The sequence below is a fragment of the Cricetulus griseus genome, chromosome 5, assembly GCF_003668045.3.
Source record: "Cricetulus griseus strain 17A/GY chromosome 5, alternate assembly CriGri-PICRH-1.0, whole genome shotgun sequence".
Taxonomy (NCBI): domain Eukaryota; kingdom Metazoa; phylum Chordata; class Mammalia; order Rodentia; family Cricetidae; genus Cricetulus; species Cricetulus griseus.
The window spans coordinates 138,494,880-138,566,968 of NC_048598.1; the positions used below are offsets into that span (position 1 = coordinate 138,494,880).

The window sequence follows — 72,089 nt, forward strand, 5'->3', positions numbered from 1 at the left end:
CCTTTTGGCTGATAAATGGGACTGGAAGGAACTCTGTGACGACAGGCATTCATGAATTAGCCAACTGATGGTTAATGAAGTGAGATTAAAGGGGACTATGAACTAAGTCTAAAGGAAGTATTATGGATGGTTCTCTGGCTGTTTCTAGCACACCCCTTCAGGAAGACTAGTTTTACCATTCTGGTACTCAGCCAAGTCTAACCATTGTAGCAATTCTTAATATGCATTTGGAGAGGCTAGAAGGGTTAGAGTTCTATCAGATGATAGTTATAAACACTTGTTACTGAGAGTATCAAAGAGGAAGACAGTTGGCAACTCTTTGGCAAGAAAATAGGCCAGTGGCTAGCTCAGTGCGTTTGCCTGAGAGGTGAGGGTCAGGATACACAATACTTGTTAAGTAAGGAAGGCAGAGCCATCGTATGATTTGCTTCCCTCTATCTGTCATGCTTGTCTTAGACCCATTCAGAGAGGATAATAAAAGCCCTCAGGGTTTTCATTTTCTCCCATTGCGTCAAGATACTATAAGGGATCTTTAAGCTTCTTTAGGAGATTTTGTTGACACTCATTCTCCTGAAAATCATAGATAAGACATTAATAAATATTTGAGGTTTTACCAATATAAATTGGCCTTTAAACGATGGTGAAGATGACCTACTGGAGACAGAGACTATTGTAAGTCAGCCTTGAGTTAGGTCAAGGGAATACCCCTAACAGGGTATTTTAGCCCAACCAAAATGCTACATAGATGTAGCTGCTACTTTCAAGACTTTTCTGGGGCTGAAACAGATGATACTGGCTATGAGGAGCTTGTCACCTGACACAGCGAAAAGAGTATGAGTCTATTGGTTGAGTTGTGACCTATGCCACTCAAAAGTGCAAGTGAATCTTATTGGAGCAGTTTTCCTCTCCTTTCATTCTTCCTACTAAAACTTTTCCCCTGCCCAAATTCTTTACTTTCTTTGTCTCCTCAGCTCCCTTATGAAGAAAAGCAGACAAGATTGAGTCTGAAATTTCCTAATTTGCAAGAGAGACCAAAGAACATGCCTACCAAAGCATGTATGCTAGGGAACTACGGGGAAGGAAAAGATTCAAACTATTTTATTCAACACATGTGTCCAGAATTCTGCCTGGTCCTGAAATGGACAGAAAGCTCAGATTCAACTGATCCCTGGACAAAGAGAAACCAATGAAACTGTGTGGTTGTATACTTTGGGTCAATTCATTATACTTTGTTCTTGTTATTTCTACATCTAAATATATAGGAAAAACTGTTGTAAGTATTCTTGGAAATTCTCATTAGGAGCAACTATTTTCAAAACATAAAAATCATATGTTTATGGTTGTACAGTCCCAATAACCCTTTAGGACACAGATTCCTGACTTTCTTCCCCTGGAGCCTCAGGAAAAGGGAAGCTGTGTTGTGGGATTATAGAAGTATGACTTCCCTTGTATTGCTATGGGTACATCCCTTTGAACAGAACCTTTTAATTTGCTCTTAGGCTCTGCAAAACTCAATGTCTCCTCAATACAGAGTCTCATCTATATAGCTTTATCATGCTATTTCTATTTTGTGGTGGAGTAATATATACACAACAACTAATAAGATATGAAGGGGACTAAATTTCACACTTGTCAAATGAAATGATACATTAAAATTACAGATAGTGTTATCTGAGTAGTATCTTATCTATCTATCATGTAGTCTATTTCATCCGAATTAAAACACTCACCTTGGAGGAAAGAGTTAGGCTTCTGAAACTCAGGAAGCTAATAAAATATACATGATTAAGAGATCCCAGAAAGGTACAAAAACTCACAAGTGCCCATACCAAGATAATATAAGCAGTAAATAATTGCTGGTGAAAGAAACTGTTGAGTAGTGCTACCTGCAATTTGGGCAGGGAATAACCCCTCACCGATGCTGCTGTAAGTCATGTCCATAAACTCATTAGTTCACTAAGATGGTCTTGAGTGAAATGACTCATTTGGTCTATTTTCAGTGCCCTACCTGAGGTGGATAGACTTTTTCTTGTGTTACCAAAAGTTGCTATAGTATCTCTCTGGATGCTGAGAACCCTTTAGTCACAGATTTTCCTGTGTTTCTTAGGATGGTTCAAATAGTCTGACTGAAATGAAACTGAGTTGTGTTGTTTATCTTCAGCACCAGCTGAAAGTGGAAATGTGTGTGATTACTCTACACAGTGGACAGAGCTCCAGGCTATTCTCATGCAATGTTCCTCTCAACAAAACTTGTTATATTTTCATCAGCTATAAGGCATGATAAATATTCTAGCTGCTGATCTGTCACTAAGAAAATTATGACTGGCAAATTAAACACATACTCTTTGAGCTTATGAAACCATGGAATTGAATTGTAGCTGTGGCTGTAGTTGTTTGGGTCACTCATGTAGGTATCCATAGTGAGGGATCATTGTCTGGCAAAAGCAACTAAAATTAAGTTACTGATAAGGCTTGTTCTGCCCAGATAATTTTCATTTAATCCTATGTCCACACTGTCATGGTAACACATCCACCAATCTAGATTACGTATGAATTAGAGAACTCTGTATTTCTAATACAGAGACTACTTCTACATAAAAGATTTGTAGTGTTTGCTTCACATTATCCCATTTATCATTTGATGAGTGATACTACATCATACGGAATGGGAGCCCTCAGCAGCTGGCAGGCTGACTATACCTAGGAAGTGATTTTGATTCCCTGTTGTGGACACCCTCTTTTTTTTTCAGTTTATGAAACTAATATTTCTGTCTGATTAGCTGACTATGGCCATAACATTGAAAATAACTGTTACACCCCCGGAGCCATTTGCAGCCTGACAGTGATGTTTATTTCACCACATACTCCATCCATAACGAACTTATTATCTGCGAATTTGATGGAGTTCATGGACCTTGCTGTGTCTGCAGAAACTGATAAGCATTCAACTGTCTCTTCAGAAACTGTCTTAAAACTACATCTAGCTGTACCATTCTCAACTTCTTCTGTCCTATACACTTTAGTGAGGTAGTTAGTAATATATGTAGGCCCAGAAAAGGTAGATACATACTACCTTTGTTACTGTAGACAAAAATATATGTTGAGCTTATTACAGTTCTCTAAAAAAAACAATGGCAAAACTCAGTTGTTTTAATGGGTCTGGGAACCATAAAGTTATGAGCTATCTGGGAGATCATAGTGAAGAAAACTTTCAACCTTTGTCTTCTAGCAAGTCGAGATACTTTCTTGGAATCCCCTGAAATGTAAATATCACATTCTTTCCAAGGCACCATGTGTATTTGGGATTGTGTGTCTTATGGGAAAGTTAGGCATTATCTTAATATCAACAACAAAAAGTAGTGACCCATATAAGGAATGATGAGCTTCTTTCCTTCCCATCATGTATCCTTCCATTCTTGCCTCAACATATACATTAGTAGTGACTAAGTGATCAGTCACATCTTCACTCAGGAGGATATTCAGTCACCCAAAGTCACCACATTACAGACGCAAGTCAGGTTATAGTTGTTACAGCATCACCTTGCTCTTCTTATCTCTAGACCAAGACAGAGTTTATGCATTTACTGTTTTACCCTTATGTCACCATATCACTCCCTGTGCTTCTGTTAAAAAGATAAATAAATACATGTGGGAAAGCCAGCATTTCCTCTAAGGTATATCTTTTTTTTTTTTTTTTTTGGTCAACAATTGGTAAGCATTTTCTCAAATCATCTCAACTGTAAACTTTCACTGTTCATGAATGAAGGTGAATCTAACTATGACTTTGTGATCATTGAAACTAATCTGTATTATCTGTTTGTCTTTTCATGCTATTTGCTCTCTGAGAGTGATATACAAAAGTCACATAACAATGGAACAGCAGTCAAAGCAATGAGTACTGTTGCCAAAGGAATCAAACTAGCTACAAAAAGTACATGTAATCTACTGACACTTAACTAGCAGAAGATTAGATTTATTCTCTTATTCAGATTAATTATTATGGCTGATAGAGTATTGTATTCATAGGGAAAGTTCCAGAGATGCTAAGACAGTGTAGTACCAAGAAATAGTTATTGTTCCTAGACAATCCCCTAAATGTCTTTTATACTTTGTAATCAAGGCACCTGCTGACTGCTCTGGGATTTCTTTTTTTCAAACATACTCACATAGCAAATAGCCTCAGAAAATATAGAGAATATCATATTCTAGAACATTTTCCACAATGCTAAACCAGAGTCTTCTTCTTGAGCAGAGATTAGGTATTCTCATTGAAGAAACATTGATATCCTAAACTTGAATTTTTTCTGTAACAGTGAACTGAATATGTAACATCACTGGTCTAGTTTATTTTGTCATTGCAAGGTAGATTTAGATGTGTAATGCAAATGTTGCTATTCTTCTGAGGAAGAAGTTACTTTTTGTTTCTGATGCTGAAGTCTTAGTTCTACTGGTATTATGAAACTGCTAGGCTAACCTATTAGCATCCAACAAGCGTAACTTTCATGACTCATCACATTTTTGCATAAATAAAAAATAACATGTCAAAATCATGTATGTTTTACTCCAGAATCTATTACTTCTTTTGTTGCTACAGTAAATATTTTAGAACCATCATTTGAAAAAATTAATTGTATTCTGAATCATATTTAAAGACTTCTCACCCAAAGTGTTTTAATGATGAGAAGTGGTAGAGTTGGGTGATCCGAGATGTGATTGGATGGAGTAGATGGCAAGGAGACAGTGGCTTTAGTTTGATATTGGGCTCTGTACACATACACATTATCTGTAGATTGTTTCAGAGTAGGTATATCATACACTTGTCTGTCTGTCTGTCTGTCTGTCTGTCTGTCTGTCTGTCTGTCTCTCTATCTATCTATGATTTACTATAGCAGCTTACAGGCTGTGGGCTCCAGTCCAGAAATGGATATATATCAAAGAAAAGTCTAAGAATCTAGTGTTCCATCTATGAAGCTGTTTGTCTCAGCCGGTCTTCAGCATATGCTAGAATCCTAAGGGAGCAGGTTCTAATTCTAGTGACAGAATGAACTTGCCAGCCAGAATAGGGCAGTCAGACAAAGAACAAAGAGCTTTCTTTGTCCATATTCTTTATACAGGAAGTTATACCAGAAAGTGTGGCCCAGATTAAAGAAAAGTGGATCTTCCAACCTCAAAAGATCCAGAGGAAGGTGATCTTCCTATTTCAAAAGATCCAGATTAAAATTGGTTCTCCCTACTGCAAATGATTAAATTAAGAAAAATCCCTCACAGGCTGGCCACTGGGGTTTAATTAACTCCAAATGTGATCAAGTTGACACCAAGAATAGCAATCACAGTGGGCTTCAGAGACTTCATGGGTTTCTTTTATCATAGGCTTGAGAAACCATAAACTTTATATATAACAAAAGAATTTCCTCTGTCCATATTGTTTCTGTGATCCTTGTCTTCCCAAAGAAGTGTCAGCCCCCATTTTCTTTGAATCTGCAAAACATAGAAAATATAAAATCTGTCTTTGCATTTTTTTTGTGTATGCCACAAATTAAGCTTCTGAAAGTGTTCAGTTACCATGGTGATGCTCACTAAATAAATGTAAAGGAACAGAATTCTTCTCTTTCAATATAAAATTTGCATTCAGAACACAGTAACTATGCAATAGATTCATTGGATTTTTTTGGCACCAGAAATGCTGGACAATAACGCATATTTGTCATAGATTCTTCCTTAGAGAGCAAGAATTAGAAGTAAAAGTGTTTGGGATACATAATTAAATATGTATAAATTTAAAAATATATTTATGAACTTAGACAATCTAAACTACACAGTGGTAGGGAAGTATATGTTGCATAGAATGTTGAATGTTTTATCTTCATTCTAATCACATTTTCTTGTCCAGAACACATCTAAGAAGAACATTTATTTTGGTTATTCCTTTACACAGCCTTTCTTTTCAGAATACATTTCACTTTTTGTTTGAAAAGATCACTGAAGAGAAACAGCTTTGTATAGTAGCTTTGAAAGTGTGTATGAAGTTAGGATGCTAGTCAACAATTCCTATAAAATGTGTATTTAGGATACACTGAAATAGGCTAAGACATGACTACTTAAAGATCTTTAGTAACTTAATCTTTTTAGGTTTTTTTGGAGAATAAAGTTACCTAGCAATATGTTTTAGGACTAATAATAATAGACACTTATATTTATAGTTTAGTAGAGGAGTCAAAAGTTAATCATGTTAAAAATTTGTAGGATAATGAAAACATGATTTGGAAGTGAAAAATGTTTGTACAAATTTAGCTGTCTTAAAGGGTAGCCTGTATAATTAAAGAGTAGGCTGAAAGGATATGGCAAAAGTTTGATTAAAGCCTCCATTGTTATTTTGTTAGAGAAGTAAACATCTCCATTTCTAACACTCATCCATTCTGCTGCCTTGCTGCCCTGTCATAAAGCAGAAGAATGGCCTAATCTGATTGGCTAGTTTTCAGAGTCAAGTTGAACATATGAAGATTAATATATGTTACACTTAATTTTTGTTTATATGACACACCTGAGAGGGCATCTCAGTTAAGAAATGGTTATCCACACTGGCCTGTGGGCAAGTCTATGGGCATTTTCTTGATTGCTGATTGTTATAAACAGGGCATATGTTTCTGTTCCTGGGCAGTTACATAGCCTTTCTTTTCAGAATATATTTTACCTTCTCTTTGAAAATATCACTGAAGACAAACAACATAGTTTTGAAAGTGTATATGAAGTTAGAATGAAATTAGGCCTGATTGGATAAGAAAGATAGCTGAGCCAGCCGGAAGAAGCCAAAAACGAACAAACAAACAAACAAAAACAAAACAAAACAAAACAAAACAAAAAACCAATATTCTTGCTTGGTCTCCGCTTCAGTTCCTGTATCCTGGTCCAAGTCTTGAGTTCCTGTTTTGTTTTCCTTTTATGACTGACTGTAACCTATAAGCCAAGTATACCTTTTCCTCCCAGGAAAAAGCAGAAAGCAGACTAGGATAGAAATAGGCATTGGATACTGGGCTTGTTATTGTGATAAAGATACCTGGCCATGTTTTTTGGAGGGTGGTGGTAAATGTGGAACTTTGGTCTAGAAAAGCAATTTAGTACACAAAACTTAGTGGGCTGTTCTGTGAGAGCTTGGATGATAGGAATATTGTTAGATGTGCAGATGATGGAAGTCTGGCTTATGAAATTTTGATGGTCAGATTTTCCTCTTTCCATCTGAACAGACACTAGAGTGCTCCAAACATACTCAACAGCCACATTGTTTTTCTTTCCCATTTGTATCTTATATATTTTTATTTTCTGTTTTCTTGATTATTGTTCTGTCATTTTTATTGCTCCATTATTATTGCAGTCATTAGCAGTAAGTCCACAATAATTTTACATTATTTAACTCTATTCAATGCCTAACTCTTTGAGGATTTAAAGGATCCTCTTCTACAGAATGGGTGTGATCACTACACAATGAAACTACTCGTTGTAGGAATAGAATATTTAACCCAACAACACACTCAACACTATCACAAACGTATTCACCTATTATCTAAAGAGGAGAGAGAATTTAAGTTTGGATTTTATACTATGGTGAAGGTGTAATGATATTTTCCCCTTCAGGCTTTTCCCACCACTTGGAGACTTTTAGGGAACCATTTTCTTATATTAAGAGATGAAAGAAATCTACCCGAAAGTGAACCTTTTGTCCTGTTCTTTCCAAATGGAATAGGGAGCCTCGTATGACTAACTGAAAATCAAGCTTGTTGTGAGTCAGATTAACCAAATGGGAAGTAATGCAGGAGCATCAGGGAGGCTGCTCGGGTTCTAGTGTCTGCAACTGGGTGGGCATATTAGAGACAGAAGACACAGAAGGACAAGGCTGTGGGTCAGGGAAGAGGAGCTGCTATGGAACAATATGACATAAGTGGCCCACATATGTCCCATGTGACTCACTTATATGACACAGGTCATCCACTTATACTTTAGTTTCTTCAGAATCTTTGAAGATTGCTCTGGCTGGGTTGTAATAATTTGTGTTCACTTAGGTGTTTCCTTGGCACTGCCTTTTAATAAATTTTTGCTAAGGCAGTTGTCTTTCCAATTATATTGTAATTGACTTGAGGGCAAGCTGCCTTTTTTAAAAATTTATTTCTAAGGCATATTGAGAAATCCTAGAACAGTAAAAAAAAATCAATCTTATGTCTTTGTCAATATTAACTCCCTCACGATATACATGAATGAGTATTTTGTGCCAGACATGACTCACCAGACTTCCATTTTCACACTCATTAAAAACAGTTGGATTTAAAAAAATTGAAGATTGGTGCTGGAGAGATGGCTCATCAATTGAGAGCACTGTCTGCTGTTGTAGAGGACCTGGGTTCAGTTCTCAGCACCAACATGGCTCACAACCATCTTTAAGTCCAGTTCCAGAAGATCCATTGCTCTCTTTTGACCTCTATGGGCACCATGTGTGCAGGTAGTCAAGAGATATATATGCAGGAAAACACCCACACACATAAAATAAAAATAAACAAACCTTTAGGTGGGCTTAGTAGTACATGGCTTTAATCAAAGCATAAGGCAGAGACAGAGAGGCAGAGAGTCAGAGAGACAGAGGCAGGAGAATCTCTGAGTTTGAGGCCAGACTTGGAACTCAATATGGTGAGTTCCAAGACAGCCAGAGTTATGCAATGAGACACTTTAAAAATAAAAATTATAGGGGTTGAGAGAGCTAGATCATCAGTTAAGAGCATGCACTATTCTTGTTGAGGACCTGAGTTTGATTCCCAGTCCCCACATTTGGCAACTCACATTTACCTGTAACACCAGTTCCAGAGGTGTCTGATACCTCTGGCATCCTCAGGCACAGGCATTCATGTGCACACACCTGTACACATACACATAATTAAAACATTAAAAAATTTAAGGAAGAAAAATATAGATGGACTAGGAAGAATTATTTGAAAACAAAATATGATTCAAGAATGCTAATGACTTGCACTATTATTTATTTGTGTTGAAATCTTTAGATCAATGAATTATTTTTCAATTTAGTTGATAAAGGAACATAAAGATTACATTTCAACTAGTCTGAAAATGATCACTTTTCCATTTTAATAATTTTTCTAAGAATTCTGTCATTTCTGGCTACCAAACAAGCAGCAGTTAACAGTGATAATATCTCATCTGGGCAGAGGTGGCCATGCCTTTAATCCCAGCACTCAGGAGGCAGAGGCAGGTGGATCTCTGAGTTTGAGCCAGTCTGGTCTCAAGGCGAGTTCCAGGACAGCCAGGGCTACACAGACAAAGTCTGTCTCAAAAAAACATTAAAATATAGTGATAATATTTCAGTGGTAACCCAATGATTGTTAAATCAGACTTAAGACCTGTTCAATAAGAGGGAAGTCATGCCCGGAACTAGAAAAATAGTGAATTACCCTGGACTAGGTGGTCATGGATCATGAAGGAGAACCTACAACCTCAATTTTAGTAAACCAGAATAAATTCCTAACTGTATTCTAAATGTTCATTACTTTTTTTTTTTTTTTGAGACAGGGCTTCTCTGTGTAGATTTGGAGCCTCTCCTGGTACTCTCTGTAGTCTAGGCTGGCCTCAAACTCACAAAGATCCACCTGCATCTGCCATCTGGGTGCTGGGATTAAAGGTAAGTGCCATTAATGCCCAGACTAAATTTTTATTCTAATACTCAGGTAAGTGTTGTCCTCATTACTCATCAAGAAGAACCTCTCTTTGTAAAAGATGGAGACGCATACAGAAAACTATAACTGGCCAAAATGCAGAGAACAAGTGATCATGAGGTGTCAGCCAGTGGATTTATAGTCCCTAAGGCTAATAGAACATAGAAAAGCAGAAAGATTGTAAAAGCCAAAGCAACAGGAAGATTGTTGCTGTGGGATTTCACCTCCTGGAAATATCAGGGAAGCTACACATATGAAGTGCCAACAACATGGCTACCTAAAGAAGATATGAAAAGCAATGATACCATCAGACATGTTAACATGGGTCCCAACTCTAGACACAGAAATACAGGTAACTAAGGAATCATGAGGGTGGAAAAAAATAAGTCTTCTCCAGGAAAGAGTACACCAATTATCCAATACCAAATGCTCAGTCATGAAATTACATTCTCTGTGTCTAAATGGGGGCCCATGTTAGCAAGTCTGTTGGTGTCATTCCTTCCCATATCTTGTTTAGGCGGCCATGTTGTTGAGACTTCAACATGTATGTGTATGTAACAACCATTCAAGTAAAACAGGCCATGAGTTCAAGAGTAAGTGAGCAAGGAAGAGTACATGGGTGGGCTTGGAGGGAGAAAAGAGAAGGGAGGAAATGAGGCAATTAAATGTCAATTTCAAAAAAGAATATTTTAAAAAGGGGTAATATTCAGTGCTGGAAACTGTAGTGGTAATTATTATTATTTTTTTTTTTACCACCAGTATCCCCTTTAATAAAACATGGAAGGTTGTGTGACAGGGAAAAGGGAGGAGTGAAATATGGCCATTTGCAACCACAAAAAACAAAAACAAACTAAACCAAAACAAAAAACCCTCTGTACATGTCTAGCGCCTGGCAGGGGGTAGGAGGCAGGACGCAGCAGGCCAGCCGGCCCTATTTGTAGAGGATATTGTAGTGTCCACGCCAGCAGAAAGGTAGACGTTGGGCTCGGAGCCCTCAGGGAAGACATGTGGGTTGGTGGTGCCGCCCCCACCATGGTCCATGTACTCGGATGGGAATGCTGAGGGCCTGGGCCAGGGCGATGCTGTGGATATGGTCACTCTCCTTGCACATGGGTTCCACCTCCTACTGGCAGAACTCATTAACAGTCCAGCCACCCTCTATGAAGTGCTCGAAGAACTTGCTCTCTCGCTGCAGGTAGCCTGAGGTGAGCAGCCGCAGGTAGTCTGAGGTGCTCTGGTCATTAAAGGAGCCCAGAAGACCAGGTACTGAGGTCTGCTTCTCCACCTGTTCGATAAGGTCCATGAACTTGTTGTGGAAGTCCTTGATCGTGAACTCAGTGAAGCCCTGGGACACCAGGTCCTCTTTACTCTTGGCAGACACAGCCTTGAGCCGTTGCAGTTCCTTGTGGTCATCCAGCAGTGCCTCCCAGTGGGAGAAGCCGAATGCTCGACAGAAGCAGTTGCTATCAGGCCTAGTCTTCCGGATGTATGGGTACTTTGTGCGGAGGTCCTTGATCTTCTCTTGATAGATGTTGTCATCCTCAGCATATTCCTTGTACAGGACTGAGAGTTCCAGCCGCTCTGACACCAGAGGATTCTGCCCAGCAATCTCTTGTTGAATTCGGTCCTGCTGAGCCATAATGGCTTCATCATAGGGCAGACAGATAACACCTGAAGAATGGATTAATTCCAGCACCTTGCTCCCATCATCAAAATATGCTGGGATCCTGACAGCACCAAGTATTACTTAAGCACTCCCTAGAGGCATCCATGGATTTGGGAGGTTCATCCTATGGACCCTACTCTAAGCAACTATTGGATAGGGGTCAGGAGACCCATCCAGGATGTATGATCGAGAACCATTTCTTTCTTCGTACTTAGGTTTGCTAGTTCTCACCCTCTAGAGTGTAGAGGGTGTGCCTGTGATGATCGACTCTTTAAAGTCAATCCTTAATCCCGAGTTCTCAGCCGAGCCTATGTCCCACAACAGGGCCATCCCTCCCACTCGAGAGACTTAATCAATACCCAGAAATCAAGTTCATGGTAGACATGGAGAGGGCATGATTGGTTTTTTGTTTTAAGGACCAGAGAACTAGGAAAACAATGCTTGCATCTGTAGGCCAGATGAGCTCTAAGGAAGAGGGCTGCAGGCACATCCCGAACACCCCACCGGGGACTTCATGTTTGGCAGCTCGGCTTCACTTAACGCCTTTTGGCTGTTTGGGTAAGGGCCAGCGACTTGGCCCAGACCTGACTGCGAGGACTTCGGCTGGCTGACTTTGGGAGCTTTTTTTTTTTTTTTTTTTTTTTTTTTTTTTTTTTTTTTTTTTTAGATAGGTGTAAAAGAGCAGAACTTTTAAAAATTTAATTTAGAAATGATCTTATTTTGCATATCATCTCCAGTTCCCTCTCCCTTCCATCCTCCCATGACCACCACCAACCCCTCATCCCACCCTCCATCCACTCCCCAGGGAGGGAGAAGCCTTCCATTGGGGATCATCAAAGTCTGTCACATCATTTGGGGCAGGACCTAGGCCCTCCCCAGTGTATCTAGGCTGAGTGAGTATCCCTCCATGGGTAATGGGCTCCCAAAGTCCATTTGTGCACTAGGGAATAAATACTAGCTCTCCTGTTATTAAATGTTTTTTGTTGTTGTTTGTTATGCATGCTCTTTTAAAAATATTAGTCTTTAAACTTGTCGTATAGCACAATGGGTTTCATGGATATATGGAGCATCTCCTCTTACTGAGCTCACTTCCCATGGTTCTAGGCTCTGAAGAGAAATCACCAAGACATCCGAGATGTTTGTTGTCTTTGACAAAGGGACTCTAGGGAATCCATCTAACAATCAAAGTTTGCACTGAAGAATGATGTTCATGGTACACAATTTAAATACCCAAATGAAAATGTAAGGAACTTAAATGTTCAACCACATAAATTCATTTAAAGCATGATCTTGAAACTTCATTTTCCTCCCATTCTCACTGTACCCAGATTCAAGGTCATTGTTCACGTAATTTCTCAACTATACAACTATAGTGGCCTTTACTTCTTTCGCCTTGATTTACTAACAGAAAAAGCTTTCAGATCTGGAAGAAGTCAACTTACCAACATTTTGCACACTTGTATCACTGCAGTTGTGAATTATTTGAGGAAATCTCTAAATTTTATGTAGCTGTTCAAATCATTTCTACCCTTAGTACTGGTGATCTCTCTTTTTTGTGCTCAACAAAGATAGTTTCATGTTTGCACACCTCTGGTCCTTTCTATCTTTATCCTCTTTCTCTCTCACTCTCCTTTGTTCTCTTGGGATTTTGGATGACGGCTTTGCTTCACATTGAGTGCAAAGATATGTAACTGTTACATAACTTATGTTTCTGTTGCCATGACAAATGCTAAGACAGCAGGTCCAATGGTGGGTGGGAGATTTCCATGCATTGACAGCTTGCTCCATTGCCTTTAAACTTACGGTAACACCATGATAGGAAGGTACAATGAAACAAAATTGCTTATTTAGTGACAGATAGGAAGTAAGGGAGAAATAGGAAGGGTTCCAGGCAAACCTTGCAGATGAATCATATCTGCAGGCATTTTCAAAGACACTGACCTATGTGCTATCCACGTGTCACAGTTATGCCAAGAGATAAACAGCTCCCATACCATATGTGGATGAGTTTAAGAAACCATTATAAGGGAAAACATTATATTCTGAAATATTACTGTCCTTTTCTTTCTCATATTTTTGTTCTGAATGTTCAATAACTATGAGGTCAAAAGGTACCTAAATATGTGATTGTGAATCAGACAAATAGAGGACTGTGGGTGCTGGCGATTCTTCCATTTTTATTGTATGAATTTTTAATGTAAATGTGGTTATGTAAAACATTATTATAACTCTTAAATACTCCAGTGAACACATTTCTACTTGATAACAACCATAAAAAGACATGCTGGATACCTGCATTTGGATTAGCAAGACAAAACGAAACAAGTAATTTTCTGGTTGACATGTAAATGCTGTTTGCAGCATTCCCATCGTATGCTCCATTCACTGTACTTTCTTGAATCGTCCCATGTTCAAGTACATATTTTTTGAAAATTTTTTAATTAGTTCAAATTAGGAACAAGCTTGTTTCACATATCAATCCTTTCTCCCTCTCCTTCCCTTCACCCCCATATTTATAATGTTGGCTATCTTCTGTACTGTTCTGGGAGTTGGTTATTATATATATTCAATCAAAAGGTTACAGTAAAAGATCTAATAAGTATGTTAACAATCATTTTACAATTAGTAATGTAAGAATTATTCATGATACATGTGATGTATAATATTGAATAAGTAAAAAAGCAGCTAGCCTGATTTCCATCCTCAGTACCCACCAAAAGGCTGGATGTGAGGCATGAATCTGTTATCCCAGAAGTGCTAAAGTGTGGTGGGAGGCACAGACAGGCTAGATATCCTAGAACACCCTACACAGTGCCTACATAATAACAGAGAGCCTGCCACAGCAAGGTGTAAGGTGACAAGTGATTCCTGAAAGCTGTCCTCTGACTTCCATTGCACACTCTCCAACACCCTCATGGCATGCAATAAATAAACAAATGCTTTATAACTTAAAAATATTAAAAATCATATTTAAAACATAACATTAAAAATGTTATCTTCTTGACTCTTTTTCCTGTTCTTGGGAGCCTTTTCCTCCCACTGTGTTGCTTCATCCAGCTTTGATGTAAGGGTTTTTGTCTAATATTATACCATGTTCCATTGATATCTATGGAGGCCTGCTTTTTTTCTGGAGCAAAATGGAGGAGGAGTAGATCTGGAAGAGTGGGGAGTTAGAACTGGGAGTAGTGGAGGGAGGGGAAACTGGTTGGGATATACTGTATGAGAGAAAAAAACAAACCAGAGAGGATTCACCCTTTTTCTCAATTTTAACATTTTGAGAAAATATTTATGCCTAATTTAGAGTTGTAATATGTTTATATAGACAGATTATGAAAGTGAATTTTTTCTTTCAATTTTTTGTATTTCCTATATTTTTCCCTCTGAAACTTCTCTACATTTGTAATCTGCAAAAGAAAAAGTTAACTTTCAAAGAAAGTTAGTTGCTGTATTCAAACACATTTATTTTGTTGCTTTCTGTTTTCTTAAGCTTTTATTATTCTCGGTTTAAAAGATGAGTTGCATCTTACTCTAATATACAGTCTTTGTGCTCAGGGCCTGGCTGCATGGCTAGCTGCGCTAAGTGCCAAGGTGTGTGACACTGATGCAAGGATGAGGAGAATTAGTCAGGGTCATTGGACAAAGACAATTTGTTCAGATATATTCAGTAAGTTGCTCCCTGGAATATGAACAGAAATGCCTTATCTTTGCTAAGTGTGTGGCTTATTTACTAGTGCAGGCTCTGAGGAAAAGATGCAGGTAACAAGCTGTGAAAGCCTTCAGCTGTTTCATTCTCTACAGTACAGTGCTTAAACATTTCAAGAAACCCCTCATTTGCAAAGTTACATTGCCATTGTAATTTCTGCATATTTAATAAAGCTTAGCTACGTTCACTGAAAAGTAGAGCTTTTCACGGAATGCTACCCCTTTCATTACTGCATGCATCTTAGATTTAATTTGGCATGGGACACACCAACCTTGGCTCCCGGAGACAAGGTTAGAACCCTTAGTGCATGAAAATGAGCTCTTTTAAACACTTCTTCCATTCGCTACTCATTCTGCGTCAGCTCTGAAGAGAACTCAGGGAACGAGAATGATTTTTTTCTCCTAGCATGACAGAAATTATTGGTGTCGATGCAAATATTTTCGTTTATAGAATGGAGAGGATTGCATTGTCTCCACCTTTACTATGCCAACAAGGCAGGACTTCTTCATGCATTACAAATAGAACAGTGTAAAATAAAGGAAAATGTTAAAAAAAAACCAGTGACTGCAAAGGGCTTATGTATTTTGAGTAAAACTATCATTATTAATTAACGTATGGTCTTTGAGATTTTGTTTTTCATAGAAATTCAGACAGGTCTTATTATGATAAAAATGTGTTCTTTGGCTTGCTATCCTCAAATCTTAATGCTATTCAGAAAAATTTCAGATGTTTCACAGACTCACCTTTGATCTAATTTAAGATATGAAAAAATGCAGTTTCTTTGTGTGTGCCATTCACCACATTACTCCCTCTCCTGAGGGATACTAAAAAAATTATCGCACCTATGGTTCAGGTAGATGGACTTTACATGTTTTGGGGAGTGTCTTCACTAAAATTAACTTTCTTTTAAAAGTTTGCACTGTGATTTACTGGAAAAATATTATTTAAATATCACTAGAATTGTTTAATAAAGTTATATCACAAAGCCCCTATTTAATAAGTAATAAAATCTTGCTTAAGGGCAAGTGAGTTTATTGACTCACATCACATCTAGGCACAGGTCAGACTTATAGCAGAGCTGCATATCAGGGTTAAAGCAAAATTCTGAAGATTGTGTTGGATTTCAGGAAGGCTAGCCAGCCACGCTCTCGACGTGCTTCCTTGATGCACTTGCCTTTTGGAGGCACAGACTTTTCTCTTGTGAGTTTATAAGACATCTATTTTTGTGATTAATTCTCTTTGGTTTCACACCATGGATCATGTGTCTGTAACCTGAAGCCGTGTGTCCCAAATTAAACCACCCTGGCTTCTCACTGTTGCTCTCTGATAAACAGAGCTTACAGGCAGCACAGAGAACTGATAAAATCTACTTACATGGGCAGAAAATGGATAGAGGGACCATCTTCCCAACTGTTGTTATCTGAAAAAAGAGATAGTATATCTAGGGCTTGAAAGAAATTATACACATTTAATACAATTTCAATAAATTTTGTTTACAAGTAAATTATAATAAATATGAATAATTGTGTATATAGTCTAAGATGAGGTTATGATTTTTATTTGTGTGTGGTGTGTGCTTATACATGTCACAGGGCATGTATGGAGGTCAGAAGACAATTTGCAGGGGTAGCAAATCCTTCTATCACCTGGGCTAGCAATTGAACTAGGGTTTTCAGGCTTGGTGACAAGTGCCTTTACCCTCTGAGCCATCTTGCCAGTTCAGGTACTGAATCTTAATTCAACTAAGGCTGGGAGGCGGTTTTGCCTGATGTCCTGAAAACTTCCCATCATTACAGAGGACGAGGAAGATTATGCCACCTAGGTAATTACTACTGACTGGGCTGTGGATACGGTATGGTAAAAGGCATCCTTTTGGTCCAATAGTTCTGTGGACTGTTTGCTTTTGGCTAGCTGGCTGTTTTTTAATTAAACACATTAACTGAAGTACCTCAGAAAAAATAAAATGTTTTCAGGAATTCCAAGAAGGTTAACTAACCACTCCTCATTTTAGTTTCTAGAGGCTGGGAGGCATATCATTTATTTTTTGGACATGGCAGTTTTTAGTTCCTGAAGACAATGCTATATTGGAGACACATGGGTTTTGGAATATCTGTAGCAGATTATTTTGTTGTCATAATTGCCCCAAAATAGGCCTAAGAAGGCCCTAGAGTGCCTTCTGACCTAGTAAGTAAAGAGTACAGAAGTTCTGTTTGGCCGGAAGTTGATATGAAGGTCCGTAGACAAGTCAAATGGAGCTGTGAGAACTTTTTTCACGTTTGCCCATATTTATCTAATAATAAATATCATCATTGTTGACAAATATTATTACATGGTGCCAAACTGTATATTTTGAAAAAATAATGTCTTCAGTTGTTTTCATGGTAGGGGTGAATTATAATTTATTTACTAGGCATTTTTGATGTTCTGAGAAGCAATCACAATAAAAAGTTTAGGGTTTTAAAAAACCCACCTTTTCCAAAGATGTATACTTTAGTAAGGTTTTAATTTTACCTCCACCAAGAAATCATGCTCTTAAAATAAGAAAATGATCATTTTCTTCCAGCAGATTGGCACAAGGAAAATTTTAAGGGTTCAGAATCTGGAAAAGAAAATAAAGTGTTGGCTGCAGATATGATAGACCCTCCCCTCCATCTGGTGGTAGCATTAGTGTAAATAAGAAATTGTTGAGCTGGATAATTTAATTGAAAAGCAGATGATGCTGTCTTTCCTACTGACCAGGGTCTATTCCAAGTCCCATTATCATAAACACAAAATATACTGAAGAAAGTAAATAGGTTAACAAACCTCTGGTGCAATTAAGTTCTCATGTGTAGGACAGGAAGTTTAGCCCATGTCTTCCAGAGTTTTAAAATTACCCCAGTGAACTAACAGCAACTTTTAATGAGACATGAGCAGGGAACATACAGATTTGGTAAAATGGAAAATCAGATAGCTGTGGCAAAATCGTTGCTCTGCTACACATAGGTTTGTTCCATTTGATCTTAATGAAGCATGGCCACTTTCTGTGTTCCTGCATTTAATTTTACTTTCTGTGTGTGCTAGTTTCACCTTCCTGGGGATAAAGAGATGCGTGCATTCCAAAGAAATGAATCAATAAAAGAGGAAAAACATCTTTTTGGTAGCAGACTAAACATGAGACAGAGAAAAGAGAAGAAAGAAAACCTGGATGAAAGAACAGGGACTCATAAATCATAAACAAGAACAATTTAGGTCTTGTGTTTATAAGTCATGTGACTTTGGTATATTATTATGCTCTCAATTGCATAATCTATAAAATGTAACAGGTAATTTATATAACCTAGCTTAATTTCCTGCTACGGTAGATAAATTTTTAAAAGACTGCAAAGCTTTGAAAACTCATATTAGGAATCAAGTCCCTTGTTCTACTTTGTTATTTAAGATTGACAGTTGTCTCTTAAATTTCATACTGAACAGTAACAAGCAGGGCAATAGTGAATCTTAGAACAAGAGAAGATCTTAAATGTACTTAGAGTCAGTGGGCACAGAGGCTGATTTTGGGAACAATGCCATTTCACTTTATTATTTTTATTTATTCATTCCTCTTCACCCCTAGCTTGTTTTCTTAACAGAACTGTCAATTATCAGCTGTGACATTATAACATGCGTGAGTTCCATCAGCATTTGTGTTTTTGTGCTTGTTTCATTTTTAGTTCTCCATTCCCTCATTCCCTGAGATAGTTTCTGTGACCAGTGATAGCTAGCCAATTTAGAAGAATGTATATTTGCAGGTTTTGTTAATATTTCTTACAAAGTTATAGAGGAGGCGTCACCTTCATTGTCATCATGCATTTTGTCTTAGGCCACATTCAGTGAAGTACAGGGCCAGGGATCAAATGTTCCAGTGTTTTGCTGTCTTCTCTATCTTAAGAGGCAGCATGGCACAGTGGTTGTCAGTAACGATAGAAGCTAATGCAGGTACAATATCCTATATGACAGGAGATGTTTTATGTGCTTTGATATATTAATTCCCGTAATTATCCTATATTACAAATCTATAATGCAAGTACTATTGATGAGGGGTGAAGAATAGACAGAGAAGTAAGGCATTTCTCCAGAGTCACACAGCTAGCAAATGTGCTTGACTTTGATCCTGTGAGTGTGGAGTGTAGTCTATAATCCTTGCTTCACACTATGCTACTCCACAGCCTTTCTCTCAGTCTCTCACTCTTTCTGGAGAACTTTGATGATATCTTGCTTTTTAGGCCAGCTGTATTCCTGGAATATTTCTCTGAAATTAGTTCTAATTGATTCATAATTCCAATTCCCTTACAAAATGAAGAATGAATTCTATTAATGCAAGATTAAGGTTAATGAAATAATGGGAGCCAATCTGGGGGTTGGTAATGAAGACAATGACTATGGTAAGAATGTGGTGAGTTGGACCAGCTTATCTTTCAGTGATGACTTGGCAAGAATAAAGAAAATACATTGTCTGAATGAAGCTGAGAATTTTGATCTCTCTCTCTCTTTTCCCTGCACCTGTGTATGTGCATGTGTGCATATTTCAAGGCATGTGAGTGGAGGTCATAGGACAACTTTGGATGCTCCATTCTTCTCTAATGTGGGTACTGGGATAGAAATCTAAGTTTTTAAGCTTGGTTACAAATACTTTTATCCACTTAGCTATTTTACCGGCCCTGTTTTGTAATTTTATCCATGATTTCATTGTCCCAGAAATGACTTTATCTATCTTCCTTCAAAAAATAATCCAGTATCACCATCCCCAAGAAATCTGTTCATCTTTTGATGGGATTTTTGCTCTATGCATTACCAAAGAATACTTGCAAACATATTCATCATTATTTTATTGCATTACAGCTGAGAGTGCTTTTGTTTGTAAATCTGATCATTTGCCTTATAAGCCTTGTCATGTTGAGAGGAGAAACATAAGTGGCTGTGATGATTTAGTGTTTATATATATATTCCAAAAGTCCAAGTGCTGGAAGATAGTCCCAGTGTAACATGCTCAAAAGGTGGTGAGATCTAAAATAGGTGGACCTTCCAGTGGTCTTTGAGTCATGCCTGCCCTCATGCTGGTTTTGAAGAGTGGGTTAGGTCTCATCAGTATGGATTCGTTTCTTAAAGACTGTGTTGTTCTAAAGGAGTAATAAGAAACATGTGCTTCCTTGATCTGAGAACACTAGCTGTCTCTTATGTTCCCATTTTGTGAAGCTATCTGCTGTGTCTTGAGGTAGCTAAATGACTCACTAGTGTTAACCAGATGCAGCTGATTCTGGACTCTCAGTCTCCGAAATCCATGTGTTAGACATTTTTTGTTTTATAAAAAAAGATGTGTTTTTTGTTTGTTTTATAAAATACCCAGCCTAATGTGTTTAGCTGTTGAAATACAAAATGGAATAAAGGCCTAGTGTAGAGGAGATATCTATAAACATCTGTTAGGTAGAGGAATAAATAAATAAAATATGGATCCTGTTTGACGGTGGCTCAAAGTTGGTCTTTGGGTGGCTTCAAATTACCCTAGAGATTCGGAGCTGAACCATCACTGCTTCATGAGAATTTAACTGAAAGTCTTCATGTCTGAATGATGGGTTGTGTAGCTGAGGTGAGGCATAACTATCTTGGTAGAATCCAAGGATTTGGCTGTCTGTGGATCTGTATGTAGTAAGATAAGGGATATATTTGGGTTCTTTTCCATATGAGACTATTTATCTTAGTCATGGGATTGGGATTTCCTGTGGCTTATCATCAAGGGTACTTTTGTTCCGGTCTCTCTCATTTTGGGACCAAGCAGCAGTTAATTTGGAATTGTCTTGGAAGCAATGCCCAGAATCATTTTCAAGGCTGTGAAGAATTCCCCATGTTTGTCTCAGTAAGCTGTGGTAATAATTAGAATTGACACAGAGCCCTGTTTGGGACTAGATAGAAGCTGAAGTGCCAAAAACACCCAGAGTCTTTCATTTGCTGACTGGAGTTGGGCCAATGACTTTGATTTGAGCTCTGTATTAATTAGCATGCAGACTTAGCTGCTAAAAGAAAGAGTGAACCCTCAATACACCTTCTTGTGTCACAACCTGGATAGGTGGACAATTTAGGGTATGTAAGAAATTTTCTCCCCAAGATAATTCAAAGACCTTGGTCTTTTTCATTTTATTGTTCTTTTTCTGAGCTGGCTAACATTATAATACATTAGAACCTCCTGTAGTGTATGCTGATCTGGTGAGGCCTGGTCCAGAGAGTTTGTGTTTCTGACTTTTCCCAGAAGATGTTGAGGTTTCTGGTCTACAAATAGTACTTTGAAAGCCACTGATCTATGTGTGGTTCTTGAATGGAAATGCCTTGCATGCACCTTGTCCATGTTACAAAGAAACATCTAGGAAGAGGGCAAAGAAAAAGAACATCTTTATCTCTTTGGTAAACAAGTCTCAGAATATATGAATTTATCTTCTACTCACAGTCTATTGAGAAGAACTCAAGTATCTGAAAGGAAGCCAGGTGAGGGTAGATTTGACTAGCAGGCCATCTTCTCAGTGAAAATGTGGGGCTCCGTGACCAACTGGTAGAATGGGAGAAGATGCAGCTTTTACCAACCATTGTCATATACTAGGAAATATGTGTGGATGTCTTTAGTATGGAAATACGATACCTTCTGTGGGCTAAGAGTAAGTCTCTGAAAGCTTGAGAAATATCTTAGACCCAGGCTCCTGGGCGAGTCCCCAGAAGCCTGAACTTGTAGGTCAAGAACACTGGCTTTCTTGATTTTCTGAGTTTTCTTTTCTTCTCTTTGCCTCAGACCTGTTGAGCCCATGCCTCATTTTCTTCACTACATGTGTTTGATACTACATGTGTTTCCTTATACTGTTGCTAGTTGCTTGAGTGGGAATTAAATTCTTTTGTTCTTAGTATGGGTAGCTGACTTCTGAAACCCATTGCTCTAACCCCAAGTGTGACCTTCAAAAATACCCATGAAATTGTTTTAACCTCCCGAACTGCCTTTCACAGAGACAGAAGGAAATGAATTCCATCTAATGAAAGGCTTTGGAAGAATGTAATAAAATAGTCCTTGCAGTGTGTTTTACTTACATAAGGGTATAAACTAGCATGTTTGCTTTCATCAACATTCTCAGCAACACAGCCTTCATTTTGTCAACCAAAACCTAGGGAATGCAAAGGTATTTTTTACTACCACTGAGTATTGTTAAAGCAGTATTTCTCATATTTAACTCTCACTTGCTACATTTTCATGGTACTAAATTCTAATTCTATGGAAGTTCATGGACCATCCCCTTCAAAAGAAGTTGTCTGAGAAATAGTCTGCTTCTTTTTTTTCTAACATCTGTTTTCATAAACTACCAAAGCCAAGTCTAACATTATCCTGACTGAACTCTGTATCTAAAACATATTTTGAAGCTGAATATCAGCATTGCCATCTAAAGAGTAATCATTCCCTGAAGTCACCAGGCCTTACTTCAAATCCTGGCTCCTACTGTGTGTAGCTGAATGTTTTATTTGAACTCTCAAAGTTTTCTCTTGGTAGAGTGGAGATACTATTGCTATACCTTATAGAATAGTTGTGTTGAAGAATGGTTGTTGTGATACTCCTGGTCCAAGATTATTGTAATGTAAGTCATGCTTCTAGCAGCAGAAAGTGGCTGAGCTTATTCTGAGTACAGCTGACAGCTTGGGTTTTATAGCCAAGACTAGAGAGAAGGGAACAGTAAAGAAAAAAATTACTAGGAAGAACAGAGAGGTTCTTCTTAAATTGGTCTAGTGGGATTCTTGATAAAATCAGGTCAGTGATTTCCACATCGAGAGCAGGAGATGATGAATTTGAACAGATATCGAGGGTGGGCACTTTCTCATTAAATTGACCTAGTAGGATTCTCGATACATCTCGATACATTTAGAATAGGAATGTGAGTGTCTAGGACTCATGAAGAGCATTCAGGGAGCCTGATCAAAGTTTGGTTCAGGAAAGATCTTTGTCATCTGAGAGACTTAAGTTAGGTATTTTATAGATTTCTCATTCTTGTTGCTCTGTGTGTCCCATTGTTTGACTGTGCCAGTTCATTATAACATTACCAAGTTAGGTGAATAAAACACTCGTTAAATGCTAATCCTTACTCTTAAAATTAATAATGATTACTCCTCACTGGTATTTTATGAGTATCTCTATCAATAGCGATATACCTATATATGAATAAATAGATTAGAGAAATTGTTTACATTGAAATTCACAAATACTCTTTAAATCTCTTGAATTTACTAAAACAATTACTTAGCAAAGTTTTCCTGGTGTTGAATCTGGTTCCCTGATAAGATGGAAGAGAGAGCCTTAGTGAATACTGTGTGTTAAAAAAAAAATGCCTGGAAATCAGGACTTGAAGAGAATCTTTACGCATCAGTGGAGGAGATTAAAAACAAAACAAAACAAAAAATCCCTGTGTCTAGAAGGCGAGTTTTAAGGTCAGGCCAAATCATGTCCAAACTTGGGCTCTTTTTAAGACAAACCGGAGATGGGAGGACTGGGTCTGGGGTATTAAGCATGCAAGTGTCAGATGACTATCAGACAGACAGTCAAGTGGTGAACTTGAGATATGGAGCAGATATGGAGCCCAGGGATGCAATTTTGACATATTCAGATATAGCAAACTGAGTGCACACTAGATCTATTTAAATGTGTTTTAAAAGGCAGTACTACTAAATTACATGGGAGCTTTTCTCTCTCCTCTCCTCTCTGCCCTCCTTTTCCCTCCCTCCCTCTCTTCCTCTTACACACACACACACACACACACACACACACACACACACAGAGACTACCCTGAGAAACATGTCTTTTAGAAAGGCTAGTATTTTCTTCAGTTGAAAGCAAGAAAGAAAACTGAAGGCAGAGAACATTATGTAAATCTGCCAGTATGTAAATCTATCAGCATGTAAGTCTGTCAGTATGTAAATCTATCGGTATGTAAATCTGTCAATATGGCCACTCACTGCTTCCCTTTCAGATGTTTTGGTGTTTCTCTGCTACTAGGGGTACATACATACCTTCAGAAGCCATACATACCTTCAGTGTTGGCTCTTGTTACCTCCTTCAGCTGATGTGTCCTCTTTCTGTATTATCTGTTGTCCTCTACTGTGGGACATTTGTTTTCTAGTCCTTCTTAACAAGTATTTGTGATTATTAAGGATAGAACCTAAATATTTAAATACGTATCTGAAAGATTGCGTTTCAAGTTTTTATTGACATATATGTATCGAAAGCAGCATATATCATACACATACAAACCCCTGAATTTCCAAAAAGGCAATATTGTCCATGAACCAACATCTCATGGAGTGGTTGCAATCAGCATCCCTGAACTTCTGCCAGGTTCTTCTCTTCTCATCTTCCCTCTCACTGTTGTGTTCACCAACGATAACTGCATTTTCATTGCTAATGGTGCAACTTAGGTTTTGTTTTCTTTTTGTTTTCGTATTTCGTGGAAGTGTAACCATATGTTATATATCCTTTAGAGCCTCCTCTGGCTTGACATGTTTATGTCACTAATATTATTGTCAAGTTGCAAAGTATCCTTTCTTTTTGCTTTGTATTCCATTGAGTGACTATACTAATTTATTGGTCTTCTGCCATAGGAACTTTGGCATTTGATTTTGTTACTATTTTGATAACGCTTTTTAAAAATTGAATTTCAAGCTTTGCTATTAAAGTTGGGAAGTCTAAGGCTGGAGATTGACTGTGAATAAGGGCTTCCCAAGCATGAAATCTGAGGTTGAGTTTCTATTCCTCACATAAAAATTTGGGTGTGGCAGTGTGAAACTGTAATGTTAGAGCTGGAAGATGGATACAGAGAATCCCAGGGGCTCATGAGAGAAAAAATTCTAGCTGGACTGGCCAGCCCCACATACTGTGAGAGATGATGTCTCAAAACATAAACTGAAAAAGACAGAGGAAGAAACACAGTGTTAACCTGTGGCCAATACATATGCACACAAACGTACCTATACACACTTGCATTCACCACATACAAGTGCTCAAGCACACACACACACACACACACACACACACACACACACACACACACACACACACACACACAATAACTGGTAAGTATATTTATAAAGTAGCAGGTTTATAGCAGAAATTGTCTTGTTGGTAACTTCTGAGAACACAACATCCTCTTCTCTGATTTATTTGTATTATTTTAATCTTAAGGAAAATGATTAATTTAAAATGCTATGGATATGATTTCCTCCCACTCAGTATTACTGAGGAGTGTTAATCTCTGTTTATTAGGGTTATTCTCGATAGGACATCAATGACTTGTTATAAGAACACACGAGGAACAGACTGTGCCTGGATTTAAGGTGAGCCAGAGCTTTAACTTGTCATTTAATATATTTTGCAAAATTTCATCTGAGCAATCACTGGGGAGGTGTAAAAAGGTAATGTATTTGTAAATTTCAAAATCTATTTTCTAAAAAAATATGTAAAACTATTAATTAACTAATCCCTACCACAAAAAGACACTTCGATGAATCATACACGAAAGTAACATATACTATGATTTTTATCAAGATGATTCCAGATTCTTTAATCATGTTAGCAGTCATGCATGCTTGCATGCTAAACACTGGTTACCAGTGATTAATGTACAACATACTTGTACAATGCTCTCTACTTGAGTTAATGACCTAAAGAGTTTATTTCATGCTCCAGTTCCATAAATAAATGGACACAATACATAATGTGATAATTACTTATTTCTTTGGAGTGTATTTTATTGTGTATAATGAGTGTAAAGAATTGCAGATCCAGTTTAATCATGCATTATTTTAATGTGATTTTACATGTTGGATTATGAAACATTGCTAGAATTAAAATGTTTGCACTGAAAGGGATAGAGTTGCTGAAATTAAACAACAACTTAAAGGGCACCATGAAGAGCTGTAAATAAAAGCTCATAATAGGCTTTCCTCTTGTTTTCATTTTAATTATCCTCTTGAGTAAAACTGTAGTTGTTTTCTGTGTTTATATGCACTTACAAAAAATTTATTTTTCTCATAAATTATCATGGTATGCTTCTGTAGTAGCTACATTGTGACTTAGCTTTATGTATTTAGTAGCCAGCTTTCACTCATGGTTTGTTTAATCTTTCATAGTTTATTATATAGTGCTTGTTTTGAACAAGAACACTCTGTAGGATTAAATTGGTCTAACTCTATAGCTCACCCCATATGGACTACTTTTAAATCTAAAGTTTGGACTTCTTCTCTTGCCTGTTGATTGGAAAGTGCACAGATCCCATGATGCATGTGTTCTCTATCAGGGAATACAGAGGCTGGCTGCTAGCACTGACAAACAGGTTTTTAGATAGCAACCAAAGACTCAGTCTTTATAATTGAATTTCTGTACTCATTTTAAAGTTAAGGGTTTTTCTAGTGTACACCTTATCCCCTCCATCCTTTCTTTACCAGCCCTACTAGTGGCCATAGCAGAGAAGTAGTCAAATTCTTTCACTGACACTGTCATCTTAATCTGGACTTGCTGCTCTCCTCCCTGCGTAACAGATGCTGATGGATAGGCATGTTTCTTAGAGGGGCCAGGGATATGTCAGCGATGACCATTTTCCAGGAAGAGGACTATGCATCAAATTCATAGGAGGCCATTTACTTCCTTTTCTGTTTCATGCAAGCATTCGGACTTGCAGAGATCGATTTGTTCTGGGAAATGCTTTGTGCAGACAAAGCCTAAAATCAGAGATGACTAGGTGCAATTCCGGGATTCTTGATGTACTCTGTTACAGGCACAGCAGCCAGACTGAATGATTGTAAGCTAATCATATAGGTCTAAGTGAGCACCAGTGGCAAAGGACAGAGTAAATATCCTGAAGTCCCTTGCTGAGATATTCTCCCTGAGGTGGAAGGATATTTTGTTAATGATTCTTTTCATATCCTTCAAAATTTTGAGTAATATTGTGTGAATGTTCTATTATATATACATATACATATATGTATACATATATCAAGACCCTGGCTTAAGAAACAAAACAAAACAAAAATAGGCCAACCCAACCCAAATCAAACCAAACCAACAAAACCTACAAACAACTAATGACTGCTGAAAGAAGGAAAATTAACCCCAAAGTTGTTTTCTTGGCATCCTTTTATATTTTTTTCTCACAACACACACAATAAAGCATGAAGGCACTAAGCACAAAGATACAAACTATATAGTCCATCACAAAGGTATTGTTAAAAGTTGATGGAACTGTATGAAACTAGCAAGATCTGTAAAACAAAAGAATGAATAACGTGGTAAGGAAATACATAGAATGATGGGTGTGTGCCGGTTATGTAATCAATGAGAGGCAAGTATCTCAAACATTTAAGGAACTCATACAACTTATTAGCAAATTAAAAACAATAAGCCTATTTAAAAATGAGCCGAAGTTGATTTAGAGACATAGTTCAATGGTTAAGTATGCTTGCTGTTACTGATGATGACCTGAGTTCCTTTCCCACAACCTATATCAGGCAGTTCCCAACCTCCTATATCTCCAGCTCCCGGGGACCTCTTCTGGTATCCAGAGGCACTACACACACACACACACACACACACACACACACACACACACACACACAGAGAGAGAGAGAGAGAGAGAGAGAGAGAGAGAGAGAGAGAGAGAGAGAGAGAGAGAGAGAAGGGGGAGAAAGAGGGAGGGAGAGAGAGGATAAAGACATGTTTAAAATAAATGGGTAAAGATATAAATACACACCCAAAGGCATACAGACAACAGGTATATAAAAATAATGATCAAACTCGTTAATGATCAGGTAAGTGCAAATCAAACTAAAAGAGGATATCATCTTACCTATTAAGTGGGAAAAAGGTTACTATATAATTTAGCAATCCTACTTCTAGGTAATATTTATAAGAAATAAAACCAGTATCTTAAAAAGAGATGGATTACCCTTGTACACTGGGGTATTATTTGGAATAACCAAGCTATACAAACAACCCATGTTTTTTGTTTTTTGTTTTTTGTTTTTTTGTTTTGTTTTTTGTTTGATGAGACAGTGGATCTATTTATCTGTAAGAAAGAAATCCTGATATTTATGACAATGTATTTGAAATTGGAGAACATTACGTTACATGAAGCATGCATACATGGTATTGAATTCACAGAAGCAAGAGTGAAGTGATCATTTCCAGAGACTGAGGGTTGGTGAGAAATGAGAATATCTTATTGAATTGTCATGTAGAAAAATCTGTCTTTGTAGATGATGTAAGAATAGCTTGTTACAATATGAAACTTAGGGGCTGGGATGATAGCCTGCTGGGTAAAGTGCTTGCTATGCTGAGCACTGGGACCTGAGCTTCATTCCTCAGGTCCCATATTTGAAGGAAAAACCAAAGATATGGCAATATGTCCTTGTTAACCCAGGTCTGGTAAGTTAGAGACAGGAGACTGGACTCACGGACCAGACAGTCTACCCTAGCTGGTGACTCTTAGGATAGTGGAGACTGTCTCAGAAAACAAGTTTGATGATACCTGAGGGAGAAGAAAATCTGACATTGTCCTTTTACCTCCAGATACACATCCTCTGACCCCATGTGTACCTTCTCACGATACTGCCCCCCACACACACACACCAAAACAAGATCTGTTGCAACCTCAGTTCATTCACAGGCAACAGAATGCTGACAGAAACAGCTTTGGATATAATTCCTTTTTAAATGATGGAGTAGACACAGAGCATGGCTTGTTGAAATTTCAACTCAGTATGCTCAAAACGTTGACTGACTTCTATATAACCCTGTACTACTGAGACAAGAATGGAATAAAATTATTTCATAATGTCTGCTGTGGAATCTTCTTCTCTTCCTGACAATTTCACATCAAATTTTGCCATCGTTGTTCACCTTCATCATTGTACTTCATGGTTATTAGATTCTTCAGATATATTTTTGTTCCAGCTCCATTGACTTAGAGAATAAACTGATGTCTGTCTAAATTGGGGATATATTAGTAAAAAAGCAACAGAGCACATAGGCATTGTTTTCTGGTTTGCTTCTGTATATAATTACATGTTCTTCCCTCTTCTGAATCGATATGGCTGACGATATACTTAGTACAGTCTTTACAGCTAAGAGGGTAGTTTATATATCTGGATAAGAAAGAAGCAGATGATATGCATGGCTTTGATCTTTTTGGCTTCATTATTAATATTTTAGCCTCTTTAAACAGTTATCTTTCAGTTGTCCTGGTTTCTGGAGTCAGTTTGACACACACTCTTGGGAAGGAAGAACTGATAGAGGATTATGAATTTGGTTTCATTGGCTTCTCCACTAGAATTATATTCAGTGATTTACAAGCAATAAGAAAGTCATTTCTAATTATTTAAAACGTTTATACTGTAGAAAATTAACATAGAATAATAATGAATTGAATAATTCCTATGAATAGCCACCCCACACAGACATGTATTTTCAGATACAATTCCATTATCGAAAAACTCTGAACATATTACTGTCCACAGGATTGGATTGGGTCTTTAGTTTCCTGTGTTTGTAAATTTACATCTCACTGACTTTGCTAGTTCATTTTCAAGAAAGGTATTCATTTATGTTGGTTACCATAGAAACTAGAAGTGCTTCATTGGCATGTAGCTGTGTATATTCTCCTTCCTCCCTGCTTTTGAAGTCTGATAAATTGCTATGTGGCATTTTGTGTAGAATAACCTTTCTTTAAATTAATTTTTCATGATATAAAGTTCCATAACCTTCAAATGTGTTGCTTTATATTAATCTAAATCCTAATTTTGATGTGATTTTTAAGACATAAAACAAGTGTTTTCTAAATAAACAACAATCTTTAGAGTTGATATTGAGTAGGATAAATCGAAACATCAGTAGACCCCTTTAGGATATAGTTATAAATATTGTATTAATGAGCCAAGGAATATATTTTAAATCACATATTTAATTAGTTATATTGGCAAATGTTTTAAGCAGTTAAATAGGATGAAGCTATTAATGTCTGTATGGCCAGCTCTGAGCTGGGTTTGAGGGAATACCAACCCTGAGAAATGAACTCACACTTTACCATGAATGTAGGGGTAAGAAAAGCTGTGGGAATTAAATCCAGGAAGCCATCATTTGATAAATACGTTCACATTTTACAACAACTAAATAGATAGATGCAGTGCCTTGTCTCACCTATCTTTAGCAGATACGTTGCCCACTGCTCTTTGACGCCCCCCCCCCCCCCCCGCACCTGTTTTGATTTTTGGGTTGTTTCTTTTTTTGTGCAATTCTCCAAATGTTCTTTAGGGGTCATACACAGCTGAAAAATGTTGGATTTTATATTCAATATAGGATAGCTGAAACTTTGTTCTTTCTCTGAGACTATCAAACTGTGAATCTGTGTTCTTGACTGGGTCATTTTACTTCATCTCAGTGTACAAGTGCAGTAAACTGATAGACTGCATGAAGTCTGGCTCCGCTCTAGGAGTCCAAGCCTGATTCTTTTATCCTAAAAAAAGCTGCTATGAATTCAATTGTGACATCCAGAATTCTTAGTGAAGTGATACCCATGGATAGGGCAGTGGGCAGCGGGCAGGATCTCAGCCCAAGTCACATTATGTCTTCATTATGTTAATGGATGTGGAGGAGTCATGGTTGTGAGATATCTTCCAGTATGGCAGGATGTCTGTGGTCTTGTGATTGAACCACCAAAGATGAATACAACCTGCAAGGTAATTTGTGGCTTTAACTAGAGCACTGTTCTACTACAGGGTTTTTAAAGGTGATGATGATGATAATTGTGTGTAGTATCTGTGTGTAAGTGTGGGTACACATATTTCATGGCACACCTGTGGAGTGCAGAGTACGACATTCAGGGGTCAGTTTTCTCCTTCCACTATGGGTGCCTGGGACCAAACTTAGGTTGTCAGAATGGCATGATAAGCGCTTTGACTCAATTAGCCATTTCATGGGCCCTACTGGCTCTTTTTAAATTTAGATATTGCATTAGCTTAGAATCCACTTGCAGTTTCACACATGTGATATGAAAACATCTCAGTGTCCATCACATTTTCTCGAAGGTTTCATTTTAGCTTTCTGTGTCTATTCCCTCACCTAGCACTTGCCAAATATTTGGGCATTATTGAACTAACACAAAGTTTGCCCATCTTTTCACTTTTCACCGTAGATATATGCTATCCACCAGTTTCACAGTTTTTATTCTGAGCAACAGAGGAGGAGATGGAGAAACAGTTTGTGAACTGGATGGTGCTATGGAAATATCTGTTATTGCATGTAATAACTGTTTTCGGGGTTCTTACCATCAGGAGACTATTGTTGTTCTAACGTGGTATTTTCCTTTTTGTTGAGAGTGAAGTAGTAAGTGATAAATGTTTCCTTCCCTCCTCTCTGCCCTGACTCTAGAATTCTCCCATAACTAGTTATTATGCAGTGTCCTCGGCCCTGTCCATCTCTTTATCAAAGATTTATTTTTATTCATGTGTATGTGTGAGTGCCTGCTATGCATGAATGGGTGCCTGTGGAGGCTAGGAGGAGGAGTTAGATGCTCTGGAGCTGGAGTTATAGGTGGCTTTGAGCCATCAGCCACCCTATATGAGTGTGAGGCATGGAACCTGGGTCCTCTGGAAGAGCAGTAAGCACTCTTAACTGCTGAGCCCTCTCTCCAGTCCAGCTGTCATAGTTTCAGGCTCCCTTAAATCTTGTTCTTCTGTGAAGAGCTTGCCTCATCAGAAGCCCTCTCAAAGGTAGTGGTTTTCCCTTCTGAAACTCTTATACTTGAAGGATTTGTTTTGGCCTGGAGAAGAGTTTTTTCCTTGTTACTATTTCAGCATCATTGTCTCTTCCTTTATATATATCGACTATGCAAGACTGGTTATACCTTTATTATCTTAATATAAAACTCTTTAGCAAGATGATATTGTGTTCTGAATTCTTTCCAGGTGCCTGCTTATTTAATGCTCATAGCAATTAGTGAAGTTGATATTGTATGATCATAATTGTTTTTATCAGATACAAAGCAACCAAGGTAGAAGGAAAGCATGAAGGCACTTGCCTAAGATCATGAGCTAGGAGTCACACCCAGGTAGCATGGCTTTTCTTTCCACGTTTACTTACATTGCCTGTATTGTTTACTTTTCTGGCTTCAGTGACAAGTTACCCTGAGAAAAGTGACTTACACAGGAAGTGTTTAATTCTGTTTACAGGTTGAAGGTGGAGTCTGTCACAGTGGGGGAAAGCTGTGACAACAGTCAGGGAAGGTTGGGAGCAGGACCTGCCCTCAGGCCACGTTTTATCTGTAGTCAGGAAGCAGAGAGTGGACAGGGATTGGGACTCAGCCATAAAATCTACCAAGACCCATCCCCCTGCCACTTCCTCTCCAAGTTTCCATCTGTAAGGGTTCTACAACTTCCCTAAACAGCACCAGTATTCAAACACAGTAGCATGTGGGGGCAGTTTCATATTCAAACCAGAACCTTGCCTTTGTATATACTGCTTCTGTCTCTGTTTCTGTATATGTCTTTACCTCAATGGACTTGTCTTCAAAGCATTTTTACACCCCAAAATAAATATTTGGATATTGTTTATATCATTGTCTCCTTACCAACATGCCAGCTTTGTGAAAATGGGAACTTTGTTCTTCTGTTTAGTGCTTATAAATACCTAGCATATACTAAACATTTAAAAGACATCTGAAGAAATGACTGAACAAACGGTCAAACAAGCAAACATGACATCACATCCTGGTAACTTGGCAGCTGCCTCTCTGTCTGCTGGAGTTAGGGCACTGCAAGATGCCTTCCTGTAGCAGGCAGGCTGGCTCCCATTAGAGTGGGATCAGGGGGCTCTAGAACTCTGTAAGGCTAGAGCAGCAAGTGAGGGAAAACACTCCTTCTCCAGTAGTGCCTACTTTATTCAGTAGTTCCCCAGGACAGCTTTCTCACCTCAGCTAAGCAGTTTTTCTTCTTTTTTTTAAATTTAAATTAGAAATAAGCTTGTTTTTACATGTCAATCCCAGTTCCCTTTCCCTCCCCCTCCTCCCCTGCCCCTCACTGACCCTTATCCCATCCCCTTTCTGCTCCCCAGGGAGGGTGAGGCCTTCCATGGGGAATCTTCAAAGTCTGTCATGTCATTTGGAGCAGGGCCTAACCCCTACCCCCCAGTGTGTCCTGTCTAGGCTGAGAGAGTATCCCTCTATGTGGAATGGGCTCCCAAAGTCTATCCATATACTAGGGATAAACACTGACCCACTATCAGAGGCCCCATAGACTGCCCAGGCCTCCTAACTTGACACCCATATTCAGGGAGTCTAGGTCAGTCCTATGCTGGTTTCCCAGCTATCAGTCTGGGGTCCATGAGCTCTCTCTTGTTTAAGTCAGTTATTTCTGTAGGTTTCACCAGAAACCTCTTTGACCTCTTTGTTCATCACTCCTTCTTTGCAACTGGATTCCATGAGTTCAGCTCAGTGTTTAGCTGAACACTGAGCAGTTTTTTTCTAGAAGTCCTTTCCTGTAGTGGTGACTGTCACCAGTTTGCTGTTCTGCTAACAGTTGCTGAGACAGGAGCACAAAGTGAGCAGAGCCCCCTGCTCAGCATCAAGTTCTCTGGGCCTTTGCATCTTCAGCTCTATGGATCTCACTTCTAAGCCTCCACATTTTACTCATTATAACCTTCTCTCTTTGTTCCTCCAACTGCTGTGAATGTTAGCTGCAGCACAATTATTTCTCTGGCTTATTAATACTCCCCTTTGCCTTTTCAAATTTCTAATATGTGCTGAATATTTTTTCACATTGGAATTTTTATTTACCAACTTGGCATTTTTGTTGTATCCTGAGTTTTCCAAATGAGAGTTTATTGATCTTTCAGAGATGAGACTTGGGGGTTGGCCTTGTTTTGTCCTTGAGCTTGAATGTAGTGCTTAGTTCTGTACAAATGTGTGAGAGGATATCAGTAATCCATGGTATGTGGCATTACCAAGATCAATCTGGTTTTTGTCTGCTGCTGTGGATGTGCTTAATAACACTGGCAGCATCTTTAGCTGCTGGCCAATATGACAGTAATGAGGACCAAATGCACTCTGGCATGGGGTAGCTTCCTTGAAATGGATGCGGGGGTGCTCCAAAGACATGCATGCTAAGCCCTTATACACAACTCAAACCAGTACCAGAGATCCTGAAAGAATTTTAAAGGAATCACTTATTAAATGGACTTTACTGGAAGCGAGTTACACAATTTGCTTGTTTAGGTTGCAAATATGCAAGTTAAAATTTATCTGGTTTTCTTATGTGTGAAAGAGTCAGAAAAGCTGAAATGGGGGCATCTGAGTGGATTCATGCTCAACAAGAGACATCATTCAAAGCCTATTTCCATGAAAAATAGTAAAAATCAGAAGGCAAACAAATCACACTTCAAATGATAGAGCATGGAGTACATTCATGTTCTCCAACAGAGGAATCTATGTCCAGGAGGTGTCAGTCCATACATTATGCAATCTCTGTTCAGCAAGTCACCATAAATAGGAATGTTTGTTTTAAGTCTGTCAACACTGAAAAATGGTATCAGTTGTCTTTCCTGGTAGGAGCCATTACTGAGAGTCCTGTTGTCATTTATGGAGTCTGATGGGCTGCAGGAGCCAATCTGCTTGTCATCAGCAGCTGTCAGATGCTTCCCTGCTTCATTGCTCACAAGTACGTGCACAGCTTTGCTGCTCTCAGTCACCATCCCACTGTTTTGTACCATGCTCCAAAGCAGTCTGAGTTCAGAGAGCCACATTCTGCACCAGTGCTCCATGCACTCACCGCAAGACCTTAGTGACAGCACTTTCTGTAAAGTCTTTTTAAAGCTTATTTTTTACCTTTAAAATTACATGCATCTATTTGTATGTGTGTGCTGTGCATGCATGCATGCATGGTGTATATTGTGTGGGGGTGTGCATGCTTGTTAACCAGAGTAGACAGAGCAGGGAACTGGTGCTTTTCCTCTATTGATCCCCACCATGTCATGAGTGCGGAGTCTGGCTTTTCAGTTATGCCAGCCAGTGTGCTTTCAGGATTCACCCATCGTTGTCACCACATGCTGGAATTATTGGCATGTGCAGCCATGCCTGCTTTCTAAAGTGGGTGTTGGGGTCCTTATGCTTGGAGAATAAGCTTTCTTACCCATGAAACAATTTCTTGAACCCCTAAATTAAACTTGTTTTGACAGATGCATGAAAGCATTAAAGTAATTAAGTCTTACTTCTAACCTTAAAAACAATAAACAGTATGTTATTGTTAACTGTACTCACCCCAGAATTTCTCTCTAAACTTTCTTGGATTTGATGGAAACTTTTATTAAAATAAATGCAAGGGGGAGTCAGAGTACTGAGTTTCTGTAAGCGTGTAAGAAGTTCAGAACAGTATTGAGTGACTTTTGACCTACGGTAGGTCGGAGGCCTGTCACCTAGGGTCTCTAACATTCAGTTCTTTCATCATGTAAATAGCAGTAACAAATCACAGACTTCTGTTGGGATTGCATAAAATAATGGAAGACTAGGCAGTGGTTTTGTTTATCACTGCAGCTCTCCTAAATTGCCCCACATTTGAGGGCTTAGCTAAAGTACGCTCTCTTATAGTTCTGCAGGTCAGAAGTCTGAACCAGGTCTCACTGGGATAAAATCAAGTATGAGCAAGGTTTCAAAGTCTACTCCCATGCCTTTGTCAGCTTCTCCTGGCTTCTCTATTCTTTGGCTCATGAGTCCTTTTCCACTCCCCACTCTACCTGTATGGCCTCTATAAATCACTTGTGCCAGTATTTCCCACTTCTAAGATTTTAATGGTTGCATTTGGGTTTCCCAGATAATCCCTCATTTCAAGTTAAGTCGATTAACAATGTTAATTCTATATAGAACTGCTGTTCTCCCTTGCCATATAAGGAAGCATGTCCATATGTTCTGGATATTAGCACATAGACTTCTTGGGGCAGACTATTAGTATTGCTACTATACCCAATGAATATTTAGTGAGTAAATAATTCAGATGAAATGCTTAGCATTCGCTTTGACATGCAGCAGGCCATTATCAAATTCTATTTTCCAGCACCCCCTAAAGTCATCCAAATATCTTAGTGACCAAAAACCAATACAATCAATCTGGAGAATTTATGTAAACATTGTGTGTTTAGACAATTTATTTTCACTGGGGAAAAGGAGAATTGGCCACCTTCCGATACCCATATAGCTCCAGTTTACCATCATTCCTCAGGCTTTATCTGACTTTTCAGATAAAGTTTGTGTCCCTTTGTTAACAATAATAATAAGTATGCCACCACTATTTAAAGTTCCACCAGGTTTTCTGACATCAGTATCATTCAATTAGCTGAATATAAGTAAACATTTATTTCAGGATCATTCATAATCATTCAGGAAAATTGGTAATATTTTTAATTTTGCAGCTCAGTATTCTTGCGATTTTATTTGCCCAATATACAAAGTTGATCCTCAAGCAGGCCCTGCCCCTCAACAGAGTGGCACAATAGAGCCAAGCCTGTTAGAGCATGTGGAAGTGAGCCAGCCATGAAGTGTGAGCATGGGAGAGCTGTCCCATTTTTCATCTGTCTTGTGGTGGCATGAAGGGGGCCTCCCTCCTCCATGTACACCAATGCCTCAAGCACTTGGGAGAGAGCTGCTGGCCCTGTGGTCAGAAGAGTGGGAGAGATATCCCTTATCTCACCAAGTGCAACCCACCAGGGAAGCACAACAGATAGAACCCTGTTAGCAGGGGTGTGGGTGAGCCACCCTAAGAATTGTGAGCCTTGGACAGCTGTTCCCGTTTCTCATTTGGCTGACCAACCCTACAGTTACCTAGGCCCAAACCCAGGGTTATGACTTGGGCTGCCTCAACATCCACCCCATCTATGATCTGCTGGGGCACATGAAGGGACCTGACCCACAGACCCAAAGCTGCAGGATCTCCATAACACAGAACACCATTGAGATGTCCAGGAAGAGTCCTAATGGGGGTCCGGCATCAAATGTGTAGTGGATACCAGGGGCCTTGAACCAGACCAATGACTCCTTGTAATGAATACTTGCAAGTAGAGATGCATGGACCAAGGACTGACTATATGGCATGACTTGTTGGATCACACTGCAGCTTCCATGACAAGATTTTTTAATTACTTCCCTTCCTTTAAAATAAATTTTTCTCATTTTAATTTCTTCATTTTTTCTCTTGAATTTTATTTTATTCAGGTTGGGGGAGGGTTCAGGGGCACAGGACAGAAGTGAAGGGATAGGAAATGAAAGGGATCAAGATACATGATGTGAAAAACACATAGAATAAATACATTTTATTAATTAAAAACTAAAATAAAATTGCTCCTTAACAGAAGCACAATTCTATCTGGGAATTACTTTTGCCTGTATTTTATTATTTCACAATGGAAAGTTATATTTGATTTAATAGTTTAGTTTTGGTTTCATCTTTTTTTCAGTTATGAGGATCAAACCCAGGGCCTGTCCATGGTTGGGATATGTTCTCTCACTGAGCTATAACCCTGGCACTACCGTACTATGCTTTTCTTTATTGTTACATGTAAACATATACATTGATGTGTAAGGAAGACTTGCTGAGGCTATTTTATCTTCCTAGTATTTATATGATTTTAGGGCTGATTGCCTGATATTGGATAAACAATTAGGGGAAGCCTGGTTTTCCTTTCTCAGCAGCAATCAGTTGTCTGTAGCTCTTCATCTAGAGATGAGGCCTTGGGAGATTTCCCTTTATTCATGTTGGCCTGTCAAACTGGGGTTCTCATTGTGCAGGTTTACAAATTTTTATGATGTGCTTAAAAGAGAAGAATAGAAGCATTGGTATATTAGTGCATTTTGCGATGGTTTTCCATGATGAAATCAAACCTTGAGAATATTTTGAAATAGCTTATACTTACTGGCAGAGTCTTCTACCTTTTCTACTCAGGGCACCTACATTACTCTTTAAAAGATCACTAGGATCTATTTGTTTTCATCCTTCTTTTCATTGTCAAAGTCTGAGCTGATGAAAGGAAAAGCCACGCGTATTTATAAGGTAACTAGAAAATCAAATCAATGCTTTTCTCATCAGAAGGACTTTTGTTTTTGAACTATATGTCTCATGTAGTCATTTTGCATCTCATTAATGGAACTTTCAGCATTAGAATTAGGCATTTATGTTTACAATTGCATAAATGTATGTGTAGAGTAACCACTCTACAGATCCAGATGTACTGTATGATTTGTGCAGCCTGGGTCCAGTTGCATTATTCAAAATTTAGAAATTCCTATTCTTGTTTGATGCAACGTCAATATTCAGGTTGTGTCAGGTATACCCGATTTCAGTTAATGCCTTCTTGAATTTACTGCTTCAGGTTGAGCCAATTCTGATTTGATCTCTGCTAATTGATTTGACATTTACTCTGAAGGTGCATTAGAATTGTTCTACACAGCTCTCTTATAACTGAACACAAACTACAAAGGCTTGTACAGTGGTTTGTTTGCATAATGGAAGCAGAAAAAACTTATACTGAGTTGACACGTTCCAGTGTTTCTAAATGCATCATGAAACTTTTCTCTCAAGCCCTGAGGGCTTCATGCTTAGTTAAAAGGATTTAGCCGTGTGCCGAACACATACGGTGTAATACCACGTCAAAATGCGAGAGAAAAGGGATCCCATTTCCTCGGTCTGCTTTTTATTGCTGTCAGTAGTTTCCAACCTGACTCCTGGTGCCAAGTAGTTAGGAACAATGTTATCATTGGAGAACAGTGTTTGGGTTTAGTGCTTTGTAATGCTAGAGCTGACAAGTCAGACTTTTAGAGCGAATCTCCAGAGTCATGTGCTGGTGCTCCATTTGTGTGTGCAATCGCCTCTATTGTCTACAGAGAGCTTTGACCTTTCAGCAAGGTTGGGCACATCTAGTATAAGGACTTGCTTGGTTGTGCTGAGTTAGAACTTTAGTCCTTTAAAAATTCAATGTAGTAAACAAGAATATTTCAGTAATGGTACCTTGCTGCAAGAAAAACCTTTTTTTTTTTTTTTTAATGAGGGGTGGGAGCTGTACTTATATGTGGGGATAAGGATAACTACTTAGAACACAGAAATTATATACATCTAATAAAATTGCAATAGCAGATTCTTCTTTAGAGTCTATGACTTCACCAGCCCCAGGTAGTTGGCTAGATTTATGATATTGGGCATGACTTCTATTTAGTGGGCCATAAGTCCAGTTAGACATTTGTTAGTTATGATCAAAATAAAGTGCCACTATTTTACCCTTGTGGATATCTTTCCAGGATGCTCTGTGGTATCAATAACCACAGGCATTACAGTTTGATAGGAGTATTGCTTTTCTCCTTTGGCATTTTGAGTAACACCTTCAGATACTATGAAAGCTAGTCCTTAGGTAGAAGGCTTCCTGCTTTGATTCTAGCTTAGTTCTTCCAAATACTGTGGTCTAAGTATACTGTGTCTTCAGCTGTAGGGATTTACCTTTATGTCCTGGAGGAAACTAAGGACAATGACAAAGCCTATTGTTTTAGGAATCTTGTGGACTCCCCTGAACAGCAATCAGGAATCCACAACTGGTTAATATGCAGAGGACAACAACATACCATGGGGTGCCGAACTCCAAGTGGTATATTTAGAGCAAAATTTCTACTCAAAAATCTTAAGGAACATTGTGGAAGAGGGCATGGAAAGATTCTAAGAGCAAGAGGACCAGCATAGATGCCCTGTGACAGTGTCTTCTATATGAAACAGGAGGCTTTCCCCATGGAATATCAACAGTATGGTGCCTAAACAAGACATGCTTAATGATAACACCAATGACAAGCCAATATGGATAAAGGAAATCTCACAAGGTCCCACCCCTAGATGAGGAGCTATAAAGTAATCAGTGGGCTGCTGAGAAAGTGAGAAACAGTCTTCTTCATCAACAACACCTTGATAGGCTATCCAATACCAAGTGATTAGCCCTAAACATATATGTATACAAGCAACACTAAATGGACTCCTATGTTATTGTGTGTGTCAGAGGTCGTGTGTGTGTGTGTGTGTGTGTGTGTGTGTGTGTGTGTGTGTAAAATACATATTTATATACAATAAGGGGTCACGAATTTGAGAATGAGTGGGGGTGACACAGGAGGCATTGAGAAAAGGAGAGGTGGAAATGATTAAACACTGTTTTCATGTATGAAATTTCCATAAAGTAAAAAGTTAACTGTCTTACTTTTTTAGAGATATATTTTTTCTCAATTGTTGTAATTCTTTCTTGTTATATGTATGTGCGACTTCATGCTTTCAGAAATAGTAGATGTGGAGATTAAAAAGCCATTTGGAAATTTATAGCTGTATAAAGCAAACAAGTGCTGGGTGACAATTGGGATGTTCTGTCCCTGTGAGAAAAGTTATAAAGATTCACTCAAGTTTTGGAGTTCATCTGCTATTTAGATAAAATTAAGCGATAACTCAAATACTACAACCCTATTGCAAAAGCTTTTTTTCCCCCTAAAGTATGTCAATCTACCATCAAGTGAAATATCACAGAAGGAAGAGGGATAGGAGGGAAGTTATAAGTGGACAGGACACCAGATTTTCTGAGTAAAACTGAAGTCTCAAGTTCTTTCTACAGAAACTTCTGTTTCTTATGTTTGTGCAAATGATCTGCAAGTCTTCTATGATTTCAAGTCAGAGTGGATAGCAGGGTTGCTCACATCCCATTAAAGTTCTTTCTCAGCAAGTTTATAATTTGTCCCTAGAGGATTATTCTAAGAATATTTTTTTCTTGGCATGTTTAAGAACTTTAGGCTTCTTTTTATAATAAAGAATTTTTAATAGCCTTTCAAATAGCTGAATTTGCATTTTTGATAGTTTCTTTTCTGTCTGAGCATTTCTGCCTGTATTATAATTAGAAAAATTCCAGGAAGAGCTTGGGCATTTTCATGTTTACATGGTGCCCCATCTATGTAATTTGAAATAAAAAGTTTAAAAAATATTGATGAACTAAACACAATTTTAATTCAAGTAATCCATTCAGAATGTTATACATGAAACAATTAATTCTTCAAACAGGTTCATATATTAGTAGTGCAGGAAAAGCCTGAACTTAACATGAGTCTTTTTTTTTTTTTTTTTTTTTTTTTTTTTGTTCAAGACAGGGTTTCTCTGTGGCTTTGGAGGCCGTCCTGGAACTAGCTCTTATAGATCAGGCTGGTCTCGAACTCACAGAGATCTGCCTACATCTGTCTCCTGAGTGTTGGGATTAAAGGTGTGCATCACCACTGCCAGGTTTAACATGAGTTTTGTAAGTGACCATATCCTACAAACTCATTAATAGGATTTAAACTCCTATATTTTCCATACTGGGAGAAGTGATGCTCTCTACTTACAAAATTGTCTGGAAGGAAATTCAGTATTTTACATAACCATATAGAATATTACATTGGTATTTTGTGTGTGTGTGTGTGTGTGTGTGTATGTGTGTGTGTGTGTGTGTGTGTGTGTGTGTGTGTGTGTGTGTGTGTGTGTGGTTTATAACTTAAAAATGGGATTTAAAAAAATTCCTCCAGGATCAAACCATGGTGCATGAGCTGGCTTGTTGTAGCCCATTCCCTGTGTGGGATGCATGCTCAGCCTTAATGCTTGGGAGAGAGGCTTGGTCCTGCCCCAACTTAATGTGCCAGACTTTGTTGATTCCCCATGGGAACCTTAACCCATGAGGAGGAGTGGATGGGGTAGGGGTTGCTGGAGGGGAGGTGACAGGGGTTGGTGGAAGGAGGCATGGGAGGGAGAACTGTGGTTGGAATATAAAATGAAATTGAAAAAAATAAATAAATTATAAAAAATTTTCTTTGCAGTTAACTTCTCAAGAAAGGAATTGGAGACAAATGTTAAATCCATGTAGGGATTCTAAATCCTTGGGTGAGAAAGAGGTCTTTCAATGGTAAATGATTGCTCCCCCAAAAGGGTGTCTCAGTTGTTTGTGTTAGTATGTTTTTCTGAATAAATTAAAGCAGAGAGAGTAGCTAATTTTGGGGTTGGGCTAAGGAAGAGACATTATTCTATAAGAAGTGGAATTCTGGTCAGAGGCGGGGCCTCCTAATTTGTCCATCTTATTTCTTCACATAGTTTCTAGTGACTACTTTGTCTTCATTGTCATGTTATTTCCACTCTGAAGGGGATTTCCTGGATCATTGTAGAGAAACTAGGGTAACTATTTCCCTAGGCCCTCCTCTGACTCCTAGAATGTTTCCTGTGTATTAAGGGCCTGGTTTAATGAAATTAATATTTAATTTCATTTCTCATGTGATCTTATTTTTTAAATTGTTATAAACTGCCTTTTCAGCTCCTTTATTTGTTTAGGGCAGGTTGTGAACATTCCAAATTCTAAGAAACAGTATCATTTTCTGAAGTCACTTAGAGGAAGGAGAATTTTCGTACACGTACATTCTTACCAGTTGGAAGTTATAATTTAAACTATATGCCTAATAATGACTTCAAAGGTTATGACATAAAAATATCATCAAATCACTAAATTTATAAAGGATCTGACATTCAATGGCTTCATAGGGAAATAATCTGTTTGGACAATTTACCATAAATAAGTGTGTGTGTGTGTGTGTGTGTGTGTGTGTGTGTGTGTGTGTGTGTGTGTAATGTATCTTTCCAGAGTAATAGGACATGAAACTGCAATCAGTAATACCAATATCCTTGTGGAAAGTGACAATGAAATTAAGAGAGAGAAGGAAGGGGAAAAGAAGGATGAATACATGACAGGCAAATTGGGACACACACACACACACACACACACACACACACACACACTGTTTGTATAGAGGTATAGGAGATCTTACAGAAACTGTGACATTTGGCTGAGATAATACCTCATTAGACTTTCTCCAAACAACTTTTCAGTTCAGGAGCCAGGGATCCTTGCTATTTGATCTCCATTAGATCTTTTTCCAAATGCCCTCAGTTTGCTGAATATAACCCCAACCCCCCCAAAGTAAAGTAACCTATTGTTAGAGTTCCCATGAGCCAAAAAAGGTGTAGCTACCACAGCTTGTCAATGTGTAGCTACCACTCACCTCTTCTGTGAGTTAATATTAAAAAATAATAGCGATCAGCTCTATTACTTTTTAAGTATATATTTTAATTGCTTCAGAACATCATTGTATAATAACAATCCTTACCTTTTCCAATGAAAATAAAAACACTGTTTTCTGTGAAATATATGAAAACATAGAAAAGATAAAATACAAAATAACTTATGTATCCTTTAATATATGGCCCATAGCCATATCATTTTATTTCTTTTGGTGATCACTTTGTGTGCAACATGGATACATATGCATATGTATGTTCAATATATTTATCTTATAAAAATAAGTTTATTAAAATGTGTATTCCTTTTAAAATTAGTATGTTTTCATCCATGGTTATTATCTGTCTACTATTTTTTTTCAGTAACATAATTCTTAATGGTTACACAATATTGAAAAATATGCTACTTGCCATTCCCTTATTTTTAAAATTGGAAGTATTCAATTGTTTAGTTTAACAGTAAATATTTTGTTCTATCATCTTTAGCTTAAAGCTTTTTGAGAATTATCTGCCTGTGAACAGATTCCTTCTTCTAGTAAATTCCACACAGCTTCAAGTTAAACCCTTTGGTGAGAGTACCTTGGGTACATTCAGTTAACAACTACACTGACACATGCAGTAGAGATCAGACCCTCTCACACCATCCAACAAGAGTAACTACTCTCTTGAATCACTTTTTGTTGCAGTGCCTACATCACGACTTCCTGGGTTTCTATATATGTATATTCACATTTAGTTATTTTTTTTCTATAGCTTCTTTTCCTGTCTTACATTAAATACTTTATTGCTTAGCAGGCTCAATTGTAGGTATCTTTTTGGACTTTGTTAGGCTGCATATCCGGCTCACAGTTGTAAATATTGTCTGTGCTTCCAATGACGTTCACCAGTGTATCCCATGCCATTCCCATGACATCTGGAGTTGTTCATGCAGTAAATCTCCTACCATCTCCATTTTCCTTTCCAGAGGCATCTCAAAATCAGAATGTTCAAATTTAAAGCTGGATATTGTTTTCACCAGCGAATTCTTGTTTCCTGCTTTCTCACCATTTCAGTAAATGGTATTGCCATTCACATAGCTTTAGAAACAAGTATCTAGATCATCATTCTTTTTCAAATATTTTTTATTTATTGAGAATTTCATACACTTATACAATGCATTTTGATTATATCCATCCCTCTTTGTAGATGCTGTCACCACATTGTTTCCAACTTCATGCCATTTTTTTCCTCCCCACTTCCCTTTATAAATCACTGAATCTAATTTGTGCTGCCCATATGCACACTGGTACAGCTTTGGTTCCCTGGAGCATAGGCAACCTACTAGGGGCTACATATCTCAAGAAAACTGAATTTCCCTCCTCTAGAAGCCTTCATTTCCCTTAGTTCTAATCCAATTCTTGTTAATTACAACATGAACTGATATCCACTCTTCTCGTTTCTGTCTACACTACTATCCATTCATTATTTACTTGTAGTCACATTTTCCAGTCCCGATTCTACTTAGCTTTGAAATGCATGGTAGTGAGGGCTTTGTTCACTGACAAGAAAGGTTTTTTTTTTTCTTTTTTTTTCTTTTTTCTTTTTTTTGTCGGTCAGCATTCTCTACCTGATTGTCCGAATTTTATGCTTATCTTCTATGATATGTAAACCTCTATGATAACCTTCAAGATCCTTGCCCTGCACTCTGCCAGTATACAACATGTGTGTATGCATGGAGATTCTAAGTAACATGGAGTATTGACTTTCCTAACTAGGTTTTGCTGTATGACAAAGCACAAGGTTCTCTTCTAGCACACTGAAAAGAGATTGTCCTTTCAGCTTTCCATGCTGTGAAGTGACTATTTTGACCAGGATGTGATGGCAGCTACTAGGAGCTGAAAGCTACTCCAGTTGTCTCCCAGCAAAAAAACTGGGGGTAGAGGTATTCTGAAGCATTCTGCTAGTGCCCAGTGAGCCAGAAGAGGCTTTGAACATGGGTTACAATTTATCTCCCAACTGACACAATTTAGCATGCTGGGAATCAGATCAGAGAACCCAGCTCATCTTTGCCTGGGCTCTTAACCTGTAGTACATCTGTGTTGATTTAGGTTGCTACAGTTGTGGCCATTTTCAGTGCAATAGTACAAAGGGATTCTCATTCCTCCCTTCCCATAACTATCTGAATACAGAGGAAAGAAGTCACTTTCTGGTGTTTAAAACAAAATAGTATTTCTTGGTATATTCTGTAAGTCAGTATGCCCCTTATCAATTTCTTCCAGCACATGTCATGTACTGCCACCCCAACCCCTGACCTCCTTCCTTCACGATTTCCAAGAGTGTGGTATCTGCTTCTTAACACAACCCCCACTCTTTATGGTTTTTCAATTCCATGCCATTTTCTACAGATCTTTCCTCTCTTCATCACCTAAAAGTACATTTAACAATCTATGTTTTTGTTTTGAGTATTTCACACATGTGTTTTGATCAAATCCAGCTCCTAGATCTTCCCCTCTAATTTCTCCCCTCTCTCCACATCACTTTTCCCTACCAATTTTCATGTGCCCTTCTTTTTAAAACCCACAGAGTTCCCTTAGTGCTGCCTGAATGTGCATAGGTGTAGGATACTCTGCTGGAGAATGGGTAGTCTCTCAGGGACCATATTCCTGCAGAAAACCAACTTTTCTTCTCCCAGAAGCCATCAATTACCCAAAGGGATTGGGATTTCATAAACCCTTACCACATTCCTGCTGGGAATTTTGACTGACAAGATCTTGTGCAGATCTTAGGCAGATAGTCAGAGCTTCAGTGAGTTCATATACGCAATGATTCCTACAGACCCACCAGCACATACTGCTTCATTGAAGATTTCTTGTTAAGCATGTATACAATGTTTTCCTACAGAATGGTATGGTCAATGAGGGCTGGAAACCATGTTATTTTGTTTTGTTCAGTTTTCCTAAAACCTGAAATATCATTGGAATATACACATGCTAAAAATATTTTTGAGGAAAGAATTATTTTCAAAATTTGAGTTTCTTGAAAGTATGATTGTTGGTTATCTTTCTCATGTATTTATTGGTCATTTGTTTTCATCTATAAATTTGTTTTTACTAATGGTCTTTGGTTTTCTATTGCCTCTAATTTTACATTGATTTCTAAAGTGCTTTGGACATTAAAGATCTTTATGTGATATATTGGCATAATTTCATGGTTTCTCCTGACCTTTTAATTTAACTTACCTTTAGGTACACAGAGATTTACATTTTATACTCTTGGCCCTTACCATCCACTGATCCAGGAACTTATTTTAGGCTTTCTCTTGTCTTATCTATTCAATTAGGAATGAAGCATTATAGGTCACAGTTTATATATTAGGTCCACATTAATTTGAAGCAAGTCTGATACTTCTAAATTATGGCTTTCAAATTCATTAAAATTCTAAATGAAATTAAATACTATTCAGAAAATTTATTTTTGGTAAAATTAAATGCAAATTATCTGGCAGAAGCCTTTCAGAAAATCCCCCTGGTTCTTTGATTATGGGACTATATCACACACAGTATCAAAAAAACTTGTCAGTCTTGAGTCTGAAATAAATGCCCCAGTTATTCAACCTGAAGATCAGGCAAGGCAGGAGTCATAAGTATGGAACTATGGAATCATGCTGCATTAGTTCCCAGAACTCCCATAAGTAAGCCCACCAAAGTGAGTTACAACAACAGGATACATTTTCTTACCTTCCTGAAGGCTAGAAATCCCAAACAAAGTTGGTGGCAGTGGTAGGCACTCTCTTGGGGTAGAGTCTTCATCACTCTTTCTGTATTGTGGTAACTTCAGACATCTCCTACTTTGTGTTGCAAACTCCTCTTTCTGCCCCATCTTTTATCTTTGTGTCTAAATATTATTTTTCCCATAACACTAGAATTTTAATTTGATACCCCTAGAACCTGTTTGTAGACCAGGCTGGATTTCAACAAAGATCTGCCTTTCCCTGTATCTTAAGTGCTGGGATTAAAGGAGTATCATCACATCCCCAGCCAACACCCTATTCCTAAATAAAGTCACATCCACAGTTTAATAATTAGTGAATCAAGTGAGAAGAGCTAAGTCATATGAGGTTACAAGAAAAAAAGGGTAAAATCCCAAGCCTTAAGCAGAGAGTAATGAGGTCATCACTTGAAACATCTGTGAAAGCATCCGTAGGCCTTAAGAAATAGCATAAAATCATCAGAAAAGCTTTCTCCTGCAGTGGACAGAAACAGATATAGAGATCCACAGTCAGAAACAGGTCTTGGAAGCACACACCAGGATGTCTCCATCAAATACCTCCCCTCAGAGTTCAGGGAACCCCACAGAAGATGAAAGAGTGTATGTGCCAGATGGGATGGAGGATGCCAGGAGAACAAGGCCCCCCGAATCAACTGAACATACAGACTTACAGATACTGAAGCAGCAAGCACAGAGCCTAAACTGGTCTGACCAGGTCCTCTGCATATATGTTGTAGCTTTCAGCTTAGTGTTTTCATGGGACTCCTCAGTGAATGAGCATGTCTCTGACTCTTGTCCCTGTTCTTGGCTTTTTTTCCTTTTATTGGGTTGCTTGTCCAACCTCAATGTGATGGTTTTTGTTTTATCTTATTATATTTTATTTTATTGCATTTGGCTGTGATCTCATAGAAGCTTGCTTTTTTTCTAATGAGAGACAGAAAGGGAATGGATCTAGAGTGCAAGGTACTGGGAAGAGTAAAAAGAGGAGAAACTATAATCAGGATATGTTGCATGAAAAAAGAACATATTTTCAGGAAAAGAAAGAAAAGAAAATTATCATGAGAAAAAGTTCCATGAAGTGCTTCATAAGCCTGTTTAGAATTTTAGGCAGAATCATTAACTGATTGTGTATGAATGATCATTTGTGGCTATGAGCTTACTATTACTAGTAGAAACAAGGAATATACTAAAAGTGTTTGGTCATAATTAAGTAAGATAAAGTTCTTATTCACTTCATGTATTTTTATTTTTAATTAACATAGCAATTGCACATATATATGGGTTAAGATAAAATCACATGTTGACATTTCAATATATGAATGCAATGTGCAATAGTATATCTATCATCACAGATGTTTACCATATGATATGTTATTGTCTTATCATAAATAAATATTTTTTGTATTGGGAATATTCACTGATTATTTTGAAATTTAAAGTCAGTTGCTGTCAAATATGTATTTGCAGAGTTCTAGGAAGTTGGAAGTCTAAAGTAGTCAATGTGCCAGTTGGCCTGTGTCTCCATACTTTGTAGATGGTTTTATTCTAGAAGGTTCTAGAAGAACCTCTGGGCTTAGGTTTCATTTTATGAATTTGGCTGAAGATACAAAGGACTCATCAATAAAACTACTGTGTATGTCAACAGGAATTGTTTATTTTGTTTTAATGTTGTCTAGAAGCAATAAAGAAAATTTTGAAATATTTTCAGATTAATGCTATTATTTAGGAAGTGTTCATTATTTTGACTCCTGTGAATACATTTTAAAAATTTATTCTTTTCTTGCATGCTTTTGTCAGATGAATAGTATTTTTGCAAATGATCTATCTATAACTTGTATTTTTGTGTTATATATGAATAAAAGGATATGTATGTATGTATGTATGTATGTATGTATGTATGTATGTATCCACTGTGATAAAATCCCGGTTTACCACATAATTTGCCTCTGTGGGGTTTCTCTTTTCCAATTCAATACAAATTTTTATCGGTTAATAGTGGTATTTGACAGTTTCATAAATTGTATACATTATATTCTGAAACCCTCTCTTCTCACCCTCTCTCATTTTCCTTTTGTCCATATCAAACTCCCTCATTGAAGCCAGTCTCATCCATTACCAGATAGATGACTTTCCCCCCTTGTAGCAGTCATTCCATTTGGTTGCTCAGTAGAATCTATAGAGAATGCTTAAAAACATTTTCTTTTAACCTGACATATATTTAGACCCAGTTGTGTCACATCTGCAAAACTACTTTCTAAAATAATTAGAAATAAAATTAAAAATACCTTAAGTTGTTTGAGACCGAACACATGAATTATCTTTTGATAGTAGAAGGCTGCAGTCACTGAAGGTTAAAAGCAAAAGAATGGAGCTTCTGTGGATATTGGCTTTCAAAGAGGAGTAGTTTCTTTTCATGTCTCAGAAGCATCCATTTATGAGGCATTCCTACACACACAGTTGTTAACTCTAGTAATTGACAATCTGCTCCAGCATACTGAGTTATGTATTATAATTTCTTTGGAAAAGAGCCAAGTTGCAAACTCAAAAACTTCATTTTTAACAGCCAGTGGCGTTGTTGGAGTTAAATTGTTGTTCATGTGGGAAAAAGTGCTTCTCTCAACATGATATCTTTTAAAACTAGAAACCCCACTTTTAGTCATTGCTTATGTGAATACACCAAGCTTGAAACTGCTGGGAATATAACTTCCGGAACCTTGTAAGGAGAAGTGGCTGTGATGTCACAGACCCTTGAGGGAAACTTCTAAAAGAGAGATTTGTCTTAACAGGGACTAAACAAGAAAGATGATGAATGAGTAAGGTGGGATCCAACAAGACGGTAGTAAAGAATGAAATAATTTATGAATTATTTTTTTCCTAAACTCAGTAGAAAAGCTCAATGAAGGAAGGCAAAGGCTTAGCTACTGGGTACATTTATGATTCTTAATGATTAATTACTTGAAGACTATAAATTTGGATATCATTCATCATAGAGATGGAAAAAAGTGATGAACCTGAACAGCCTATCTCATTAGGGAGGCAGGAATTTAGAAGGAGAAGACGACCCAGCCAACCCATGGTAGACAAGTCCCAGCAAACTGATGTAACAGAAAAAAAGAAATCCGTGGCTGTAGTACAACCTCCTGCCCCCAAATCTACTGCCAGTAATGGCAGTATTTCTGGAAGCAAAGGCAACTACTCTGCAAAAGAACATGAGTCTCTTAGACTGTCTTCTCAACTTCAGAAAACTTGGATAAAGAGAAAGCATGGCATGGAAATGACTGATAAGTCTCTGCAGACAGAAACTGCTGTGGAAGAAAAAGTGAAAGCCGTATTAACTGATAAAACACGTACCCTTGAAGAAACCCCAGATGGTGTTAGAGAAACAGCTTCTGCATTGCCACAGAGTGTTCCAGTAGTAGACATTCCATCATGCAGACCCTTAACCCACTTAATAGACAGAGCTCAGCAGACCAACTGTACTGGTGACTGGAGTCAATGGAACATTTGCCCAAAAGATAAAGTGGACAAAGAACAACAGACATACTTTAGTGAGTTAGAAATTACTATCTTGCCTATGCCAGGTAGTTCCCTGGATAAGTCAAAGGAGGAAACAATACCTGTTGCACAAGAGGGTTCCTTGCCTGAAGTACCTCTTGAAACAGAGGTAATGCTAACTGAAAAAGTCTCTGATGCTAAGCTGGCTGTCACTGCAGGGGAGTTTTCTGGTGAAGAACAGGATCTACCAGCTGAGGTGCTTTCTTCTGAAGAAACCCATTTTGATGCTAGTCTTCCGTCAGTGCCAGGGGCTGTTTCAGATGTGACTAATGATCAACAGATTCTCCAAGGAGCCGAGGTGGCTCCTTCAGAACTTCCTACTGAAATGGTTACAGTCACAGAAGAAATGCCTGTGGAAGTCCAAAATCTTACAACTGATAATGTCCTTGAAACCTCAGGCAAGGTAGAGCCTGCTACTGCTGTAGAGTCCACTGATGGAGTTCAACCTCCACCATCTGAGGAGGCTTCTAAAGGAGTACCTGTGGAAGCTCAGTCACCACTAGATAAGCAAGCAGTAGAAGAAGAGGTCTCTGAGGCAATTGTTAAGATAATAGTTGAGGAATTTCCTGTAGAAGAGATCTTTGAGGGATATCAACCTCTAACTGAGGAAGCCCCTGAAGATAAGTCTACTGCAGAAGATCAGCCTCTATCAGCAGAGGATGCTCCTATAGAAGTGGCCAGTTCAGAAGAGGCTCTGGTAGAACCTCAGCCTCCACCAACCAAGGAGGCCCCAACAGAAGATATCCCTATAGAAGTTCTACCTCAACCAACTGAAGACACCCTTATAGAAGACACCTCTGCAGAAGTTCCACCACCAGTTGAGGAAGCCAGTTTAGAAGCTCCACCTCCACCACCTGAGGAAACCCCTGTAGAAGTTCCACCTCCACCACCTGAGGAAACCCCTGTAGAAGTTCCATCTCCACCACCTGAGGAGACCCCTGAAGAAGTTCCACCTCCACCACCTGAGGAGACCCCTGAAGAAGTTCCACCTCCACCACCTGAGGAGACCCCTGAAGAAGTTCCAACCCCACCACCTGAGGAGACCCCTGTAGAAGTTCCATCTCCACCACCTGAGGAGACCCCTGAAGAAGTTCCACCTCCACCACCTGAGGAGACCCCTGAAGAAGTTCCACCTCCACCACCTGAGGAGACCCCTGAAGAAGTTCCACCTCCACCACCTGAGGAGACCCCTGAAGAAGTTCCACCTCCACCACCTGAGGAGACCCCTGAAGAAGTTCCACCTGCACCAGCTGAGGAGACCTCTGTAGAAGTTCCACCTGCACCAGCTGAGGAAACTCCAGCAGAAGTTCCATCTCCACCAAATGAGGAGACTCCCACAGAATTTCAACCCCCATTTCTTGAGACAGATCCTGTAGAAGGTCTTCCCCTAGAAGAAGAAGTTGTGACTCAATAAATGCTCTAGAAGGGGCTCCTGCCAAAGCTCAGCCTTTACCACCTGAAACTCCGGCAGGAGAGTCTCCTGTTGTTAAACAGACTTCCAAAACTGATGTGGCTCCTATTCAGGAGTTCCCCAAGAAAGAGACACCTGCTGAAGCTCCACTTCTACCTTCTGAACAAACCACTGAAGATAAGGATCTACTAAAAAACATCCGTTTCCCCAGAAGCAGGTATCTCAGACAAAGAATTCGAATGTTCTGCTTTGACAGGTGATAGAAACCCTGAATGAACAGATCCTATTCCCGCAGATGTGTCTAGGACCAAGGATGAGTGATCTCCACTTTCAAAATAGAAGGTACCATTAAAATAGTTAAAGAACCGCTCCTCCTGAGCTATAGCTAGGTTCTAAATTAAGCTAGCAATCATATGCTAGGAGATTCTAGAAGTGCATTCTTTAGAAAATGATATGCTATCTGGAAGAACTTTCATGAGCAGATTAAAGGAAAAGGATCCCAAAAGACTGAGCATGCAGGTTGGACAATGAATAAAAGCAGTCACAGCTTAAAGTCCCTTGTGTTATTTTCACTCAAATTGATAGCATGTAAAAGTACTATTTTGAAATGAAGTAAATACATGGTTATTTACTTACTTAAAATATACTTATTATTTAAGTAATATACTATTCCTTAAAATACAATTTATATAGTACATCTATGGACAACAGTTGTTATTATGAAGCTCTTTATCCCTATGTTGCTTTTCTTTAAGAAATGTCAGCTTCTTCCTTGAAGATTTCATTTGCTTTAAATTCCTTGAGTTTTATTTGCACAATTCAACTTACATGATGTTTTTCCTCTGGTTATGACTTATTCTATCTTTTATTATCTTTCCATTGACTCCTTCTGAGACAAGCATTTCTTTCCTGTTGCAGCTGCTGTGGCAATCAGTGTGGATAATTCTCAGAAAGATAAAAATAAATCTAACAAATTACTCAGGCATACCACTATTTAGAATATGCCCAAAGGATTCAAAATCCTACTCCACATTTACTTTGTCAGCCATATTCATTGGTACTTGATTCACAATAAGTAAAAGTGAAAACAACGTAAATGACCTTCAACTGATGAATGGATAATGATAATATGATTCATATACAGTATGAAATGCTATTCAGCTGTAAAGAAAAATGAAATTATGAAATGTGTATTTAAATGGATAGATTGAGAAAAGATCACAGTGAATGATGAGGTAACTGAGACCCATAGAGCCAAATGTCACACCTTTTCTCTCTGCTGAGGCACCTGGATAGAAATCTTTCTATAGCCACCTATAATAACTATACAAAACATGAAAGTATAAATGGATATTGTCAGAAGACGGGGTGTGGAATAAATATAGAGAAAAATAGAAGGGTGCAAATAATGTGTAGGCCACATTGGAAAAATAAGATTCTCATTTATGGAGTGGGAGAGACAAATACAAAAGAAGGCATAGGAAGGTAAAATAAGAGTAAGTATGTCTGCAAAAAATCATAAGGGATCATACTATTTACTATAGAGTTAAAAAACTTCCATAATACTTGTAAGTCTGTGTATAAATGAAAATTTCCTATCTGGGCTGACAATGTATCCTCTAAGAGTTAAAAGACCATCTGTAAAAGACCCTAACATCAGGCATGAGAAACCTCCTTCTCCCACTTGTTGGATAGGGTTGTCCAAGTGACTCCCTGAACATACAGACTGTTGATTTTTTTCCTTGGTTGCCTCTCAGAAATGGAAGGAAGGTAAGTTCCTATTGTGAGGATACAACACAATTCAGACACAGGACTCAGTGACCCTTGAGTGGAAATCTGAAAACTTCCCCTTGAAGATTAGCTTTCATAGTCATGTAACTTCCAGTTGAGGGAAGTAACCAGCAGTCCTGCTCAGCTATGCCACCTATGAACTAAAACAATGTTGAGCATGACAGGGTTCCTCCTCTCAGTGCTACCAGTTTCTGTAATTGGGGGCAAAGTGGCAGCAGGGGCACAGAGTTCTTCCTTTGGCTCCTGTTAACAATTACTCAAGTCCATCTATGGAAAAATACCCACAAAGTTTCCCCACTCTTCATGCTGGGACACCTTTGATGTTCAGTGAAGAAAGAAACCTACTTGGACTGCCTTCCCTTGATAGGCTGAACATTGACAAACAGTTGCCAGAATCAGCTTTATAGATTGGGGAGGGTTGTCCATGCCATTTGGCTATTTTTTTGGTTCAACTTGTACTTTGTCTTTCTGAGTTCTCCTTCAGTTGTCTCTTGCTATATTTACTTGTTTATGGTTGTACTTAGTAGAGTTGGACAGGAGAACTGAGTGTCATTGTGCTGGGAGTGAAAGCTTCGTTTTCTTATCAGGTGTGATCTGATAAGAAATAATGTGATCGATCATCATTAACCATTTCTAATGCCTATGGTTCTGTTTGTCCTGTAAGACTCAGTCAGTTTAGCCAGCATTTCCATATCTCCTCACTGATTTCCCAGTCTGTCTTCACAGAGTGGTACCCAGCTTTCCATTACTAGTATTTTTCTGCTCCTGTCAAAACTAATCTCTCCACAGGGATTCCATCCTATCCTTTTTTGCCTTTTAAAAGTCAAGTTTTTCAGTTCTCCATTTTTCTTTACCATCATTTCCCATTAAATTTTAAAGGTCCCTCGTTAACTTTCACACATGCTTACTTTTATTCTTCTTACACAAATAAATAAATTAAATAAATAAATAAACAATCCCTTCACAGCTCTATCTTCTAGCTGTGAAGATATTTATTAGTTTACCTTGTTAGTAAAACCTGAATCATCAATGATTTCTGGTCTCTCTTCCTGTCAGACTTCCTAGCTCACTGTTCAAGTAAAAATGCATGTGAAAGGTAACCCATACTATCAGGTTTAATAATCACTGCCCATGCTCCTCTTATTTAGTCTGATAGCTTCACTTATTACATTAGATCATTTGCATTAGATATGCTCCCTTCTTTATGTTCCCTTTGATTCTAGAATGTTTTTCCCCTTATAACATTGGTTGTGATAGTTCTGCTTTGGTATTACTCATCATTTCTGAGTCTCCAAATCCTAGAGAATACAAGGGATCAGTTCTTGTGTTTTTTTCTTTCCTGTCTCTACGTTCACTTCTTTGGTGAACTTGATTGATGGTGTCACTCAATTTCTATCTGTATGATCATGGCTTAAATCTCAAGGTATGATTCCCAGACCATCTTGAGAGTTCTTTGTAATGCCAACTTCTCATAATCAAATTGGCAAAACTAGGCACATTGCTGGGACTGTGAAATGCTACTTTTTCCTTCATCAATAGCATATGGATGAAAATTTAAAAATAGTTACATACTGTTCAACTCAAGAAGTTCTTCTTGAAATATTTCCTCTTTTGATAGATTTTATCATGGCTTTTACATGGGTTATATTAATTATGCCCCAAGGGAAAAATCAAAAGAACTTGTCATATGGTTGTGATAGTGACATATAGTCACTTTGGCTAGCGAATAGTGTCCAGTAGATAACCAAATACTAATGTAGGAACTTGGATAATGTTGTGCAGATGTGGTTCATGTCTCCAAAATCTTTTATAGTTTTATTTGTTTACTTCTGTGATGCTTGGGATGGAATCCTGTGCCTTTATATATGCTAGGCCAATGCTCTAACAGATTTTTAAAATGGATACAACCCCTATCACATTAAAGAAAATATCTTCATTTATTTCTTTCCAATTTCCTTCTGTGTGTGTTGCCTTTTGAAGTGTGAGCAAGTCTCATTTAATCAAATGAAGAGCTTAAAAGCCCAAATCGAGGTTATCTAGCAAAGGGATTTTTGTTTCAAGTTTTAGCATCAGCCAATACATGATCAGTTTACTGTCTGCAGGTTTCCTCTATGATTGTAACGTTTTTCTACATTTGTAATGTTATATATACATAATGTGTATTTATTATAACTGTGCATATTTAAGGGAAAGAACATAATTGAGTGGGGTGAATTTCTAATCACATAAGCATTGCTAGAGAATTATGGAAACTAGATTCTAACATGATTTCTTGATGGAAAATTATGATTTTGGCTTTACTTGAGAGATACAAAGTTGTACCAACCTGAATTATGTAGTTGGGATTTCTTAATCCTATTATCCACCTCCAAATGTTGCTTAAAATTGTTACCAGAGGAACTGAGGATCAGGAAGACTATTGCTGTGAGCAAAAAACTGACAAAAAGAAAAGAGCAAAAATGAAAACAACAACAATGACAAAGACAAAATAAACAAATGAAAAGGAACAATGCTGCACTCATAATGTCAGAATAAATAATATTACTATTTACTCTTTCAGTTTCTCTATATTGAGGTTTCTGGACCAGCATTCTAGGATGATAGAGTTCATATATCCTGAGTTCAGGATTTGGAGGTATTTCTTATGATGACTAGAAAATGTGTATTACAACTTTTGGGGGGTATTGAGTTACTGGACTCACATGATAAATGATTCAGGGCAAGCAATCTTATTGCTTCTGAAAGGCAAATAGATTTGAGACTTATCTTGAAGACAGAAATAATACTGCTTTCTGCTGAGTGGATGTCATGGTCAATGGATAAAAGAATACTTTATGCCACCACTGCCCGACATAAAATTTTCTTTTATCCATTGACTATGATATCCACTCAGCTGAAAGCAGTATTATTTCTATCTCTAAGATCCCAGCACTTGGGAGGCAGATGCAGGTGGATCTCTGTGAGTTCAAGACCAGCCTGGTCTATAAGAGCTAGTTGTAGGACAGCCTCCAAAGCCACAAAGAAACCCTGTCTCGAAACCCCCTCCCCCCACCAAAAAAGAGTATTTTACATGACTATTATTTTGCACGTCCAGGTATGTGTGTTTGACTCGCTACAGTTTAGGGATAGGTATAGACACATACTAGAAAACAGAAATAGGCAAAATTTTTAGTTTCAGATATTGAAGTTTCAAGCATTTATGAAACATCAAGATGGTGATAGCTAATGAACAGCTAAAAATACCTTGCATAGATCATGGAATATCCAAAAAGTAGTTGGGATACCCATATGAAATACTAATATGGAATAGCCATGTTAGTAGTTAATGGTCACATTGAGCACTAAATACGTTGAATTTCAGTTGTAAAAATAAGGAAAAAGGGGAGTCCAGACACTTCTCACCCTTGTTTACACCCTGCCATCTGTCCTGTGGTGGGTGCCCTAGCATCAGGTGAATCTGGAAGCTGCTCTGTTTCCCAAACTCTCCCATCAACCCCTGCTCACTTCTGCCTGAGCCCACCCAGAACTGAACTGAAGGCCCATCCTGAGTCCAGACACACCGCACCCTTGTCCAACAACCACCCTCTGCCATCCTGCTGCTGCCAGAGGCTGAGCCCTCCTCTAGCCACCTGAGAGAGGGAGAGACTCCACCAGTACTCACTGGAAGAAGGGATGGGAAGAAGACAGAGTAAGAACACACTCAACAACAGAAAAAACAATATGACATCACCAGAATCTAGGGACTCCACACCAGCAAGATCTGAAAAGCCTGACACAGAGCATGAAGAAGAGATGGACCCCAAAACTTATCTTAGGAAGATGATAGAGTCCTTTAAAGAGGAAACAAGAAAATCCCTTAAAGAAATAGAAGAAAACACAAGCAAAAATTATATGAGATGGAGGAAAAGACAAACCAAAGAATTCAAGAAGTAAACAATTCTCTCAAAGAATAAAAAGAATGCCAAGAAAAAAACAACCAAGCAAGTGAAGGAAGCACTTGAAATAGTTCAAGGTATCAAAGCTGAAATACAAATAATAAAGAAAACACAGAATGTGGGGATGCTGGCAATAAAAAGGCTGGATAAACGATCAGAAACTAAAGATGTGAGTATAACCAATAGAATTCAAGAGATGGAAGAGAGAATCTCAGTTGTTGAAGACTCTCTACAGGATATACAGTCATCAACCAAAGAAAATCTCAAGTCCAACAAATCCTTAACACAAAATATCCAGGAAATATGGACACCGTGAATAGGCCAAATCTAAGAATAATAGGTATAGAAGAAGGTGAAGAAATACAGCTCAAAGGTACAGAAAACATTTTCAACAAAATCATAGAAGAAAACTTCCCCAACCTACAGAAGGATATGCCTATGAAAGTACAAGAAGCTTACAGAACACCAAACAGACTGGACCACAAAAAGAAGTCCCCTTGACACATAATAATCAAAACACCAAACCTTCAGAATAAAGACAAAATATTAAGAGCAGCAAAAGAAAAAGGCCAAGTAACATATAAAGGCAGACCTATCAGAATCACACCGGAATTCTCAATGGAAACTTTGAAAGCCAGAAGGACCTGGATAGATTTCCTACAAACACTAAGGGAGCACGGATGCCAACCCAGACTATTGTACCCAGCAAAACTTTCAATCACTAGAGATGGAGAAAACAAGATATTCCATGACAAAACCAGACTTAAACAATACATATCCACAAATCCAGCACTACAGAAAAACTCCAACCCAACCAAGATAATTACACTCACAAAAATATAGGCAATAGATAATCCAATTCTACCAAACACGAAAAGAAACAGGAGGGTGAAATCCACACACACAATGACACCACCAACAATAAATCCAAAACAAACAAGAACAAACAATCATGGACATTAATATACCTCAAAATCAGTGGACTTAACCTGCCCATAAAAAGATACAGGCTAACAGAATGGTTACAAAGACAGAATCAATCCTTCTGCTGTATACAAGAAACACACCTCAACTTCAAAGACAGGCATTACCTCAGAGTAAAGGGTTGGGAAAAGATTTTCCAATCAAATGGGCCCAAGAAACAAGCTGGTGTAGCAATCTTAATATCTAACAAATTAGACTTCAAACTAAAATCAATCAAAAGAGATGAAGAAGGGCATTTCATACTCATCACAGGAAAAGTCCATCAAGATGAAGTCTCAATCCTGAACATCTATGCCCCAAATATGAAGGCACCCACATTTATAAAAGAAACATTACCAAAGCTCAAACCACACATAAAACCACACACACTTATAGTAGGAGACTTCAAAACCCTGCTTTTACCACTATACAGGACCACCAGACAGAAACTTAACAAAGAAACAAAGGATCTAACAGAAGTTATGACCCAACTGGATTTAACAGATATCTATAGAACATTTCATCCAAACACAAAAGAATATACCTTCTTCTCAGCGCCACATGACGCCTTCTCTAAAATTGACCACATAGTTGGCAAAAAAAGTAAACCTCAACAGATTCAAAAAAATTGGAAATAACCCCGTGTATCTTATCAGATCACCATTCTTTAAAGCTAGAATTCAACAGCAATACAAATTGCAGAAAACCTACAAACTTGTGGAAATTGAATAACACCCAATACACCATTCCTGGGTTGAGGAAGAAATAAAAAAATGAAATTAAAGACTTCCTCGAATTTAATGAGAATGTAGACACAACACACCCAGTCTTATGGGACACTTTGAAAGCATTGCTAAGAGGAAAGTTCATAGCACTAAGTGCTCACATGAAGAAACTGGAGAATAGTCACATTAGAGAATTCACAGAACAACTGAAAGCTTTAGAGCAAAAGAAGCAAACTCACCACGGAGGAGCAGATGCCAGGAAATAATCAAACTGAGGGCTGAAATCAATAAAGTAGAAACTAGGAAAACATTACAAAGAGTCAATGAAACAAAGAGTTGGTTCTTTGAGAAGATCAACAAGATAGGCAAACTAATAAAAAAATTATAAAATGTTAAAAAAGTGCTAAGAGGTGCCCAAGAGCATGCCTTAACAACAAAAAAATAAGGACAAAGGAGATATTAATAGCTTTAGGATAACAACTAACTAAGGAAGATTATTAATAGGATAAAATAAATGATATTTATAGTAAACAAAACATGCTGGCCTGGAGATGTAGTTCAGTGGCAGAACACTTTCTTGATTCTTACGTTTTATTATGTGAGGTTTGATTGGTTAAGTTCTCTGATGTTTGTGATTCTGCTTGGGTAGTTTGGTACTGTGTGTTAGGCTTAGATGTTAGTTTGATGAGGTGGGGACACAATATTTCTTTTTCCTCTGAAGATACTGACAACAATGCCTTTAGCATAGAGCAAAGGGGTGAGATTAGTGGATCAGAGCAGTCTGTCAAGGGAGAGGAGAAAAAGGAATGTGATAGAAGTAAAATGATTGCAAAGTGGCATTTGGATCTAAGGAATGTAAGGTCAGTGTGGAGGATGCATACAGTGAGTAGGGGCTGGATATGTGGAATGTGAGAGGAATTCTGCCATACTTTGTGCTGCTTTAGAACATTGCCTTTCCCTTGGGTTATTATGGCACTCTGACTGTGAACATTTGTGGGAAACTAAACAGATGACCCAATATTTTGTCACTTATTGAATAATGGAACTATTGAGATATAGCTAAGACAAAAACAAAGGTCCAAAGTGAATGATTTGGAACCTATGGTGCCAGCAAGCTATGGAGAACTAGTTTGTGAAAACAAAACAAGATTTTACAAAGATGCCCAAAGACAGAAAGGGCAGCATTGATCTAGAAATTGTACCATAATTGAAAAACAAAATAAAATTGTACCATAACTGGGGATTTTAGTGATGTAGAGCCAAGTTCTGGCACAAGAATGTTTATTTTAAAGCAAACAAAACCAAACTGGAAGTCATCCTAGGATAATATGTCATATAGTCAGACTTAGGCTGGCTGAAATAAAGGTGGGTCATAGAGTGTTTGAATATGTAGTGACTGACTTAGATGAAAGTTGATGCTTTCTCCAAGCTAAGACTACTCAAATCCACAGTTGACTGTGAGCTGAAGGCCAGCAGCCGTGGCTGCCAGTGGATCCTGCTTTCTTTCCCTGTGGCTTTATGGAACAGCTGGCATCTGGATAATTAGTTTATTTTCTGTGGCTACAGAACACTTGGCCTTCCCGTTGCATGAAACATGACTTACTTATGGTGTCTAATCAGATGGCTGGAAGCCTGACACAGCTCGCTGTGTAGCTTCTCATCAGCACTGAGCTGTTCCTGAAGTGCTTATGTCAGAAATATTAGCAGGAGTGCACTTTGACGCTGAATCCTTACACTGAGGTATAATGAGGTCACCTAGAAAACTGGCAAAGGGTTGGGCATGTCATGGACTCTTGTCTGCCTTTCTTCATTGACTTTATTAGATAGTATGGAAATGTTGGCATGTCTGAGCATAACATCCAAAGCAGCAGCAGAGAGAACTAACTCTCTCTGCGGTATCCATAGAAAGGGGCAGATTTGATGACACTTCTTATTAACCATATGACAGCAGGACTAGGGCAGTGCCTCTTCAGAGGAGACAGGTCAAGTTCTTCATTCCATGGGGTCATCTTTTCTTAATAGTTTTAAATTTTCATCAAAATAAAATTTCACCATTTCCCCTTTCTTTTCCTTCCTCCAACCCCTCTCTCTCCAGTTCATGACATCTTTTCTTTGATGATTATATATACATTTGTATTCATACATATATAAGCATATATACTTGTATATTTTTAAATGTATGTGTATGCGTATATGTATACATAAGTGTATAAATACAACTTGCTCAGCCTTCTTATTGTTGGTAGGAACTGAATTTCAGGGCAGACCACTTGCAGTTGCATAACCAGTTAGGGGCTCATCCCTAGGGATACCAATTCTCCCTCTCTTAATCTTCATTTAATAGTATTGTCTTTTCCTGGAGTTGATAGGCTGAATTTGGCTTTTGACCTTTTTTCCTATCACAGTAATTCCATTCTCATGAAAAGATGATACTGTCACTGAGGGCCATATTCACAGATACTTGTTTGTTGTTTTTTAATGTTTAATTTTAGAAGCACACTTATTTCCATATCTGTCCCCCCATTCCCTCTCACTCCCATCCTCCCATGCTCTCTACCAATCCCCAACCTACTCCCTACCCCCTCCCCAGGGAGACACATCATTTGGGAGAGGGCGCAGACCCTCCTTCCTGTATCTGGGCTGCAATAGTATCCCTCCATAGGGGATGAGCTTCCAAAGTTCATTTGTGCTCTAGGGATGAACACTGGCTCCACTGTTAGAGGTCCCATAGACTGTCTTGGCTACTTAGCTGGCACCCACATTCCAAGGGCTTGGTTCGATTTAATGCTGGTTCCCTGACTTTATGACTAGGGTCTCCATGCTCTCACTAGGTCAGGTAAAATGTTTCCATGGGTTTCTCCAGCACCTTCTTGGCTCATTTGATCATCCCATCTCCTCTTCGAAGCTGGATTCCAGTAGTATGTATGGCTCAGTGCTTAGCCGTGGGTACCTGTTTCTGCTCTGCTCAGCTACTGGATGAAGGCTCTAGGAATGGTAACCAGAGTAGTCATCAATCTCATTATAGGGGAAGGGCATCAAAGGCAGCCTCTCCACCACTGCCTAGATTCTTAGTTGGGGTCATCCCTGTAGCTAGGTTTTAAGATTTCATTTGGATCACTGTATTCCAAATATGTTCATGGTAAGAGTCATAAAGAGACTGTTGTTAAGAAGATAGCTTCCGCCGGGCGTTGGTGGCGCACACCTTTAATCCCAGCACTCGGGAGGCAGAGGCAGGTGGATCTCTGTGAGTTCCAGGCCAGCCTGGTCTCCAGAGTGAGTGCCAGGATAGGCTCCAAAGCTACACAGAGAAACTCTGTCTCAAAAAACCAAAAACCAAAACAAACAAACAAACAAACAAACAACAAAACAAAACATAGGTTCCCAGGCCATACCTCTAGAAATTCTCATCAATGGCTCTAGAGTAGGTATGATGATTTTTATCTTAAACAGGGACTACAGATATTTCTTTAGGTTTGCAGTTTTCTTGTTAGAAGCACAAGGAGAGATGGTTACATGAGTGGTTCAGGTTTTAACATATGTACAGAGTGAGAATCCCTAAAAAAGAAGATTGGGGTGTGTATAGTTTTAATTTTCCTAAATGATGCTAATGTGCAACTACTATGAAGCTTAACTACTAAGAATTTTATTTTAAACAAGGCTAACATCTATTTTGGGTCTATAGCTATGGGTTTGGAAGAATGGTTTTGTCTTCAGACTGAGCCTTGATGCAATTACTTGTTCTGATGGTAAAAATTCAAGTTCAATTTAACCAAAACTGTAACTTTTCTCTAAACAGGGTTTCTCACCTCTCTAACCATTAATATTTGTGTCTGGGGGATGTTTCGCAGAATCCTGGACATTAACCCATTAACATGAAAACAGCAGTGTTTCCATTTGTTAAAATGTTTCTAGACATGGCCAAATGTCCTTGGGGATAAAAATCACACCCATTTGAAAACTACTTTAAGAGATAAGAAAAAGTCCACATTATAATTTAATCAAACTTCAAAACATCTTTGTGTGCTATACATTTATGGGAGTCCATCCCTGAAAACCACACCTGGACACAATGGCAGAGATCAAGAGATCATGGCAAGTCCATCCCCAACAGACAAATCAGTTACTCTACAACTCCTGCAATCTCTGGCTTAGAGAACATCACAGAAGAGGGGCTAAGAGATTGTAAGGTCCAGAATACAAGGAAGTCTGCTATGAAACTGTCTCTGCTAGAAATGGCTGTACAAACAAGACTGGAATAGTGTTAACATCAATGGACATGTTAACATGGAAGGTTCCACCCCTATACTAAGAAGTACAGACAAACATTGACTCCTGGGAAAACGGGGATTAGTCTTTCCCATGTATAAGCCCACATACTGGTTGTCCAATGCAGAGTGGTTATTCCTGAAGCCATATATACACAAACAATGGAAATGAACTCAATATGATAGTTATGTATATGTATATAGGTATATAAATATGTATATATATTCTACTGAGTAGGCAGAGCAAGTTGTATTTATATGTTTGTGTATACACATTTATTATACACACATACATATACATATAAAAGTATTTATCACACATATATACATGTATAAATATATATACACATATATATATTTTAAATACATGGTAGAACAGTATCATTTTATTTGCACATGTCAAAATTTGTTTTTCAAGTAAAATTTGGCAAAGTATCCATTTTAACAACTGGATATGTAAACATAAATATTGCTAATAATGATAAAGGGGATAATATGTATATAAGAAATTCAAATATTCTTAATTAGAATGTATGTTTTTCTACTCATATTTTCATAAATGAGTACTGTACTTACATCATTTCCACCACACCATCTCTCTCCTCCAACACACACACACACACACACACACACACACACACACACACACACACCACCACCTAGGTGCATTCATTGTTCTTCATATGAATAGTTTAGGGCTGGCCAGAGGGACTGAATAAGTTATCAGATTTCTCCCACTGCACTGGCATGTCTACTTGTGTTCTTGTTATGTTGGTCTTGTTTAGGTGACCATATTGTTGAGAATTTATTGATGCCTTTTCCCTGTCATATATAGAAGACATTATCTTGCAATAGAAATTGTGGTCCTCTGGATCTCATATTATATCCACCTCTAGTAAAGTGGAGATTACAAGAGCAATTTTTAATATCTTTTGGTAATTTTTAAAAGTGCACCTTTGTGTTTGTGGGATTTATGACAATTGGTGAATTTTATGTAAGGACTTGTCAGAGTAACCAAACTGTGAAGTTGAGCATGCTACTTCTGGTATTTGATGGGTTCCTAAAACCACTCTCAGCTCTGGTAATTCAATAGAAGAACTTAGAATTAAAACAACAATAAACCCCTATTATACTCATTATTGTTATTTGATTCAGAGAAAAGATAAAAACCAAACTCAGCCAGAGGAACATATTTGAAGAGTGGGGTCTGGAAGGGCTCCAAATAAGATTTGGTATTTAGGATGTGCTGTTCCCTTGGAAATGATATGTGATTGTAAGTACATATGGGCATCAATCAGTGATGCACATCCACATTTTAGTATCCAGTGTCTTTATTAGGACTCCATAACATACGTGTGTGTGTGTGTGTGTGTGTGTGTGTGTGTGTGTGTGTGTGTGTGAGTGTGAGAATGTGTGAGTGTGAGTGTGAGTGTGTGAGTGTGTCAATGTGTGTATGAGTGTGTGAATATGTGTGTGTGAGTGTGTTTATGTGTGTGAGTGTGAGTGTGTGTATGTGTGAGTGTGTCAATGTGTGTGTATGAATGTATGTGAGTGTATGTGTGAGTATGTGTATGTGTGTGTGTGTGTGTGTGTGTGTGTGTGTGTGTGTGTGTGAATGTGAGTGTGTGTGTGTGTGTGTGTGTGTGTGTGTGTGTGTGTGTGTGTGTGTGTGTGTGTGTCTGGTTGATTCATTGTCCATGCATTTGACCTCAGATTTTAAGTTGATAAAAAGTTGTCTAAATCCTATACCTTAACACATTTGGTCTTTCTGATATGGGCAGTGATACTTTAAGACTGTTTAGTAAGGCAAACCAAACTCTAAGGTTCAGTGTGACTTTCTCCTTATCCTAATTAAAGACAGATCTTCCAGATACAAAATAGATTATATTCTACTCTTAAAGGTGAAGGTGATAGCCAGGTTTTTGGTTGGCTTAGGCTAAGTTCCTTACTGAAAAATAAGTGAAAATTTATGCATAGAGGTCATCTGTGCATATGTTCCTAATTAAAACTGTTCATATGCTTCAGATACTTCCATTATTACTTTAAACCACATATGAATTCATAGGAACAGTATTAGAGGCCACAAGAGTAACTATTGGATATTACATGTTATATTATTATTTTTGTTTTAAAAGTTTAAGTTAAAGAAAAATATTTCTGTTAAAATGGTGTTGCATGTGTGTGTAATGTATGTAGAGATATCTTTGGAATGGGGCTTCACAACTCTACATTTTGATTGCTTGTGGTTCTTTGTAATGAATTCCATCTGTGACAAAAAGAAGTTTCCTTGCTGAGCTGTGAGGGCTACACTTATCTGCAACTGCAAGAACAAATATTTAGAGTGTAGTAATGGATTACATTGTTCTAGTAAAGTGGAGATTTTCTTCCAAAATTACATCACTATTCCTGGGGAGTTGGTTAAATTTCCAGTACCATGATTTTCTTCTTTCTGAATGGATCTTTAGCATGATTAGGGAGTTGTTGGTTACTGCAAAGGATTGGGTACCACTACTGCACCCATAGGGTTATTTTGCCATAATGGTCATTGTTTTAGTTTACAGGCATCATATCTGGGTAGGGATTGTTAGCCTCCCTTTGAAGCTTCCATGGTGCCTTCTGGTACCCTGAAAAGCTAGTCCACAGGGAGGAGGAATTTGGTCAGTTCTAGAAGGGGCTTTCTGGGCTCTATGTCTGATGTGCATGGGGTTTTCAGAGCATTACCTATCACCTCATGGGGAAAACCAAGGGCAATATCAGTAGCCTATTATGTGGGGGGACTCTCTTGGACACTCCTCACAAGAGGGCTTCTCATGCCTGGGCTTGTGGTTTTTGCTAGGTGGTCTTTGGCTTTTGGAAGGCTCATTGTCACCCAAGTGGGGAAACTTCATTTAAACTCTACATGTATATTTATACAGCAACTTATCAATGTGTTGTGTTTTTAGGCAGTTAATAGTATTAGTTCCTATGACCTTTTCAAATATCCAGACTGTTGTTATCTTACCCCCTCCCTCCAATACAACTCTAGTACCTAAGTTCTGGGAACATGTGGAAGAGGGTTGGGGAGCCAGAGGAACAAGGACATTTCTGTGAGTTTGTGTCTTTTGGGAATGTCAGAAGTTACACCCATAAGGTCTCACCAACAACAGACATGCTAAAATTGACAGATGGAGGTGCCCTTGAGGACTCAGCCATACACAGAGAACTAAAGGCCACATGGGCTGAGTGGGATAAAGATGTTTCCTTAGGGAAGATCACACCAATTAGTTATTCAGTGCCCAATGAACAGCCCTGAAAATACATGTACAAGTAACATTATACAGACCAAGCAGGTTGGATCTCATGTAGTTAGCAATTTATATATGTGTATGCATATATATTCCTAAATTCCTAAATATATATACATACACATATATATTATTAAATGCATAAAGCACACATATATATTCTTAAATACATATCAACTAACTAATATATAATATGTAGAATGTATATATGCATATGGAACACATACACATACACACACACACACTATATATATATATATATATATATATATATATATATATATATACATAATTTGTGAGTGACAGCAATTAATGAAAAAAGAGGCCATGAATTTAATGGAGAGCAAGGAGGGATATATAGGAGGGTTTGGAGGGAGTAACAGGGATGGGAAATGATGTAATTATAGTATATGCTCAAAAATAAAAGAAATTATTAAAAATAGGGATAGATTCATGGGAGTTTCCATTGCACCAGATTTTTACCTGACCACAAAATGTGCCTCCATCACATTCCTAGCAATAGTGGATAAGGTAGCCTGAACTGGCCATTTGTTGTAATCAGATTGGTGACTACCTAATTATCATCAGAGAGCCTTCCTCCAGTAACTGATGGAAGCAGATACAGAAATCCACAGCCAAACACTGGGCAGAGCTCTGGGAATTCTATTGAAGAAGGACTGTAGAAGCTGGGGCAGAGGTGGATGGGTGGGCGCATCAAGGTCATCACAAGGGAACCCACAGAGACAACTAACCCTGGCTCATAGGAGCTCACAGACTCTTGACTGACAGCTAGGGAGCCTTCATGGGGCTGACCTAGGCCCTCTACATATGTGTGACAGTTGTATGACTTGATCTATTTGTGGTACTTCTAGCAACGGGAATGGGGGTTGTCCCTGATGCTTTGGAAGGCTTTTGGGGACCTATTACTCATACTGTGTTGCTTTACCTAGCCTTAATATAAGCTATGGGGGAAGCTTAGTTCTACCTCTACTTGATATACCATGCTTTGTTGACACCATGGGAAGCCCATTTCAGAACAGAAACAGAGGAGGAGTGGATTGGGGCAGAGGGGAGTTGGGAGAGGGCATGGGAAGACAGAAGGGAGAGGAAATTTTGGTCTGGATCTCAAATAAATGAATACATTTACTTAACAAAAAAGTCATCTCCTCAGCCGTGTGGTGATGCCACATACCTTTAATCTCAGCATTCAGGAGGCAGAGGCAGGTGAGTTCAAGGTCAGCCTGGTTACAGAGTAAGTTCCAGGACAGGCTCCAAAGCTACACCAAGAAACCTGTCTTATAAAAACAAAACAAAACAAAAAAAAAAGAAAACAAAACAGAAAAACATAACCAAAAAAAGGTCATATCCTCAAAAATTGAAATTTAAAGAAAGGCTGTGTCACCTGTTGATTGTAAGTAAATCCTGTGTAATAGGAAAAATAGTGATAGAATCTGCCTAGTGCAATATCTTATCTCTTCTGTTTCTCATGATCAATGTTTTCCCTTTTCCTATCCTATATAACAATTTTGCTCATCATAGTCTTTTGAAATTTAAATGTATATCAAATTTTAACACAATCTAAGCTACTTTAATATGTCAGCCAGTCACTGATCAGCTAGAATTTGCACTGAGGTCTTCAGGTACCATGTTTTCCCACTGTTGCAAAGCTCTGTGATGTCATGGAGGGTATTATTCACAGGATCCTGGAATTGGATAGGTATATAGAAGTAGTCTTTTCAAAATATTGCCAATAAACTCTGGTGACAAAACAGATACTCAGAGAAGTTTTGCATAAAATGGCTTAATAAATGCAGCTGAGAATCACTTTGTTTTTCAGCCTAAATTATATGTCTATATGGCAAGCTAGAAAATTTATTTCAGCCAATGCCCAGTTTTACAGTTTCTTTCACGATTTCTGTGGGTTATTGACAGGCTGCTTTTGTCTGCAGAGATGGAGTAACTAACTCATCTTGGTCTCTTTCACAAAACATCATAGTCCTGATGATGGCTTCCAGGGATGCACTTTTATGTCTCACTGCCCTCTCAACACAGTCACATCAGTGACATTTTCTTAGTTTGTATGTGATTCCTTTATCTGTTACATTCATTGAGTATTATGACACATTTCTTCTAAATATAAACATTTGTTATAAGTGAGAAAGTCAGTGTGACTCACTGTTTACTTTTACAGAACTTTGGTCCTACTGTTTAACTTTGGACAGTTTCCTGTTTCCTTTTAGACAAATATCCATGCTGTTTTATAACAGCAGAATCTTCATTTTTTAATCTTCTAACTTAAATCACGACTCAGTCTGTCTTGTCCAATCTTTCAGCTAAAATTATTTAAATTATTCTGATAAATAGTTTTAGTGGCTGTTAAGAGACTTAGAAAGTTTTAAGACAGCCAAATGTTATTTGTTCATTCATTTATTGTTATTCTGGTCACTGAACCTAGAACCTTGTAGAACCTTGTAGAGTCAAGCACTTTACAAGTTACCTACCCCCAACTCTCTAAGTCAGTGGATCTCAACTTGTGGGTCATGACCTCAACAGGAATCACATATTAGATATCCTGCATACCAGACATTTACATTACAGCTCATAACAGTAGTGAAATTACAGTTATGAAGTAATAAAAATAATTTTATTATTGGGAATCACCACAACATAAGGGACTATATATAAGCATCACAGCACTAGGAATGTTGAAAACCACTACTCTAAGTGAAACATATTTATTAATGTGTAGATAAGTCCTCTGAATTAAGTTGAAAAGTAAGATTTAATATCAAAGTGAACAGTAAGTATCAAAAATCATAAATGATAATTTGGAAAGCTGCCCGGTAATACATGAACTGGATCTATTTGAAACACCTAGTTCTGCAAGCACCAGTTTTCCTTAATCATTTTAGGAAATAAATCCAAAATAAGCAGAGATCATTAAACACTGTGCCTGGCAAAAGGTAGTTATAATAATTCCTTATGTTATGTATGTAGTTATTTGCATTTTTATATTTTCCAAACATGTTTAATCAACACAGAATAACAGCAAAGAGTTCTCCCTCAGACTTTTTAGTAGTTGACTTGCAAGCTTTGTTCAATGTTTTGATATTATTTCTACTTGGCAACATTTCAAAGAAAAATGTGGTTTACTGAAGAATTATCCATTATGATTTCATTATCAGATATCTTATGCTTTGTAACCCTGAGTCACAGAATTTTCCTGAGATATATATTTCCCCATCCTTAGTGAGAAAAAATTATAAAAAAGAAAGAAATATGTATCTCAAAATACAGCCGATTAAATAGGAAGGCTGAGAAGAACCCTTCCCTACACAGTGGCACTTAAGTTCCTGTTCAGCAATTAGGTATATTGTAATTATGTTGTTCACTTATTGAAAATAATCACAGGGGTTGAACCCAGTCTTACAAAAGTAGCTCCCAGTGCTCCTTGCGTGCAGCAAAGTTTTAAAACCTTTGTCTTAGTGAATCTGATAATGTGAGAACTCTTGTTGGATACTTGTTAAATGGCTACTGAAGTAGTTTAGGATAGAAGTAAAACCCTGACAGCAGGGATAAAGATGTGGAAGAAGGAATGGCTGATAGCGAGAAGAAATAGACACAAGGTGGTGATGGGTTCGATAAGAGGTGAAACAAATAATGAAAATCTTAAATTAGGAGGTAACTGTCATGGGGACTATAGAGATAACTGATCTCAAGATCAGAAGGCAAACATGTAGATTATGCCTGTTGGACTAAGCATATACAAAAGAACTCTATGCTTTGTGCATAACAGAGGGACATTGAAAGGCAGAGTGGAGGAGGAAGGAGAGAGAAGGTTGGCCAGGAAAGGTGAGACAAAAACTGGCTTTGGAGCATGAGGCAGAGACAGTCTTTTGGGGTTTGTTTTGTTGCATATTTTTTGTTAAGATTTCTTTTATTTTTAATTATGTGTGTATGTGTGGATATGTGAATATGAGTACAGGTGCCTTTGTCATGCCAGAGGAGTCCTGAAGCTCCTGGACTCCTCTGACACGACACAGGCAGAAATTAGTGGCAGTTGTTAACCACCCAATTCAACATAGGTATTGAAACCAAATTGTGGGTTTTCTGCAAGATCAGTACATGCTCTTAACTACTGTCTCCAGCCTCTAGCCCTGAGTGCAGAACTTGAGAAATTGTTGTGACACCTGAGAAACTGTGAGGTATAGTTAGAGTCCAAGTACAGTGGGAGTTAGAAGAATGTAGAAAAGCAGGGAAAGCAAAGGTAGGCTTCTTGTTCCAGAAGACTTCACAGACAAATAGTGGGAAGGCACAGGGGTGGCTATCTAAACAGGAAAAGTAGAGAGGGGAGGATCCGGGGACCCTACCAAATAGCCAAGCCAGCACTCATTTAGCAGACTTACAGCCTTAGGCTTCTCTGCCCTCTTTCCCCTTTCTCTGTGACTTGGTCTTTTGTATTTCCTGGTGATTTATTTATTTTTGTTTATATGAGGGAGTGATTTCAGCATCCCCCTAGATAACCATCTTCACCTCCATTTCATTTCATTGAAGACTCATCTGTAATTTTAGAAGACCTTGATTGAGGATCCTGTAGAGAAGGATGGGAAAGTGCTCATGACTTTGGCTTCATGAAGGGCTCATGACTTTGGCTTCATGAAGGGCCAAGAGCCCCTTCCTGGCCACTATGACCAGTCATAGTGAGGAACCCTAGTGAGCCTCTACTTTCACTGGCAGGAGGGAGGGTTGGGGTTTGAGCTCTAATGACATAGGACATATGGATATTTTATAGCTGGAAGTCGAGGCTTTGGTGGAGCATCAGCAGGGTGGAGGCTTATGCTGCTACCCCTAACCCAAGCGATAAGGAATGAATCCCAAAGAAATGATTGTCTTGTTTGGGAAGAAGTGTGGGAGAGGGAAGGCATGCTCACTATTCAAAATATCCAGGAAGGCCATTGCTCTGCCTTGATAGCTTCCTTACCCATTCCTGGCTCCATTGCTGTCAATACATTAAGTAGAGGCACCTGGGGGTAAGAGTTTTGAGGGAAGGGAAGACTTCCTCAGTATGCTCTTTCTTTTTTGTTATTAAAACATTTATAGTATACTTTATGTTTTGCCCTTCCCTAATTATTCCCAGATCCCCATTACCTCCCTACCCATCAAACTGTGTTCCTTC

The 72,089-nt window shown here is 38.2% G+C and overlaps 1 protein-coding gene and 1 pseudogene across 1 annotated transcript; one reads left to right on the forward strand and one right to left on the reverse strand.

The window, feature by feature from the left end:
• Positions 1–10,641: 10,641 nt before the first annotated feature.
• On the reverse strand, positions 10,642–34,862 carry LOC100774836 (annotated as a pseudogene).
• Positions 34,863–49,976: 15,114 nt separating this feature from the next.
• On the forward strand, positions 49,977–51,953 carry Fscb (fibrous sheath CABYR binding protein). Its single transcript, XM_027416517.1, has one exon. The coding sequence runs from the start codon at positions 49,977–49,979 to the stop codon at positions 51,951–51,953; it is 1,977 nt and encodes a 658-aa protein (XP_027272318.1).
• The last annotated feature ends 20,136 nt before the right edge of the window (positions 51,954–72,089 follow it).

Coding starts and splice junctions, on each gene's coding strand:
- Fscb (XM_027416517.1), top strand. CDS start 49,977: ATGGAAAAAAGTGATGAACCTGAACAGCCTATCTCATTAGGGAGGCAG.